General features: G+C 42.3%; 1 protein-coding gene across 2 annotated transcripts; it reads right to left on the reverse strand.

The window, feature by feature from the left end:
• Positions 1–26499: 26499 nt before the first annotated feature.
• On the reverse strand, positions 26500–48756 carry LOC134490604 (keratin, type II cytoskeletal cochleal-like). Of its 2 annotated transcripts, none has more exons than XM_063293760.1 (9): positions 48283–48756; positions 46353–46561; positions 40188–40248; positions 38669–38764; positions 36008–36172; positions 35027–35152; positions 32164–32384; positions 31675–31709; positions 26500–26672 (listed from the first exon to the last, which is right to left on the reverse strand). In XM_063293760.1, the coding sequence occupies exons 1-9, from the start codon at positions 48634–48636 to the stop codon at positions 26515–26517; spliced, it is 1425 nt and encodes a 474-aa protein (XP_063149830.1). In that variant the 5' UTR covers positions 48637–48756; the 3' UTR covers positions 26500–26514. The 2 variants fall into 2 exon arrangements, with proteins under 2 accessions (XP_063149830.1, XP_063149829.1); XM_063293759.1 differs by lacking the exon at positions 26500–26672 and adding an exon at positions 29064–29653 and having other exon boundaries at positions 48283–48755.
• Positions 48757–72089: the final 23333 nt, after the last annotated feature.

A 72089-nucleotide genomic window follows, 5' to 3' on the forward strand; every position in this document is an offset into this window, starting at 1 on the left:
CTCAAGATATTTTTGGGGATGTCTGCACCACCATGCAGAGATGATGCCCAGGGCTTGTAAAGATTGCTGATACTTGAGGTATCAATTAGTCAGTGTCAGAAAACTTGACACTCAAGAGCAATATAATATAGATTTACCATTTTGCAAAATCTGCACAGTATCTTGTATGGGGGGGGGAATACTTTAGAACACTATTTTTATACTGTATGTTGAGAAAGTAGTGGCTGGGAAGTGTTCTTATAGAATTAGTAGTTCTGATTAACTTATGCTGTACAGACTGTTGCTGCAGAGCCAATTAAAGTGTAACATAGTAAGATCCTCATACAATAATTAAAAATGGAAATGTCCTATTCAGATGCTACATTCATCCCATCCATAGAAGAACAGAGACTCCTGATGGTGGCACTGGGAAGTAACACAGGCAATGCATTTAGAATCCAATATCAAAGAAATTAACAATTGGAAATGCTTCTGAAATTTTCATATGGATTTCTACTCAGAATTGGGGTTATTAATTTAATTTTCCACTTTCTGAAGAGGAACTGATATTTCCAAAACTTCCATTCCTCCACTTATTTCAGAGCAACAGGCACTGTGGCCATGAACTTACTTTCTTTCACCCACACCTTTTTACTGATAAACGTTTGCGTGTATGGCTGAAATGCAAAAGGCGTACTGATTTTCATATAACTGTGGATTAATCATGTTGAATTGTTTTTTGCACTGTGTTTTTACTACTGAACTAGAACATAACTGCACAGCAGGAGAACCCTATTCAAGTGCTGTTTCGAAAACTTTTGAAAAAGTTTTGGTGCAGTCGAAGTATACAAGGTGCCTCCCTCTTACCTATAATCTTTCCCCTATCTCACATAGCCCAAAACATGTCATGTGTGCTTCCTCCAAGTCCCCCAGTGATTTTTTTAAAAAGTCCTTTGAACAATATCTTTCTTGGATTCTTGGTCTGCTCTTGTTTTAGTTTTTTTCTCTCTTTTTCTCCTTTTACAGTTTTCCATTCATCCCTTGCCTCACTCACTGTCAGGTGAGTAATACTGAACTCAATAAACAGTGCCCAGCAATGGCTGAACTAAACAGCCTCCACTTCTTATTTAGGAATTTTGGAGCCCCAAGGTGATACATAAAGGGACTACTAGAGTGAGCTGATGGAAGGATGTGCAATGCATCAGCCACCCCATTACTTGGTTTATGAACATTTATGGGTGACCCCCAAAGCACGTGCTCGGAAAGGAATAGGTCTCTCTATCAGTGATTTCATACCCTCACTCATTTTGTGGCACCCAGGGCTGTCAGATTGCAGGAAGAAAGTTGTCAGCTAGCTGCTAAATAACATAACACAATTTCCTACCAATTTGCCACAGAAGTGCAATTAAAGAGATGTGTTAACCCCCCCCAATGGAAAAGGGAGGGGGAAAGTGCTGAAAATTTCAGCCCCCCCAGATGAATTCCTAGAGTTATCACCACATCTCCAGTGAGCTTCAGCAGGCTAAATAATGAGGAGGCACCCCCCAGCCTCAAAACGACAGCCTATCCTTATAGAGGAGGATGAATTCAAGGTCATAGGAGATGTTTCCAGGTGTTTCCTGCAGCTGAGAGCCAGGCCATACTGATGTCTCTAACTCCAAGGTCTAACCAAATCTTTGCCAATCCAAGCACTTAGATGCTCAGCATGGGTGAAAAAGAAAATCAACTTTCTTCCTGCCAAGCCTAGGGATAGGTCACCTCCTCATGGTATGAAATGGAGGTGTGGGGTGGGTGTTACCCAAGCCCAGTTCTGAAATTCAGTTCCCATTACATTCCTAAGAATATCAGGAGCACAGTGAGGGTCCAAATGCTTCTTCCTGGCCCTTGCTGCTCCTTTTCTGTCCAATTATTCAGCACTGTCAGTGCCAAGGAGAGGTCCCAGAAAAGGCCTCTCTGTGATATGGGTGTGTCCTGGGCTGTTTATTCTGACCAATTCCACGGTCCATGCTGAGGTTTCCTTGTCAGGAGTGGCTCAGGAATTCATGGCTACCATAGCAACTACAGGCCCGTTGTGAGTTATTTCTGGCCCAACCCATTCAGCTGGATATAATGTTTATTTCTGCTCTGTGGTAGAGTGGGTGTTTGTGGAAGCCTTTTTTAGTTCCATTACCTGGTTGATACCTTCTCCAAATCTCATATCTTTGCAGGTGCAAAGGACCCACTGGATCTGATGGATCTGTGTGGCTTCGTGATGGCTCTTGGAGATTCCCTGTGCTATGGAAGTCCTGGTCAACCTGTGGAATAGGAATTGCAGGAGCACTCATATCAACACTGCCTACCAACCCATCCATCTCCTCTGATAGAATCAAAGTTGGAAGGAACATCTAGTCCAACCCTTGCCCAGTGCAGGAATCCCAGACAAATGGCTGTCCACTCATTTCCTGAAAACCTCCAGTAATGGAACACCCATGACATCAGGAGTCACGTCAGGGCTGCAACGGGGGGGGGGGGGCAACTGGGGCATATGCCCCGGGCACCACACTGGGGGGCGCCAAAATGGGTGCGGAATCCATGTTTGCCCCGGGTGACACAGACCCTAGTTGCAGGCCTGAGTCAGGCTGTTCTACTGCTTGATAGCTCTCACAGTCAGGAAGTTTCAAGTTTCTCTCTATTAAGCTTCCACCCACTGGTTCTTGTCTTTCCCTCAGATACTATGGAAAATGAATCCATACTCTCTGCCCTGTGTCACTGCTTTGTGTATTGAAAGACTGCTATCATGTCCCTCCTTAGCCTTCTTTTCTTTAGGCTAAGCATACCATGTTCCTTTAACCACTCTTCTTGGATTTAGCCTCCAAGCCCCACCATCTATGTTGCTCTTCTCTGCACTCTTTCCAGTTCCTCAGCATCACTGTTGTACTGTGGTCCCACAGAAAGGGACACAGTATTCCAGGCATGATCTGACCAATGCAGCATAGAGCAGTATTATCACTTCCTGTGATCTTGACACTGTACCTCTGTGGTTGCAACCCAAAACTGCATTGGCTCTTTTGGATTCTGCAGCGTGTTGTTAGTTCATGTTTAATTTCTGATCTATCAAGACTCCCTGATCCTTCTTGCAAGTACTACTGCTCAGCCAGGTATCTTGTACCCATGCATCTCGTTTTTCCTGCCAAATGCAGAACCTTACATTTCTCATCATTCAACAACATCTTATTGGATAGGATCCTGTGTTCAAGTTTATCGGCATCCTCTTGAATCTTCAGCCTGTCTTCTGGGGTGTTAGCAATCTCCCCCTCCTTGGCTTTGTGTCATCTGCAAATTTTCTGAACACCCCTTCTATTCTCTCATCTAAGTTATTTATGAAGATGTTAAAGAGTACTGGGCCCAGAACAGAACCCTGAAGTATTCCACTGCATACCTCCCTCCATGTAGACATAGAACCATTAAGGACCATGGTTGTTCAGCCAGCTGTGAATCTATCTGGTAGTGGGACCATCCATCCTGCATTGTTCCAGTTCATCAAGAAGGAGGCTATAGTGGACCTCATTCTGATGAGTTTCTGGATGTGGAGATAAGTTAGCTTTTGATAGTCTGAGGAGCTACCAAAGGGAGCACAATTTTTTCATGATGTGAAATCATGCACTTCAGAAAGAAAGAAGGGTCAGCCTTCTCAAGGCACTGAAGACCTGGTTGTTCCTCCCGGCATTTGGGTCACATGGGTAGATAAGCTCCGCAGTTATTGATGCGGTTTTAGTGAGTGGTGCTATTGTTTATCTTTGGGGGCTAGGGGTTATATGTGGCAGGTTTTCTGTGTTTTAATCCTTGTAATCCACCCAGGGTCACTCATGTGAGATGAGCAGCTATATAAATCATATAAATCAATTGATCGATCAATCAGAATTATAAAGTAAGCCCAAAAGTGTGTGCACACACATACGCACACCAATCTAAAGAAATCCTGAAAGCCTCCAAGAATGAGATGGACAAACAGAAACCTCTTTGAAGGAAAAGCTTCAGCTTCAGATTTCAGCTTAATTTCTCTTTCCAGTATCCAGGATGCCCAATATTCAGAACCACTCCCATTGCCAGGATCCTGCCTAGAAACCTGCTGTTGCAAGACTCAAGGTATGGGAGGGAAAGAAGAGTTAATATAGTAAGACAAACAATCATTTCTGAAAGGTATGCCATTAAATTTGTTTATCATCCTATTATTTAATCAATATTGTTTAACCAATAACTTAATTTGCACTAAAACTATTATCTACTCAAGCAGAGTCGTGTGACGGTTTACTATCTGGATTTGAAAGAAATGTACAATATGTTAGAAAGTAGTATAGGGCAGGGTTTTTCACACTTTTTTCTGTGGAACACTAGAGCACTCGGAGAACTTGATGGAATACTGTGTGAGACTAAGGGGGAAAGAAACTTCACTTGAATGCAGCCAGGGTTGCCCATAGCCATTTTGCTAAGGATCAGTGGAAAGGGTAGGGCTTTTTCTCCTGCAACAAAAGGCCACAGCTACCATTTTCTGGATCAGGGTTTTCAGGATTTTTTTTTTTAACTAACAGGTTTCCATGGCCTGAAAATTGCCTGTTGTAGGGCCAATTCTACACATCAATAAAAAATTAAGCCTCTCCCGCTCAAATAATAGGAGGGAGCAGACTATTTGAATATTTTAAATGTGTTGTTGTTGTTTATTCGTTTAGTCGCTTCCGACTCTTCGTGACTTCATGGACCAGCCCACGCCAGAGCTTCCTGTTGGTCGTCAACACCCCCAGCACCCCCAGGGACAAGTCCGTCACCTCTAGAATATCATCCATCCAGCTTGCCCTTGGTCGGCCCCTCTTCCTTTTGCCCTCCACTCTCCCTAGCATCAGCATCTTCTCCAGGGTGTCCTGTCTTCTCATTATGTGGCCAAAGTATTTCAGTTTGGCCTTTAATATCATTCCCGCAAGTGAGCAGTCTGGCTTTATTTCCTGGAGGATGGACTGGTTTGATCTTCTGGCAGTCCAAGGCACTCTCAGGATTTTCCTCCAACACCCCAGTTCAAAAGCATCGATCCTCCTTCTCTCAGCCTTCCTTATGGTCCAACTCTCGCAGCCATATGTTACTATGGGGAACACCATTGCTTTAACTATGCGGACCTTTGTTGTCAGTGTGATGACTCTGCTCTTAACTATTTTATCGAGATTTGTCATTGCTCTTCTCCCAAGGATTAAGCGTCTTCTGATTTCCTGACTGCAGTCAGCATCTGCAGTAATCTTCGCATCTAGAAATACGAAATCTTTCACTGCTTCTACATTTTCTCCCTCTATTTGCCAGTTATCAATCAAGCTGGTTGCCATAATCTTGGTTTTTTTGGGGTTTAGCTGCAAGCCAGCTTTTGCACTTTCTTCTTTCACCTTCATCATAAGGCTCCTCAGTTCCTCTTCGCTTTCAGCCATCAGTGGTCTCATCTGCATGTCTGAGATTGTTAATGTTTCTTCCAGCGATTTTAACTCCAGCCTTGGATTCCTCAAGCCCAGCATGTCGCATTATGAGTTCTGCGGACAAGTTGAATAGGTAGGGTGAGAGTATACAGCCCTGCCGTACTCCTTTCCCAATCTTAAACCAGTCCATTGTTCCATAGTCTGTTCTTACTGTTGCTACTTGGTCGTTATACAGATTCTTCAGGAGGCAGACAAGATGACTTAGTATCCCCATACAGCTAAGAACTTGCCACAGTTTGTTCTGGTCCACACAGTCAAAGGCTTTAGAATAGTCAATAAAACAGAAATAGATGTTTTTCTGAAACTCCCTGGCTTTTTCCATTATCCAGCGGATATTGGCAATTTGGTCCCTAGTTCCTCTGCCTTTTCTAAACCCAGCTTGTACATCTGGCAATTCTCGCTCCATGAATTGCTGAAGTCTACCTTGCAGGATCTTGAGCATTGCCTTACTGGCATGTGAAATGAGTGCCACTGTTCGATAGTTTGAACATTCTTTAGTGTTTCCCTTGTTTGGTATGGGGATATAAGTTGATTTTTTCCAGTCTGATGGCCATTCTTGTGTTTTCCAAATTTGCTAGCATATAGCATGCATTACCTTGACAGCATCATCTTGCAAGATTTTGAACAGTTCAGCTGGGATGCCGTTGTCTCCTCCTGCCTTGTTATTAGCAATGCTTCTTAAGGCCCATTCAACCTCACTCTTCAGGATGTCTGGCTCTAGCTCACTGACCACACCGTCAAAGCTATCCCCGATATTGTTATCCTTCCTATACAGGTCTTCCGTATATTCTTGCCACCTTTTCTTGATCTCTTCTTCTTCTGTTAGGTCCTTGCCATCTTTGTTTTTGATCATACCCATTTTGGCCTGGAATTTACCTCCGATGTTTCTAATTTTCTGGAAGAGGTCTCTTGTCCTTCCTATTCTATTGTCTTCTTCCACTTCCACGCATTGCTTGTTTAAAAATAATTCCTTATCTCTTCTGGCTAACCTCTGGAAGTCTGCATTTAATTGGGCATATCTCCCCCTTTCACTGTTGCCTTTTGCTTTCCTTCTTTCTTGGGCTACTTCTAGTGTCTCAGCAGACAGCCATTTTGCCTTCTTGGTTTTCTCTTTCTTTGGGATGTATTTTGTTGCTACCTCTTGAACAATGTTGCGGACCTCTGTCCATAGTTCTTCCGGGACCCTATCTACTAAGTCCAGTCCCTTAAATCTATTCTTCACCTCCACTGCATATTCCTTAGGAATATTAGTGAGCTCATATCTAGCTGATCTGTGGGTCTTCCCTAATCTCTTTAGTCTGATCCTAAATTGTGCAAGAAGAAGTTCGTGATCGGAACTACAGTCAGCTCCAGGTCTTGTTTTTACCGACTGTATAGATGTCCGCCACCTTTGGCTGCAAAGAATGTAGTCAATCTGATTTCGGTGTTGTCCATCTGGGGACGTCCATGTATAAAGCCGTCTCTTAGGTTGCTGGAAGAGAGTGTTTGTTATGCAGAGTGAATTGTCTTGGCAAAATTCTATCAGCCTATGTCCTGCTTCGTTTTGTTCTCCCAGGCCATGCTTACCTGTAATTCCAGGTGTCATTTGACTGCCCACCTTAGCATTCCAGTCTCCCGTGATGAAAATAACATCTCTTTTAGGCGTGTTGTCCAGTAGGTGCCACAGATCCTCATAGAACTGCTCTACTTCAGCTTCTTCAGCATCTGTGGTTGGGGCGTATATTTGGATCAATGTGATGTTAGATGGCTTGCCCTGAATTCAAATTGAGATCATTCTATCATTTTTTGGATTGTATCCAAGCACTGCTTTAGCCACTTTACTATTAATTATGAAGGCTACTCCATTTCCTCTGTGTTCCTCTTGTCCACAGTACTAGATCTGGTGGCATTTGATGTGAAGTGGCCCATTCCAGTCCATTTCAGTTCACTGACGCCCAGAATGTCTATCTTTAATCTTGACATCTCACCAATAAGCACATCCAATTTGCCCTGGCTCATAGATCTCACATTCCAGGTTCCAACGGTGTGTTGATCCTTAGAACATCGGATTCGCCGTTCACCACCAGCACCGTCGGCCACTAGCCGTCCTTTTGGCTTTGAGCTAGCTGCGTCACCACGTCTGGGGCTAGTTGAATTCATCCTCTGTTTCTCCCCAGTAGCATTTTGACCATCTTCCGACCTGGGGGTCTCATCTTCCGATGGTATAGCAACATATCTCTGGTTGTACCGATCCATTTAGTTTTCACGGCAAGAATACTGGGGTGGGTTGCCATTACCTTCCCCAGGGATCGCATTTAGTCTGACCTCTCTGTCATGACCTTCCCGTCTTGGGTGGCCCTTCACGGTTTAGCTCATGGCATCACTGAGGTGCTCAAGCTCCAGCACCACGACAAGGTAACAATCCTTTGCTGAAGAGAGAATATGTAGCAATGGCAAAATTAACAGTATATATTCACAATAGAAGTTTAAACCAAATTTAAGCAACAGTGGTTCTCATACGTACATCACACAGCATGGCAAATGCAAACACTTACACTCTGGCTTGTAAGGGGACCCAATTGTTTATAAATATTGCAAATTAGCAGAAGCACAAAAGGGGGGAAGTTAGAAACCAAATACCTTTCTTTTTCTTTTTTTTCTTTTTCTCTTTCTTTTTTTTTTCCTTCGTATTTTAATAGTCAAATTTGCTTTCTTCATCTTTTTTTCCCCAACAGGCACAAATAATATTTAGTAACAATACACTGGAGACCTTAATACTAAGTAATCAGCTTAAAACAAAAATCTTTATTGTACAACAAATACAGTCTGCAGCGGTTTTCATTCAGTTCTGAATGAAAACGCTAAATATTCTGATGCTCATTAACATTGACATTTTAAATCATAATGGATCAGTGGGAAAATATGTGGTTGAAAGGGCTGAAATTTACATTGTGTTATGATCTCAAAGAGAATTTTTATAAAATGATGTATCATTGGTACATGACACCAGAGAAATTATCTAGAATGTATAAAGGCACTTCAAATGTGTGTTGGAAATGTGAACAGCATGAAGGAACATTTTATCATGGTTGGTAGACATGTAAAAAAGCTAAAAAATATTGGATTCAAATACATACTTTGATATAGAGGGATTTTAAAGATCAATATTCAGCTGAAGCCAGAACTTTTCCTTTTAGGGTTAATGGATAAACAGGAAAAATAAATCCAGTCTTTAGTCAATATTGTACAAATACCACTGTATCAAAATAATGTATTGTCTATGTATCATCATCATCATCATCATCATCATCATTTGCTCCAAGTAATTTCAGTCACCTTTAGTTCATATATACTTCAGTGCATTCTGAAGGCCATCTGATTTGTCCATATTCAAGATAAGACTCATCCTGGTTTTCATCAATAATAAATCAATAATTACATCAATTATTCTGAGATAAAACAGAGATGAGAAAACAGTCCTTAGTTATCTATGAGGGTTTTTTTCTTTTTTTAAACTTAAATGTCAAGACTAGTCCATACATATGTACTTTGTATGGATTAATAATCTGTCAACTGAAATTATCTTTATGGTGTCAACTTTTGAGCAGCCTTACTGAACACACACAAATCCTACTGTGTGTTTGATAAAGAGTAAATGTACTCCTAGGTGTCAAGTTCAGGGTATGGCACCTTTTAAACTTCCCTAAAAGTAAATTATAGGCTATATAAGTTTTATGACCCAAAATGTCATTTTACAATCATGATTCAGTGAGAAAAGAAACTGCAGTCTAACTGTAAAATACTAGGTAGGTCCAGATAATCTACAACAATACCTGTTTAGCCATGGCTAACAAGTTGCTTGCTAGACCTGAGAACATTGGAGGTGTTGCAACTTACAAATTTTTTAAAGAATTTTGCAAATCTTATTCTACCAGGTATAGAGTTGCCATTCATTTGGCTTTTTCAAAATCTCCACAAATGAGTCATCTGATTAAGACTCACCCAAAGCTGCCCTGAATTTTGCTTTCACTGAAATGTGCTAGCAATACTCCCGAAATCTTCTTCCAGCATTCCTTAAAAACCTCCTGTAGGCATTCTCCCTTCTAAATGTGCCTCTTTCATTCAATGCAGAGCAAATTGTATCCTCCTCATATGTATTCTGTATGTCAGGGTTTTTCAAACTCTGTTCTGCCAAATGTGATGGGATTCTGTGAGAGACTAAAGGGGAAAAGAATTTCACTCAAACCCAATTTCTATCACTAGAGATTCACCTCTTGATCAGGGCTTCAAATACTTTTTTCCCCCTTCTTAACTAACAGGTTCCATGGCCTGAAATAGTTTGAAAATCCCTGCTATATGTGACAGGGACTCATGAGTAGTAGAATCATATTTCAGGGTGAACTCATGAAAGTCACATATTCATCTGGTAAGCCTAGAGATCTGAGTTAGCAAATTGCTTACATGTAGGGTAGATGTGTGAGAGCCAGTCTGGTGCAGTGGTTAAGGCACCAGGCTAGAAACCGGGAGAGACGGTGAGTTCTAGTCCCACCTGAGGCACAAAACCAGCTGGGTGACCTTGGGCCAGTCACTCTCTCTCAGCCCTAGGAAGAAGGCAAGGGCAACCACTTCTGAAAAACCTGCCAGGAAAATTGTAGGGACTTGTCCAGGCAATCTCAGAGAATTGGACATGATTAAACAGATTAAAAAAAAAAAGAGTAGATATATGCTACATGTATCTCTACCTCCGAGTGATAGGACCTTAATTTCTCCAGCGGTCTGCAGCCTGCCTGTCTTCCTGCATTCTTCTTAAGTCCCAAGGGAAGTCAGCATAAGGGAGCTCCTCCCATGGGGCTTTGGCAGATTGCAAAGTGTAGGCAGCCAGGGAGGTTTAAGACGGATGGGCACACATGCCATAAAGAACACCAGCACCAGCACTGCTATCACCCTCTGCCCCTTCCAAAAACAAAATACACTCAAAAGACCAATAAGAATTTATATAAAAAAACAACCACCCTTAAAGCCCTTCAGAATCAAGTAGAAAAACAGATGCTTGATTTGTAGTGAAAAAAAAATACATTTGATTAATGATACATGTATGTAAAAGGGTATAGGGAAAAGATCTGCGTATAATGGTAACATACAGTAAATGCATATATCTAGTCCTTTACATGGCTACAATAAGTGTCACTGGGAGAGTGGCCAATAGATGTGGCAGAGTGAAGGGATGGGACTACATGCCTTAGCCGTAAGATAGCCCATTGCAGGGAAGGCAAAAGCTGTTTTTTGTCAATAATAGTACTGGTGATCTCTACAGAGGGTGACCCTATAGGACTATTTAGCCCCCCAAACCTTCTTCATGGGTCTCAGTGACTGCCTATAAGGCTCACTTCCCATCCCCATTTCCTTGCCCCTTACCACTACCAGGAGCCTCTTGTGGTGCAGAGTGGCAGGCGGCAGTGTTGCAACCGAAACTCTCCCCACGACCCAAGTTCAATCCCAGCGGAAGCTGGATTCTCTCTTGGGTGGCCGGCTCAGGTCGACTCCGCCTTCCGTCCTTCCGAGGTTGGTAAAATGAGCACCCGGCTTGCTGGGGAAGGTGACGACTGGGGAAGGCAATGGCAAACCACCCCGCTATAGTCTGCCAAGAAAACGTCGCGAAAGCGGAGTCCCCCAAAAGGGTCAGACGTGGCTCGGTGCTTGCACGGGGGACCTTTCGCTACCACTACCAATTTGTGGGAAGGCCTGAGGATAATACAGTACTCTCAGTTCAGAAGTTAGAGGATATAGCATTCTGACTTCTATGCTCAGCTGGATTTTCAGGACATTGTCGAGGGCAAGGTCGAGGGACCATAGACTTCTTTACTAGGGCAATGCATGAACCGCCTTCCAGCATTGCGTGTGGTTCTTGGGGCTGAAATGATCCACCCACCTCTGCTGTAAATATTCCATGGCAAACTGTGTTGCTTTCTGCAGATTTATTGCTATGAGTGTGTGCTCATTTCACGTTGCTTTAACTTCCACTTTCTCAGCAGCTTAGAAATTTTGCAAAAAATCCCATGAGTTCCTGCAGTAACCAAACGGTTTGCAAGATCAAGGCTGCAGACTACTGGCATAGGCAGGAAGGGGAGATAAGAACAAGGCCGCTAACCTTGGATTATCCCTGTGCTGAGTAACTTTATTTCCTTCCCCTCAAAAGGGGAGGGGAGAATAAGCACTTTAATGTGTGGCACTGTAAGTGTAGTAAACAATGACTCTGTGAAATCCCTAAAGCCTTTTAATTGCATCAGCATGAAAGTCATGGAGAGGTGTGATAAACACCCAGCTGATGAGCAATTGGTTCCCTTAAACTTAACAAGCTAACAAATTTGGGAAAGTGCTTGTTTCCACATTTTAACATGGGCCAAACCCAGCTGCCCCAAACCAGTATAAAGGACAAGTTGGTCTACAGCTAACCATAGTATGTTTGACCCTTTCGCTCTGCATTTGCCTTGACCTTCTTTTCCAAGCCCAACTCTCCTAGAACATCATGTCTTGCCACTCAGTCCCTGTGTGTGGCCACAGAAATTTCATCTCCTGTTCTGCTGTCCTACAACCCACAGGGGGTGCATCCCAGGCCAGGGCTCCCTGCTCTAGTAGGGCCATGAGCAGGTTACTTCAGTAACAGGAGTCTGGGTGGGGTCACCTCTTGTGGTCCCAAAACTGATGTGAGTAGTTGCCTACTTTGAAGGTCTTGCATTGGCTGTTGGGGCAGTGGCAGTGGATATGGCTCTAGTAGCACTGGATATGGCTATGATTTCAGGAGTTCTGGGTTCAGTGTCCCCTTCCATGTCATGCAAGGAGACATTGCTGCAGCCTCTCCACTTGGCGATTGATAGCAGAGCCCAAGCAGCAAAGTTCCAGGAGAAGAATGAACTCCAGCATCTCAACAGCAAATCTGCCTGTTTCATTGATAAAGTGAGTTCCACTGAAATTAACAATACCTTCTGGCTCTGGGACCACTGTAGACCGGTGGTCTCATTTCTTTTCATCCTGGTCACTTCCAGGGTGAAATCATCCACCACTGATTCACAGCCCTCTTTTTTCTACCTCTCTCCCCCCATGGGGAATGATTTTGGGGGGAATCACAGGTCCAACTCTTGAAGCAGCAAAATCTGATGCTGAAGACCAAATAGGACTTCTTGCAAGGGAGAAAGCACTGCAAAAATAACACAGAGCCCATGTTTAATGAGCATATTGCCATGCATGGACCCCATGATATATGTTGGCCAGGTAGAAAGCTTGTGACAAACCATGGTGCTGGAATGACCACCTGTGGCCCAAGCAGAGATGTGTGTACAGATGCCATGCCTCTTTGCAGAGATGTGGGGAGCTGCCCTGCCTTCTACCGTATGGCTTGCTCACCATGTGGAGGACCATGTCCCCCTCCAGATGGCGTCAGCTGTGGGAGTGGAAGGGGGTCCAATATCAGATTTGTGACACCCATGGGCCATTGTGAACACGGTTTTTAGGAAACCAATATGGAAGACCCACAACAGTTTGGAAAACTTACAGCAAAACAAAAAGGAATACTACTGGCTATAAATTACAATGGTTGCTTCAAAAAACAAACACAACTCCTTTCTGCTGCCTTGTTGCCAATGGAAGAGTTGTTCAGAAACACTAAACTGATGGTTCTCACCTTATATTCTCTAAGGTATGAGAAAACCCACATTGGCAGGGCGAGGGTTCCAATAGAAATGTCTCTTCTCAGGCATCCTGGTAGATCAGTTTAGTTCTTCCGACTTCACTGGAGGAGACTGGAATGACTTGAAACTGCTACCTATTGTTCCTGTTAGGGGAAAGGGTCATCAAGGCTTTCCAGGGTTCCAGGTTACATAGGTCTATATTCTTATACAAACCATCCTTATCTGAAGTTGCGACGGTGCTGAATGAATGGTACTTATGACAGGTCCTTGAAGTTCCAACTGTTGCAGCACTCCCTTGGTCCTGTGATTGCAATTTGGCTGTTTGGCAACCAGCTTGCACTTATGACAGTCACAGCGTCCCATGGTCACATGATCGCCATTTGTGTTCTTCCTTGCCAGCTTCCCACAAGCAAAGCCAATGGGGAAGCTGGCAGGAAAGGTTGTAAGTTGCTCTGGTAAGTCCCCCCATCTTCCTGTGCATCGCATCATGCCTGCCTTCCATCAGCCTCCCTGCACTTGCACCAACCTACACCATCCTTCCCTCAGCCTCCCTGCGCTCATACATGCTCACAGTGCTGCACCCTCCTTCCTTCGGCCTCCTTGCACTCCCACATGCTCATGCTGACCCACACCCTCCTTCCCTCAGCCTCCCTGCACTTGTGCTGCATCGCAGCACCTTCGCTCCCCCAACTCGCTTGCAGCCTGTGCCAGGCATCCTGGGGCCTTTCCCACCTCCCTGGGGCACCCCTGCGCTCCTTACTTGGCACTCCGGCTGCTTCCCGCTTAACGACCTGCCTGTCTTGGGGTTAGGACAGCACCTGGGACTGCCTGGATTGCCATCACTGAGTGATGCGGTCACATGAATCACACTTTACAACTGCATCGCTTAGCGATGGCAATCCTGGTCCCAGTTGCTGTCATAACCCAAGGACTACCTGTACACAGCAAGAAAATAATATGCAAAATAAATGTAATGAAAGAGTTCATCCTTTCAGACATGATACTTGTGAATCTCCCTCTCTTTATCTCAATGTAGTTAGGAATTCCATTAAGTTCAAAAACTTACATGCGTTTTTTTCCAAGTACTGAAATAGGCATTTTCATGATATCGTGATATAATGATGATGTAATATAACTATCATTATAGCTATTATCCATTGAGCACTAGGTTGGTCATAGACCACCCAGAACACAAAGGGATTACATCAGAGGAAGCATGATTTCATTGTAAATTTGCTGACTGCTCATACGGGACTCCTAAGCCTTTTAATTTAATGTTTCTCCTTGCCTTTTATTTCTTTATCTTGAAGGTGAGGGTTCTCTGCTTCTAATAAATTCACTGGGGGAAAAAAAGAAAAAGCGTCGTTGCTTTTGAGGTGGGGGGTGGGGTCATAATTTCCTGCAAAAAGGGAATTGAAGCATCTTCAGGGAAGGTCAATACACTTGAAGCTTTTTTTTTAAACAAAATTCGTTTAGAAGACATGTTAAAAGATGACTAAGGAAGGCATGAAAAGAAGTTTGCACAGAGAAGGACAGTTTGAGAAATATCTTTTCCTCATCAGCTCATGTTCACCTCATTTTCTCAAAAGTTCTGGACAGATCAAGGAAGGCACTTAGAATCCTAGGCCTGAGGATTCTTGATCCTCAGGAGATCACTGAGCGCTACTTCATTCTTCTGCTTGCCCAGTAAATGAATCTGTGCCATACTGTGGTAAGCCTTTAAGTGGGGCTGATTCAGCAAAGGCCTATTACGCAGCTGCCTGTAATAATTGGATTTTTTTGTAGCCCTGTCTGTAGGGGGGAGGCTTGCTTGTAGCTATTTTATGTGATCTGGCTATTATGTTTGGCTGTTCCCTGTGAATAAACGGACTTGTTGAAGCTTCTATTGTCTTGGCTTTACATGCTGAGCCAGGATACCAGCAATTCAGAGCAAATGTTGCAGAATCCAGTAATTCTACCATTTCTGGATGCCTTGCCTCTGCTTTAAAATCCTAGAAAACAAAAGGCCATTTCCATTGTTAAAAAAGATAATACTCTACATCTTTAGCCAAAATTTGCCTCTTTGCAATTTTTACCCATCGGTTCTCTTCAGAGATGTCCATCGGCCAGCGGGGAATGGTATCAACATTGGCAAGATGATGGATGGAGGGCTGAAATGCAATCCCTGCCCATCTTTGTATTTCTTTAATAGTAACTTTATTAAAGATTACAACAAAAACTAATACAAATTTAAAAAATAGAAGAATAAAAAGAAAAAATAGAAGGTGTAGAAAAGAAAAAAAAATAGAAAAATAGAAAAGAAAGAAAAACTAAGAATATAGTAAAAGAAAAGTAATATATAAAGAAGTGACTTCCCCCTTCATCACAAGTATAAACAATTTTAGTAACTTTTCACCTTCTCTTAAAATGCAATAAATGATCTCTTCTTCCCATATTCCATCTCTTATCTATAAACGAATCTATAAAGCCTCATCATTTCAATCCTGATCTCAGCAAAAGTCTATTAAGTGTTACCAGGGATAACAACATATTTATTTTCACCTTGCTCAAATAAACCAAATTTATATTCCTTCCTTTTAGTTCTAACAATCTGAATCTTTAGTCCCTTCAAATAACATCCCTGAACTTGATTTCTTTTCATTTTTTCTTTGTCCCTTCTCACAAAATTCTTCAAAACGATAAAAAATCTCTTTTGTAAATCCAGTATAGGAAAATTATCCAGGTCACTCTCTTGATTTGTTATTTGTATTTCTTTTAATTATTAAGACATCAGCAGGCTTCTTTTGTATGTCCAGTGTAACATCTTTTTCCATGTCATTCTTGTAGCCTGTCATTTTTAAATCTACTTTCAAATCAGTCTCAATCTTTTCAGGTAATATTTATTCCTCTTCCATAACATCTTTTAAACACAGTCTATCTATAGAGGTAGACCCTCTTAAAATTAACTTCTGGGTCCATTGTTCAAAAATATCTTACAGTATGTCCAGTGTTAAAATATTTTGCATCATTCTGTAATTGTAAGTTGAGTTTGAGTGTTTCTTTTTTAATTATAATCTTAAATTCCCTCTAGTGTCCAATTTTTAGTCTTATCTTACTGTGTTTTTTTAAAAAGAATTCAATACAAAAGCTTTTTCCCATGGGAGGGATTCTTTATAATTAATTCCAAAATCTTATTTCAAATTTACCCGGACCCTTCGTTCACTTGTAACTTTGTAAATTCAAAGTCCTAATCACCCCTTTGCTGTTTATTCAAATAATAATAATGTTTTTAAGTCATTAAACATGTATTTAAAACCTCTTCGCTAAGGATTGAAGGAAACTCGCCTGGTTCTGTAAAACTTGCTGATCCAAAGGTTCCTAATAGCTGAAAAGCAGTTAACAAGCAGTTTTCGAAAGAGATTAGAAAAGGAAGCATGCGAACCCAGTGTCTTTTCAAAGGCACGGACTGCGGTTTGAGCAAGATGGCTATTCCCTCATCTCCCAGAGCTCTAAACCCACCAGAGACCACTGTCTTGTAGTCTCCTTGCAAGGAGCAACAGTCTGGGGCACTTGTGGGTGATCTCAAGTCCTCTTCTTCTCTGGAGAAGAATTAAAAAGAGCTGGTCTACTCACCAGCTCTTCATTCTGCTGTGGTTGTCGGCTCTGCTTTTTGCAGAGCCATATTCAGTCCATTTCTTCCCCTGCCCCCTTTTGTAGATGTGTTGACATTGCATGCACATTCAAAGAAGTTGAGCGCTGTCCACCATCTTGCCAATTCTGACATCCTCCAAAAAGAACAGAAAAAGCATATCCCCTCAGAATGTACAATGAAGTGATAATGCCACAATTAGTATATGTAATCCACAGCTACACAGTGTAATGACTGTTAACTGAGAATTTTAAAAGGTTAGGCACATTGGTGAAATTCCAAGAGCAGGTCTTTCAGGACAATTTTTGCATTATTTTTACTGTATATCATTCATTGTACTGTACATATTCTATCAAGATTCCTTTTTGATGTCGCTTTACTAGTGCTCATATACAGCCACAAGCCTTGACTAAACACTGACTTTAAGCAGTATCAGTGGACCCACTTGTTATCAAAACTACTTTTTCTGAGATTGGCTATAATAACAGAATCTTGTAAGTCTGATTCTGCTGCATCTCCTTCTCCTTCTTATCATTCGGTGATCTACGGAGGTATCTGAGCTGCTTCTGAAGGTTACTTGGATGTTCTGGACTTAAAAAATGCTTCAGCCCCTTTTGCCTATGCAACAGAGCCTGTGTATCTCCATCAAGGTCATCATCCTTACTTTCTACAGCAGTGCTGGTACAGAGTCCCTCTTTTGGGGGAGATGGGCAGTAATTAAATTTGAATAATAAATAAATAATAAATATTAGCAAAATACCCCATCGTATATATACAAGAACATCAATCTTGCTTCCTTGGTTTTGCAGTATTTCAGTAAAATGTATATAGGGCTCATCTTCACAAGAAAGTAAAGATGGAAAGGCCAAAGTAAGTCAGAGAAAAAAAAAATCTCAAAACAGAACAGCAGAAATATTCTAATGCCTATTCCTGAGTCATTCCTCATTAACTTGCAGCAAACCATTGTTTCTCAAGATGTAGCCAAGCTCAGAGGATTCTATTCCATGTGTGAATGCCTGGCAGAAAAGGGGAGATAAAAATCTAAAGTGAGCATTTTTTTAAAAAAAATTCCTAAATAAATTTCATACCTCTTCTGGAGCTAAGTCTTCAGCAACTTATCCTAAAAGCAAAGTACTCTCTAAATTATCAAAGCTTGCAAATGAAAGGTCAGATTCTTCCCACCACCACCCAGCAAGCTAGAATTAGATTATAGGGAAACAGGCATTATCTTTATCAAGAATTGCCTGAAGTCTGGGGATGACTTTCTTTCTTGACATTCTAATGGAACTCTGAATGTTCAAGAGAGACCTCTTGTGGTTGTATATGTAATTACTGCCTTTTGCTTGCAATTAGGTCAATGAAGACCCATCAGAAAATGGGACAGTTTGTGGCATGAATGGAAAATGAAAAGGTTTTGATGAAGGGAATATCCCTGGAAAAACATAGCCTAATGACACCAGGAAGTAGAAGAAATATGTAATAGATTTTACTGGGAACAAAATGTGAAACTGGCTTTATATCATGGTATAGGCAAGCAGCTGGAAACTAAGCCCCCAAATCCTGTCATCCTCAGCTCAAAAATATTTGGGAACACTGCTTACAAATAAAGTTGGATGGGGAAATTGGTGTTATGCTTTAAAAAACATACCTTAGAGAAAATTTCATAGCAAACCTCATATGTTTGAATACCTGGAGGGATGTAAATTTAAATAATGACAATAACAAAGGTAGTATAATAGAAATAGTAAAAATAAAGGATGCAAATGACAACTAATGCAGATTTTCACAAATAGATGCAATAGAATAAGATTTTAATATCTGCAGTGCAGACATGGACCAGATTTAGACTGCTTTGATGGCTCAGTAGGTAAATAAAGATCTGTACATATAACCAACTTCAGCAAAGGATCGTTACCTTGTCGTGGTGCTGGAGCTTGAGCACCTCAATGATGCCATGAGCTAAACCGTGAAGGGCCACCCAAGACGGGAAGGTCATGACAGAGAGGTCAGACTAAATGTGATCCCTGGGGAAGGTAATGGCAACCCACCCCAGTATTCTTGCCGTGAAAACTAAATGGATCAGTACAACCAGAGATATGTCGGTATACCATCGGAAGATGAGACCCCCAGGTCAGAAGATGATCACAATGCTACTGGGGAGGAACAGAGGATGAGCTCAACTAGCCCCAGACGTGATGACGCAGCTAGCTCAAAGCCGAAAGGACGGCTAGCGGCCGACGGTGCTGGTGGTGAACGGCGAATCCGATGTTCTAAGGATCAACACACCGTTGGAACCTGGAATGTAAGATCTATGAGCCAGGGCAAATTGGATGTGGTTATCGGTGAGATGTCAAGATTAAAGATAGACATTTTGGGCATCAGTGAACTGAAATGGACTGGAATGGGCCACTTCACATCAAATGACCACCAGATCTACTACTGTGGACAAGGGGACCACAGAAGAAATGGAGTAGCCTTCATAATTAATAGTAAAGTGGCTAAAGCAGTGCTTGGATACAATCCAAAAAACGACAGAATGATCTCAATTTGAATTCAGGGCAAGCCATCTAACATCATAGTGATCCAAATATACGCCCCAACCACAAATGCTGAAGAAGCTGAAGTAGAGCAGTTCTATGAGGATCTGCAGCACCTACTGGACGACACGCCTAAAAGAGATGTTATTTTCATCACAGGAGACTGGAATGCTAAGGTGGGCAGTCAAATGACACCTGGAATTACAGGTAAGCATGGCCTGGGAGAACAAAACGAAGCAGGACATAGGCTGATAGAATTTTGCCAAGACAATTCACTCTGCATAACAAACATTCTCTTCCAACAACCTAAGAGATGGCTTTATACATGGACTTCCCCAGATGGACAACACCGAAATCAGATTGACTACATCATTTGCAGCCAAAGGTGGCGGACATCTGTACAGTTGGTAAAAAGAAGACCTGGAGCTGACTGTAGTTCCGATCACGAACTTCTTCTTGCACAATTTAGGATCAGACTAAAGAGATTAGGGAAGACCCACAGATCAGCTAGATATGAGCTCACTAATATTCCTAAGGAATATGCAGTGGAGGTGAAGAATAGATTTAAGGGACTGGACTTAGTAGATAGGGTCCCGGAAGAATTCTGGACAGAAGTTCGCAACATTGTTCAGGAGGCGGCAACAAAATACATCCCAAAGAAAGAGAAAACCAAGAAGGCAAAATGGCTGTCTGCTGAGACACTAGAAGTAGCCCAAGAAAGAAGGAAAGCAAAAGGCAACAGTGATAGGGGGAGATATGCCCAATTAAATGCAAAATTCCAGAGGTTAGCCAGAAGAGATAAGGAATTATTTTTAACCAAGCAATGCGCGGAAGTGGAAGAAGACAATAGAATAGGAAGGACAAGAGACCTCTTCCAGAAAATTAGAAACATCGGAGGTAAATTCCAGGCCAAAATGGGTATGATCAAAAACAAAGATGACAAGGACCTAACAGAAGAAGAAGAGATCAAGAAGAGGTGGCAAGAATATACAGAAGACCTGTATAGGAAGGATAACAATATCGGGGATAGCTTTGACGGTGTGGTCAGTGAGCTAGAGCCAGACATCCTGAAGAGTGAGGTTGAGTGGGCCTTAAGAAGCATTGCTAATAACAAGGCAGGAGGAGACAACGGCATCCCAGCTGAACTGTTCAAAATCTTGCAAGATGATGCTGTCGTGCTATATGCCAGCAAATTTGGAAAACACAAGAATGGCCATCAGACTGGAAAAAATCAACTTATATCCCCATACCAAAAAAGGGAAACACTAAAGAATGCTCAAACTATCGAACAGTGGCACTCATTTCACATGCCAGTAAGGTAATGCTCAAGATCCTGCAAGGTAGACTTCAGCAGTTCATGGAGCGAGAATTGCCAGATGTACAGGCTGGGTTTAGAAAAGGCAGAGGAACTAGAGACCAAATTGCCAATATCCGCTGGATAATGGAAAAAGCCAGGGAGTTTCAGAAAAACATCTATTTCTGTTTTATTGACTATTCTAAAGCCTTTGACTGTGTGGACCGTAACAAATTGTGGCAAGTTCTTAGCGGTATGGGGATACCAAGTCATCTTGTCTGCCTCCTGAAGAATCTGTATAACGACCAGGTAGCGACAGTAAGAACAGACCACGGAACAACGGACTGGTTTAAGATTGGGAAAGGAGTATGGCAGGGCTGTATACTCTCACTCTACCTATTCAACTTGTACGCAGAACACATCATGCGACATGCTGGGCTTGAGGAATCCAAGGCTGGAGTTAAAATCTCTGGAAGAAACATTAACAATCTCAGATATGCAGATGAGACCACTTTGATGGCTGAAAGCGAAGAGGAACTGAGGAGCCTTATGATGAAGGTGAAAGAAGAAAGTGCAAAAGCTGGCTTGCAGCTAAACCTCAAAAAAACCAAGATTATGGCAACCAGCTTGATTGATAACTGGCAAATAGAGGGAGAAAATGTAGAAGCAGTGAAAAACTTTGTATTCCTAGGTGCAAAGATTACTGCAGATGCTGACTGCAGTCAGGAAATCAGAAGACGCTTAATCCTTGGGAGAAGAGCAATGACAAATCTCGATAAAATAGTTAAGAGCAGAGACATCACACTGACAACAAAGGCCTGCATAGTTAAAGCAATGGTGTTCCCCGTAGTAACATATGGCTGCGAGAGCTGGACCATAAGGAAGGCTGAGAGAAGGAAGATCGATGCTTTTGAACTGTTGGTGTTGGAGGAAAATTCTGAGAGTGCCTTGGACTGCCAGAAGATCAAACCAGTCCATCCTCCAGGAAATTAAGCCAGACTGCTCACTTGAGGGAACGATATTAAAGGCCAAACTGAAATACTTTGGCCACATAATGAGAAGACAGGACACCCTGGAGAAGATGCTGATGCTAGGGAGAGTGGAAGGCAAAAGGAAGAGGGGCCGACCAAGGGCGAGGTGGATGGATGATATTCTAGAGGTGACGGACTTGTCCCTGGGGGAGCTGGGGGTGTTGGCGACCGACAGGAAGCTCTGGCGTGGGCTGGTCCATGAAGTCACGAAGAGTCGGAAGCGACTAAACGAATAAACAACAACAACAACAACACATATAACCAAGAGAGCCAGTGTGGTGCGGTTAACCTGCTAGACTAAGGGTGGGAAGCCTCAGGTTCTAGTCCTCCCTTAGTCACGGAAGGTGGCTGGGTGACTTTGGGTCAGTCACTCTCTCTCAGCCCTAGTCCAGGAAGTCAAAAAACATTAAGCTACCAACCTGCACTAGACCAGCATGGTAGATTATGGTCCATAACCTTCACTGAAGAGGCCTTCATCCTGGGGGGATTGATTTGGGCCGATCATAATAATACATATTATGGGACTTACATATGTAATAGAATTCTACATCCTGTCACGCAATGGGACACCTTAAATTATGGAAACAGAATCAGAGAAACTCTTAGCAAACAAGAAGGATGGGCTAGAAGAAGCAACGGGTGCATGATTCAGTGGACTGCAACTCCAAATGGCTAGCCTCCATACCCCATGATGCCACAGAGCAAGACAGAATGTCTGGACTTCCCTTCCTTGTCAGCTTCCAGATGTGTGGACTTCTGCATGGTTACTGCTGAGAATTCTGGGAGTTGAAGTCCATACATCTAGAACCAGCCAGGGGAAACACCTATTCTTACTATTTAACTATTTGTTTGTTTGTTTGTTTGTTTTTTTATTTCAAACATTTATATAGCACCCCCATCTTAAACCAAACTCTGGGCAGCTTGCAACCCAAGGCTGAAAACAATATATACAAACAGTGAAATAAAAACAGTAAAACAAAAAATAAAAAGACCTGGCACCACAGCTAAACTTTCCGGTGCAGATGCAACACATTCATCCCATGCCAGTCTCCCTATCCCAGTGCTTGGGGGAAAAGTCAGGTCTTAAATGCTTTTGGGAAGGTTAAAAGAGTGGTGGCCGGCCAGACCTCAGTTATATGATTCCCCCCTTATTAAGATTTGTATGAGAGATGCAACTTCAGTTGTTTCTGGTTAGAAAGATTTTGGGCCTCCTCAGAGGCCACCCCTGAGCTCGGGAATGCTCTTCTCTGGAAATATGGCAAATGATCATGATACCCAGTAGTTGGGAAGGCCTTGAGAACAAAATCTTTTAGCCAAGGATTTTTTCCCCACAGGGATTTTTGAATAATTTTGGGGCATTTTACTTTACTGCTTGTATAATTTGTAGAGCCCTTTGACACTTTTAGTGATTAACTCCCTATATATGTTGAAATACACAGATGAAGGTGGGGGAAAATACTTCGAGAGAAGGAGTGAGTGGATAGGATTGGATCCAGTAAAGTGAAGTGGATATGATACTTGGTTTGTCATTCCATCCTCCTTCCAAAATAATAAATAATAAAATAATTATTTATTTTATTAATAATAAAATAAATAAAAATAATAAAACATTGATCTGATAGAACCTCAGTTTGAATCCTCACATATCATGTGATATTTTCCAATTCTGCCAGAAAGACATTTTTCTTGCTGGAACAATGTCATATGCATTAGGGTTCTGCATACTTTGTGTTTCTGGACTTGAAAAAGGTGTTCCCGAAGTGCTTTTGGACTTGAAAAAAGGCTGTAACTGCTGCTTTAAGAGTGGCTTTAATTCTAATGAGTAGATTCCTTAAAGAATGTAAACTGTCTTTTCTTTGTATTTGTGTGAAACCCTGAAAAGAGTCAGGCTGTTTTAATGAACAGCAAAGAGCTGTAGTGTTCATGTGGGTAAAAAGCACTTCTTCTGAACTATTTTTGAAGTGTGCTCTGCCTATATGTAATATATTACATATGTAACTTATATGTAATATATTACATATGTAACTTATATATTACATATATAACTTACAATATATATAACTTAGGAGGAGCAAAACAAATGCTGTATTCAGCTTATCCCCATGTTGATGCATTATTGCCAACAGCCTCTGCTCAAAGACGGAAGCCAAAACAATTGGCTGTGTAATATTTAAGTCTGCAGACTTGATGGAAATTTGGTGACAGGATCTGGGGAGCAATAAGGCCTACAATGGAGCCCCTGCATGTCCCCTGGCTATTGAGACACTTAGGTCTATCTTATTAAACAATTGCCTGCAAATCTGCAAAAGCAGAACTTCCAGCAGGTCCTAAGGGTGAAACTGGCTGTGGGAGAGGAGTATTTTATTGTAAACCACCCAGAGTCCCTCCTTTGGGGTGGGGGGGGGGGAGATGGGCGGTGATAAAATTTGATAGATGGATGGATGGATAAATTATGGTCTAGGCAGAGATTTCCCAAGGGATTTTCTGTTTCCCTTTAATTTTTAGTTTCTCTTGGTGGGAACAAAAAGGAAACAAGTCAGGACAAAGTCCTCATGCTTAGCAGGTAATTATGCAGACAAACATAACAATTATGAAGATTTTCCCCAGAACCCCACACACAGTTTTGATCCTATGAATGTTGGAAGTGTTGGGGGGAGGACCTGGAGGAGAGCCAGTCTGAAAAACAACTGCAGAACCAGCAAAATCACCAGAAAAGGCAGCTTGCTCTCATTTATGGTTGGTTATTTCACTGGCTCTTCAGGCCAGCTGGGGGAACATCCATGTGACGTTACATGTGTAGCAGGAGAGAGATGATCAGACCTCCTGACACTTTGGGGGGATGGGGGGAATGTAGATGCACATACAAAAGGGGCAGGGCTTTGGTCATGCTCCTGTGACTTTTTTGACACCCCCTCCCCCCCAACGCCAGTGCCTGATTGTATTGGATATGTATTGTTTTGGTAGCATTATATTGGCTGTAATGTCGCTTATGCCTGAACTGTACCTGATATAGATATCTTCCTTTTGCTCTTCCTGTGATCCTGAATTAGGCCTATAATATTTATTGCATCTGAATAGTAGCTAATGTGCATTTCTTCCTCTCCTCCTGTCCTTGTTTAGTAATAGAATGTGAGTTGGATTGATTAGCTTTGCATAATCTCTACTGAATGTTGAATCACAACATACAGCACTGATTGGCTATCGTTATTATTAGTTTTATGAAACAGAAACAAGCTATCTTTCAGGTTAATGTGTTTTGTTTATAATCCTGTGTGTCCTTTTCAGGAACAGAAACACACTGAGTTTACTGTATCTTGAAAGTAAGGAATGATAAGAAAAAAGAGCCTGGCTGATGTCAATAAAGGGACTAGTGGTCACAGACACTTGGAATGCCAAGTTGTAACATCCCGCTCTGCCAATCACAGAGACCCAGAAGTCGGAACATTGCCTGAAGGAGTCAGTTCTAAGCTGGCTGCATCTTGGGGGATCCAGTTCAGAGTAGCTGAACAACCAAAGTGTGGATGGTCAAGAGCCAATCAGCACCAAGAGGCCAATGATGAATTTTGAGGCTTTAATAGTGCTGTGTTACCACTGGTCTACCATCCACTTCCTGATATGTGTCTTGGCCTCTTAAAAGGACATCCAGCACTTCCTTGCTGCTTCAATCTTTCTTTCCTATCCTAAAGGCTTGTTGGATACAGAGCAGAATTGGCTAAATGACTCCTGTAATCTGCAGCAAATCATTCTTATGCTTGTAACTTTTCTTACTATTGCTCATGTCTTATACATTATCTAGTCTTATCTCACAAAGTCTTGCAACATTCTTTCAGCAAACCATGAAGGGAGTAAATAAATGCATTCTTGGCTTGTGTTTTAGCTTTTTAAAACTACACCAAGGTACTGGCAGAGGAAGGAACTTACTTTCTGAATGTGTTACTGTGTATGCATGAGTGCAAGTGCTGGATTGAGGAGACTGATTTATGAGACAGGGATAGCTGACCATGAGCTCTGGATCCTAAGAATACCAGTTTCAGATCTCACCTTGCATGTGTATTATTAAGAGAACGCATATAGTGTGAAGTTGGGCTATCCCAGCTCTTCAAGTTAGACGGAAAAAGACAAACTGCTGTCCATGTAAATTTGATGTGTGCAGTTTAAGATACAATACTACGGCTTTAAAAGTTTTATTTCTACTCTCCTAGGATAGTGAAAGCTGATCCTGTAAAATGACGCTTCTTCAGTTTTAGAAGTCTAATATGGAAAGTACAAAAGGAGGAGGAGGAAGATGCATTCCGTAGGTGTACTTGGGAAAGGCTGGAAACCCACAAAAGTCAAAGGCATCTCAGCCTGCCAGGCACCCCTGCACTGGCTGCTGATAAATCCAAGCATTGGAATTGGTGCCAAGCCAAGAGCATCATCATCATCATCATCATCATCATCATCATCATCTACCAGGCTCATGTTGGCAAAGCTTTGGGTTAGTCATAAGCTCTCCATGTTATCAGGTAGGATGGCTCAGCTAGGTGGGCAGAACTGTGCACCGAGAAAGTTTAGCCTCACTTTGACTATGCTGAGACTGCACCCTTTTGTAGCTGCTGTTTCCACATGATAGGGAAATTCTTTACCAGTTTCTTGTTTAAACTATATCACTTAGATTTAAGAATATTCAATTTGTAGTTCTTAACTATAGTGCAATTTGCTGTCCTTCATGAATATCCTGTTCATTAGTCATCCTTGAACAAGGAGAGACATGACAGCTCTAAATCCCTAATTCCACCATCTCAAACACCAAGTGTTATTTATAAGTACTGAGGTTATTTCCAATCCTATGGGAAAAAATGCAGAAAAAGACAGTCAAAGTGAATAGTCTGCAACAGCTCTCCCACCTCACCTCACAGACAAACGGTAACACTGAGGATTTCATTTGGCTTACAAAGAAGTGGGGTAAGGTGGATGTGACAGAGATACATAAAAGGATACACAGCATGGAAACAGGGAGTGAGGAAAGTTTTCCTTCTTTCCTCATAATGTTGGAATGCAGGATCAAACACTGAAATAAATGCAGGGAGATCCAGGATTAATAAAAGAAAATCCTTCTTTACAGTATGCAGTTATTAAAGACTAAGCTGCCAGCAGATGCAACAAAGGCCCCCAATTTAGGTGGTTTTAAGGGGGGGTCTAGACATATCCATATAGGACAGGCCTATCAGAATAAATGATTGCTATTGTCAATGGATGTATACTATCTCTTGAATCAAAAGGAGCATGTCGTCACTAGAAGGGTTATCCTCTTTACATCCTGTCAGTGGGTCTCCAGGATACATCTGATGGATTAATGTGGAAAAGCTGGTCTGCTGCAGCTTCATATGACCTTAACACACTTTAACACAAGGTTATATCTTGCTGCCAAATCGTATTAAATAGATCTCCACCAATGTCAATAATGCTTTGTTTGCACAGTAACCAGGAGAGGTGGTGTGTGTGTGTGTGTGTGTACATATGTGCATGTTTATGTGGGTGTACAAGAAGAGGGGACAGGAGGAGTGGAGTGGCAATAATAATTACAATTAAATAATAATCATTTGTTATAATATTGCTTTACTTCATGGCATTACTAAGTTCAATTATGGTATTGTATGTTTAAAATGTTTTTATACAGACTCTTAAAGTGTTATTTTGTAAAACACTTTTTAAACTGTTATACTGTTTACCATGGATGTTTCATATTATATAGTTTATAGTAGATATAGAAGTATCTTTACCATGGAAGTTTTATTGCTTCATGTGGTTTTGTGTCCCATAGACTTTTTAACTGTTCTTGCAAGCTGCCATGAGTTGGAATGGATTGAGTGCCATACCAAATTAATAAATAAATAGGAAATGTGCTAGCATTAACACTGGGCTGACTTCTTCCCTAGGAGGCAAGGGGTCTTAGTAAGGATGGTAATGCATTGCTTACTTGGAAGAGCCTGCAAGCTGATGTTTTAACACAACAGGTTCAATGTATATAAAAGGTGGTGTGTTCCAGCCTTGTGTGCTAGGCATCAGACAGTATTGCCTTCTGCCCTGACAAACCACCACTGGAAGACCTGAAAGACCAGGTTAGGGAGAGATCATCATGGAGAGCCAGTTTGGTCTAGTGGCTAAGGTTCTGGGCTAGAAACCAGGAGTCTGTGAGTTCTAGTCCCACCTTAGGCATGAAAGCCGGCTGGGTGACCTTGGGCCAGTCCCTCTCTCTCAGCCCAACTCGGTGCAATGTAGACTAGCCTCCTCGTGGTGCACCCCGAGCAACAGCAAAATAGTCTACACCTCTGGCTGCTGGGCCTCACAAGGATTTCCCAGCAAGAAAAAGCAGCATGAACACCAAACTGCTATGCCATACGATTAAAAAAAAAATCATGGAGAAAATCTATCTATGTGATTGTTAAGTGTCGACACCAACTTGATGGCACATAATCAATGAACTTGATAAACAAGACCATGCATGCAGCCAGCCAAGTATTTTACAACATATTAAGTCTTCCTGTTGATTACTTTAAGAGATCTAATGTGACAGGGAGGATTAGGCTGTAACTATGAGGTATGTGGAGGGAGGCCCAGTTGCAAATCTCATACCATCCTCCAACTCAGTTACCTTTTTCACACATTGTGCTAACTATAATAGAGTCTGTTTGATTTGGGCTTAGCACGTGGCATGAACCAAGCCATTGGAGTTTGCAGACATTAACTCATGATTTAGTATGCTGTCAGATCCTAACAAGTAAGGTAGGCATGCTTCAGGTCCCATCTATTAAAGAGTGCCACCTGGCAGGATTTAGGAAGTGTACCTCCTCTCTTGCAATCCCTGTCCTCTGGGACAGCATACTGCTTGAGATTTATGGAGTTCTTCTTTTTCTTATTGTGTCTGTTTTGTTTGGTTTTAACCCTATGTACACACCCAGTTGCAGTTGTGAGGTGGCCAGCTATATAAATGATATAAATGGAGAGATGGATGCACTGGATGGACTTGTACAAAGTTCTCCCAACCACAGCTGCCACTTCCCCTTTGAGCAGGAGCTGTAATTCCAGAACAAACCCAAATGGCACACCTGTCTCAAATGGGGAAGTGCAACCCCATCCAAGACTAAGCATGAAAAATCCTCAGATCTCTCTCTCTTTCCCTCTCACCTCTCTCTCTCATCTATCTATCTATCTATCTATCTATCTATCTATCTATCTATCTATCTATCTTCAGAAGATATCTCTAACTGCTGAATTCTAGAAGTTAACTGATTGCCTGCCTTCTCTCCAATTCAGCCTTAAACAACGATCTTGGCTGTGAAATCTCAATAGTTCAAAGGGCCTCCTCAATTTTTTTTTAAAGTGGATGACAAATGTGGCACCATGTCCATTAATCTGGTGTATGTGAAGGGAAAACTAAAAGAATCACAAGACAACACCCTTTAGGAGAAAAGAAAGATAGCTCCAACTTTATTTTAATGACTTTCATTCCTCTCCCACTTCCAATAAAAATCATAGAGGGTAGGAAAGTGCAGCACATTTCTACATCAAAGCCAGAGCAGGTGGTTACTTCCTGGACACTTCTGACCCAGGTTACTCTGCTGTCAGTGAAATCAACAGCAAAGTTCTCCTTGGTCTGAATGGGCACAAGAACAGAATTAAGGCTGTTTATAGGAAGTAGGGAGCTGCTCATGGATTTGCAGATCTGTATCATCACTGCTGGATGTTGCAGCCATTTGGGCTGCTGGGAAAAAACAACCCCTTCCCCCAAGCCCATATTTTCTTCTCTGTTACAAGGAAAGGACAGGAAATTTCTTTTATTCAGGCAGTGATGACTTTTTCTTTGCTGAATTTAATTCTTGATGCTTCTCCTGGTTGTCACGCTGTATGATGATTTCAGGCTGCCTGAGCCAGCCCCAGAGGAAACGCCAATGGATCCGCCGGCCAGTCCACCTCCCAGGGCGAATCCTCCACCAAAGCCAAGACCACCTCCGCTGCCATATGCGCTGCCACCACTGGAGCTGACCATGGCTGCAGCACACCAAAAAACATGTCATGTTTAGCAGCAACAGTGGGACAGCTCAGAGTGTTCTTGAAGTGAGTGGATCTATTAACTATGGCTCAGCAGAAGCCACTTGATCTTTAACTTCATGTGTATGAAAGGGGACTCACTTTGGCCAAGATGTTTACTCTTGCTCTGCCATTCGGTTGGCTTCCCTTGAGCACAGGGACCTCAGCATAGAGCTGGCCGACTAGCAACCCAGCCGTGTGGTGAAACAACATTGATTCTGGGATCCCTGATTGACCATCCTGTCTCCTTTGACTGAGACAGGACAAGGCAGCCAAATATCCCCCCCCCCCGATTTTATTTTTTTTACTAAAACTGATCGTGCACCATTGGTTTCAAAACCACAAATTATCTAATAGGTACTCTCCCCAACTTATAAAGATGGCTGCCTGCCAATATTCAATCAGAATATACTATACATTCCTGTGACTGAATTTGACCATTCTGTGTCCTCTGTTCTGGAATGAGGGGAAGCAGTTCTTGACTTTCTCCTACGTGACATCCGTTTAAGTATTCTAGGACTGCTATTATATCCCATCCCCAGCTGTCTCTTCTCAAGGCTAACCACACTTGGTCCCTACAATCTTTCTCCTTACAGTTTTTAGTTTTTAGTCACCTGATAGCCTTCTTTGCCCTTTGCTAAATCCTTGTTAAAGTGTGGTGCCCAGAACTGTATTCAAGGGCAATCTGACCAGCGCAGAACAGAGTGAAACTACTGCTTTCCATGATTTGGAAATTATACTTCTGTTGATGCAACCAAAAACCACAATTTGCTTCTTTGCAGCCACATTGCACTGCTGTCTCAGATTTCATTTCTGATCAATTACTAATCTAAAGTACAGTTTGCAAGTATTATTATCAAGCCAGGTTTCTCTCATCCTATACCTGGGCATCTGAATTTTGTTTCCAAAGTGAAGAAATGTGCACTTGGATCTGTTCAATTTCTCTCTGTTGCTTCCAGCCCATTTCTTCAATCTATCAAGAGGATCTTTAGGCTAGCATTCAATGCCCAATGTGAATCAACTGAGAATTAAGCAATGAATCATATTCATCATGCTTGTTTTGTTTATGCAACTACTGTTATGAATCCAGGACATTTTGGTTAGGACTGGGTAAAAATTATATAAATAATTATTCTTCATTCCAAAAATCTGCTCTCCACAAGAGAGAATTTGTTAGGAATGGCAAAATTCAGGCTCTGAGTCCCTGACTGAGAGCAGAACGACTTCTATGAAAATAGAAGTCACGATCCCGTGTTGCATGTTATTCCTTATTTCTGAACCCTCAATACATAAGCAACTCTCAAAAGCCATAGCTTGTTCTTTCTATCCATGCCCTAAAGCAAAGGAACACAGACTTGAGTATGGCCCTGAGAAATTGCTCCCAGTTAACAAATCGTGATATTTAATAGGACAGAAGGGGAAAATTATTAAATGCATGCCTATTATCTCTATCTTTATTTTAATTAAGTCGAAATGTTTTCCCTAGCCATACCCCTACTTTTGGGAATGCAACCATAAGTACAAGTAATCCTCATTTAGTGACCGCAATTGGGACCAACAACTCTGTTGTTAAGCAAAGCGGCTGCTAAGTGAAAATCACATGACCGTGACTGTGCTTACAAATTTCCTTCAGTTTTCCTTTGTTTCTTGCTACTTCCTTCAGCTGAACTGGTGTTCTTTCTCTTTCTCTTTGAGGATAACTTGGTATAGGGTAAATAAGCAAGTGAAAATAAGTTAAGAGAGATACTGCGAAGGTTATAAACTGGTCACTAAGTTGTTTTTAAGCCCTGTCATAACTTTGAATGGTCATTAAACAAGGCAGTCGCTAAGCAAGGACTACCTGTAGTATACCACTCCAGCCCAGGGGGAATTTTCATCTTGGAGAAAATTATAAACTGCTGTCATAAGGGATGATTTCCATGATCTGTGGTCTGTGAGGTTTAATACATTCTGAGAAGTCAAAGAATAAAAAATAAACTTACTCATGCTCACAGAACCAGCTCCTTCTCCAGACAACCTGTTGTGTGAGAAATAAGCACACAAGCAAACTTTTTAAAAAGAAGAACAGTTATAAAGAAGAGGAAAAGCTTAAAGGACAAAGGGAAGGCCTCCTTCAAGATTCACTTAATCTCAACCATGTCAGTGTAGGAGTTTCAATTAATGGATGGTTACATTGGCTTAAATATACAAAGGGATTAAAAAAAACACTTTTTAAAAAGTAAATGCCTTCTTGGCTTTGGATGTTTGTGTTATAGCAGGCATCTGCTAATCCTCTTCTAACCTTAGAAGAGAAATCTTATTGTTGTAAGATTCCATATGCAATGATCGTAAGTACTTATTTCATACATAATATGGATGGAGACATAAACAGTTGATTGGTTTCAAAAGAAGATCTCAGCCAACGCTTGACTGAACTCTGCTGACCTAGCAAAGGAGCTGCAATGATCGGAGTATTACTTCCAGCCACGTACCTGCTCTCCTCCCCTTCCAGCAGCTTTCTGTAAGTGGCAATCTCAATATCCAGAGCCAGCTTGACATTCATCAGCTCCTGATATTCACGCAGTTGGCGGGCCATGTCCTGCTTAGCTTTGTGGAGGGCCTGCTCCAGCTCCTCCAGTTTCGCCTTGGCATCTTTGACAGCCAGCCCGCCGCGTTCCTCTGCTTCAGCAATGGCGACTTCAAGCTTGGCACGCTGGAGAGACAGACCAAGAGGGCAGGATTACTGAAGTTCTCTCTTTTCATTTCATCCATCAAGGAGGGAGAAAGAGGGGAAAGTGCTCCAAAGCCATAGTGACAATGAGTATGTTATGAGGAAATCCATCCTTCCTTTAATACTGCTTTCTATGAATGCCACTTTTTTTTTAAACGGGAAACATATTTAGACCCCAATCCCCAACTGCCACCAGGAAAAAAAAATTCTAAGGTTGAGTCAGGCTTCAGCTGCCAAGGCAGGACTGGAACCTGTTATGTTATGTTATGTTTCAAGAATCCAAGAACTCCTGGTGAGTAATTTTTATTGCAGAAAAGTCATTAGCCATAAAGAAAGCATTCCAGCAAGTAGAGTTTCAAGCCTTTTTCATAGATTCAACGTGCAACCCTGTTTGGATCTTTTTCTTTTGCTCATCCTACGTAAGGGATGATTTGGAAACTCACTGTTTCCATTGACCTCTTATTTAGAAAACAGTTGTCCTTTCTCCCACTGTGGAAGAATTAACTCTCAGAGGTTGGATCACGTCACAAGAATATATCAAATAGCCCCGGTGAATAAAAGACAGGGAACTCTGTATTGGTTATTTTTATATGTCTCTTCTTGCTCCATCTGCAATTGCACTCTTCAGTATGGCAGTAGGGCACCTTAAAATAGCTAGTCAAAATAACTTGGGAAGCCACAACGGTGTGATAGTACACTAAGGCCATCGAATGGACTGTACCTCTTCATATTATTGGTGGGGAATCTCACTTCTCAGTGTTCTCCCACATTAAAATAAAACTTTTCCTGCAAAGAGATGGGAAAAACAGTTGGGAAGCAAAGGGAGCTTCAATCACCTAATTTTTTCTGCTAGCACAGATCATGTTCATCCTGTAGAACAGCAAGGTGTTGACTTCTCTTCAGATATTGTACTGATATTGTACTGTGATACAAGGTCCTCTAGGCCAAAGTCCAGCAGATAGTGCTGTGTCTTTAAGAAAAAAAGAAGCGGGGGAGGCGAGGAGACCTTAGGTCAGCGGTCCAGTGCCAGAGTTGTATACTGAAAGTAGCTCAACCCCTGGGCCTGCCAAGTACAAAGAGTTCAGGTTGGAGCCCTGAGGAAGCTATCTGTTATAAGATCTGGAAAGCCCCTGGCAGGGCAAAATAGATTACACTAAACGGGCCAAACATCTGACTCTGTAAAACAGGCTGAGGAACCTGTGCTAGCAGTTATAATTCGGTCATCTAGAACTCTCTGGAGGAGAAGCAAGAGGCCCATCCTTTATTTAAATAAATGCACAAACATCACTAGGGGGATACTCATGGTTTGATATATTAGGGGAGAAGGGCCCATAGCTAAATGGCAAAGCAACTGTCTCTGTCTCTCCCTCTCCCCCCCACAAGCAGACCCAATTCCTGCTACCTCTAGTCAATAAGTCAAGAAACACTTTTGCTTGGCAATCCTGGAGAACTATTACTAGAGTCAACAACAGTAACCTAGATTAGGAGTTCAAGAGGTGTGACCCATCAGCATTAAAATCAGTATGAGAACCAGTATCAATCAAGGGCATCTGTGTGTGTGTGTGTGTGTGTGTGTCAAACACAACTCACAAGGGAGCATGTTCCATAGCCTGAGAGCAACATACAGAGAGGCCTTCTCTTCCATGCCAGAAAAATGGGCCTCTGGTAGCAGGAGTGGTTCCAAAAGACTTCTGCAAATCTTAATAGTCAGCTGTTTATCATAATCTGCCCTGGCACTGATGGATGATGATGACTGATATGAGATAAACTTACTAGCCATCTACATGAACCGTTTAGGACAAATGCATCTCTTGTGCTCCACTCTCTCTGTTGTAAGTTCCCCAGAAAAAGGCTGTAATGCTGAGTATCAGGGCTTCAGACCTCCCATTCATTCTTCAGCGGTGAGCTTGCCTGGGTCACTGTGTTTGCACTGCTTCTCTTTGGATGTTTGCTGAAGCCTCCCTGCCCTTAAGCCTAACAAGTCTTATGGGGAGTGATTCACAATGGCTTATCTCCCACTTTTATGCAAACAGTCTAGTTAATTTATCATGAAATATCCAATCCTTGCAGGCAACCATAGAACAATTATATAAATAGGTGTGAGGTTGGTGTGTGGTTTTTTTTTTGACATGCCATTCACTCCACAAACTGCCAAAGCTTTCCAGAAGACAAAAGGTGGGGGCGGGGAAAGGAGAAGTTTCTGGCTTGAATCACCATGGACTCAACGCTAGGTAGACGAGGGCCAAAATGAAGGAGACACACCTACGGCAAGACCTTCCCATTTTTTTTTATTACTTTTAAGCAGGTGCAAAGGGCCCACTTTCTCCATCCCATAGTATCCCTGCTTTTACCCAAAAAAAGCCTTGTCTCCAGTCAGGTTTGGAATAGAATCTAACCTGCTTTTTCCTGCAGTTCTTTAGTTACCTGTGGCTTTAGAAAGAAAGCATAAACCCAGCAGTATGGTTCCAGCTGTTGTCTAAATTTTCCTGCAGGATTTAAGTCACAAGTGGAATGGTGAGTTGAGCTGTTGGGGCTGTGCATGGGCATCCCATCACACTCTTATTGCTTGGTGCTCAGTGTAGATTTTGCAGGGAAAGAACTCAGTACTTCTTTTTCCTACTCACCTGGTTTTTCACACTGTCAATCTCAGCTTGCAGCCTCTGTATTGTGCGGTTAGTCTCTGCAATCTCACTCTTTGTGCTCCGCAGGTCATCTCCGTGCTTTCCAGCAGTGACTTGCAAGGCCTCAAACTAAAATTAATGAAAGATGTAGAAAATATGCTGTTGGAAATTTGAAGGAAGGTTACTAGTCTTCCCCTCCCCATTCTAGGCTCCTGTCCAGGCTCTGTTGCCTCCCCCCAACTACCCATATATTGACCGCCCTGATATACTATAGTATCTGGCTTCATATCTTTTTCTTTTTGTTTATATCACATTCTGGAACTCTATGTAAAGTTCAACTTTTAAAATTGTTTTCTATCAAAAGGTAAAAGAAATATCTCCTTTGCTCTAAGTACTAAGTGATCCCTTTCTGAGGCTAGAAAGACAAATATAAAATGCCCATGTAAGTTTCTGCAGATGAATGGGGTATGTCTGTGTGAACTGGGGGAAAGGGGTCATGGAGGGATGAGTGAGCTGAATAGGATAAATGACTATAAGGACCGTTTATGGAAAGGTAAATTCAGAAGGGATAGGACACAAACAACACCACTAATCTCCACTGTTACATAGATATTTGTCTGATGGCTTATTTGTGAAGCTTCCTGAATATTTCATCCAATAGGCATTGCAGAATGAACAATGCTAAAGAAGGGAAAGGCTAACTGATGATGGGATTATCATAGCTTCTACTCAAAGGAGTAGATCAAATAAGTTGGAGCTAGAAGCTTCCAAATATGTTACAAAGACAATAAAAAGTATCCATATCAATCATAAATGAGAGGTTCATTTGCAGTAGCTATCCAACAAAGCCAGTACCTAGAAGTGGCTTTGTTAAAAATCTGCAATGTACTTTAACACTATAACAGGATACTGAGCCATTATAAATAATCTAGTGGATGTCACCCGGTGGCTCCCTTGTAAACTCATCTTTTCACCATTGCTCACCTTGCTTTGGTACCAGTTTTCTGCCTCCATCCTGCTTTTCTTAGCAATCTCCTCATACTGAGTTCTGACCTCAGCGATGATGCTGTCCAAGTCCAGGCTCCGATTGTTGTCCATTTGAAGGACAACTGAAGTATCGGAGATTTGGGTCTGCAATTCAGACAGTTCCTGACCAAAAAAAAAAACAGACATTGGTTGTTTGCTGCCCTTCCTTCCTGGGTTGTTCAGGTCAGACGCAATTAGGATATATAGCAATACAATAGTTGGAGGCTAAAGAGAGGAATGGGGTAGCCTTTGCTCTTAAAACTAAGCTTCCTGCTACAATTAAATGTTCAATAAGAGTGACAACCAAGATGAGCAATTTTTCCTGGGATTAGGATCCAAATGGTAGCTCATTGGATTACATACACAGAACCGCACAAGCCGTGGCCATATACTTGTGGTGGAATGTGTCTATGAAGGGGGATGTGATGTGATGGACTGCAGTAACGCAGCTGGTTCTCAGGAAGGAGGGAGCACATTCCAAGGAAGGGAGCGAGTTAAGAGAAAATACAGCCTGGAGTTGGAACGTGGGAAGACTAAGAGGTTCAGAGTAGCCCCACCCTAGAGCCTCCCAGGTTATTTCCCTTTAGTTTAGAGAAGAGTAGGTTTAGTCTGGCAAGATTCTGTCTATACGGTATGAGCAAATAAAGAACTGAAATTTGGCTGGATTGATTCCTTGTTGTTCTTGGGCTAGGCCTGACGTATACAGAAGACACATGGGTTTTTCTGCACGTGTTCTATTAAACACAGAAAATAATGAGGACAAATACCCCAATTAAGACCTGGCATTAGCACCAGTGAACAGCTGGCACAGACTTTCTCCTGTTTGTGTAAGTTGACCAACACCTAGCTCAGCAAATTGTGCCACACAAAAACAATATTAACTCATCAAACTAGCCGGATTTGTAAATTCCCTTTGACTCCCATCTGTTGCACAAAGGAATCACATGAGATAAGCAACTGGATATGTTTAGCAAGGGTTTAGGGTTTCCACTAGGGAGGCATTTGTACATTAAATTGTGCCAGGGTTGACAAATGGCCTATGAAGCAAAGGGATGTCAGAGCAATGAAAAGTAAATATAGATGATTACAAAAGTAAAATTTAAGTGCTTGTAATTTCTAACAGCTTTGCCTTCAATGTCATTTCAAGTTTGGATTTAATTTTTTGAGCCATCTTATAGGGACACTGGATTTTTCAGTGGAACCAGTTTGGTCTAGTGGTTAAGGTTCCAGGCCAGAAACCAGGAGACTGGGAGTTCTAGTCCCGCCTTAGGCATGAAAGCCAGCTGGGTGACCTTGGCCCAGTTGCTCCTCGCAGCCCAACTGAGGTGTCACAGGGTTGTTGTTGTGGGGAAAATAGGAGGAGGAAGGAGTATTAGGTATGTTCACCACCTTGAGTTATTTATAAAAATAATAAAGGTGGGATAAAAATCAAATAAATAAATAAATAAATAACCTTTAAAATATAGGAACCAATGTTCACTTGAGCAAAGATGTCTTTGAAAAACACTTTTTAGTTTAAAAGATGCCGCCTACCTAACCAAAGGATGGGGTTAAATCTAACCAAAGGATTGCTGTAAGTGTACTTTGCACATTGTGCTAAGCCATCATTTGCTTAATCATGGTTTGTTGAATAAACTACAGTGGCTGGGTACACACATTACATTAGTCCACCGGAGCTGGGCAGCCAATACATTTAAACAAATATTAATAATAATGCCAAAACTAAACAAACAGCATTATAGCTTACGCAATACATAAACACTGTTAAAAATAGGGTTCCAGGCAGACTGGAATTCTGTCTGAATCTGTTTTCTTCAACAATGAGAAAAGAAACTTCCAGTGAAAATTTCAACAAATAAATCCACCGACCCACACAGCAATTATATGGAATCCAAACAATTAGGCATTAGTATTAGTGATGATATATTTTGGCAATAGTTAACAATGGAGAAGATAATACCCCTAAAGGCCTGAATGTGATGGAGAACCATAATTAGTTTTCTCTGATCTCAGTTAAGCATGACATCTATATATTTACATTACTGCTAGAAGAAAATGACCTCCCCTAGTTCTTGAATAAATTTGTGAGAGAACTTAATTTTCCTCCGTTTTATGTTTCCTCTTCAGATGCCTGGGAAACTGACTGGGCGGTGTGAATTTTCAGGTGCTGAAGCTGAATACCATCACTGCAGAATGTTTGTCTTTGCTGTTTGCTAAGTTACGTATTTTCTTTAAATTAGTAAACTCTGTCTCTGTTAGTTCCTCCCCTCCCTTCATGGAGCTATTCCTTTGCTCAATCTCTCGTCCCATGCCAACTTTTTCTCCTTTCTCATTTGTATTCTATATTTTGGTAAGGACTGATTTCTGTAGTTTCTGCAGGTATATATTTAAGAACAACAAGCTAACAGGTCATATATAAATATTTAAATAAATTCTTTACAAGGGTCACCTAATCTGCCTTCTGTAAGGAGATCAGTGTATGAGCTAAAGACAGCAGCAGCACAGAATGTTCTTCCTTGGCCTTGCATCTTCCAGAGACGCATCTTGTTGACTGGGAGTTGTCAGCCAGCGCATCTGGAGGGTACCAGATTGTGGAAAGCTACAGTAGAGATTACTTACTGCTTCATAGAATGCTCTCATGAAATTTATTTCTTCTGTCAGCCCGTCCACCCTGGCTTCCAGCTCCACCTTATTCATGTAGGAAGCATCAACATCCTAAAAGAAACCATTAGAAGAAAAGCAAGCTATTTTTTTGAGAAATGGAAAATCAGGAAAGGACAAGATTGCTACCATGGGCAAAAAATAGTGTGATGGAGAATCTCACATCTATGTTGCTAGGCTTAATCATCTTTGTCCCCACCGTAAAATGAAATGGTCCAAGTGACTTAGCATTCATCTACATGTGACACTGAATGTGTAGCAGGCTACTATGACTTTTTAAATATTATTATTCAAAGGTACAATTATAATGGAGTCCGCTGCATGCAGGAAGGAGAAGTGTATTCCTTTTTTTTTTTCTAGTTTAAGTTGAAATGACATGGCACTAGTATTTTCCTCAAGCTTGGAGATAAGTTTCCTTTTTCTGTAATTAACTATTTAAAGGGAGGAAGGTAGCTGCAAGTATTCCATTTCAGATAATATGTAGTCTGTCCCTAAATGTCTTCCCCTCATTGATGTCTCACTTGACCTTAGGTAGGTCACCTATCCTTGCTTTGTGTCCTTTATCCTCCTCCCCTTCTACTTCATCTGTTTGATTTGTATACATAGAAGAAAAACACCTGTCTGCATAATAGAAACCTTGCTTTGAGTGCTGCAGCCACATAATAAGGAAATATGTGTTATGTTTGCTGTTCCCAGTGTAATTCTTGCATTAGGGCTATCCAGCAGCTTTCTGAATGAATGAATGAATGAATGAATGAATCTGATTTGCAAAAAAGAATCCTTCTGAGGAATTTGGTGGTTGCAGCAGTATGTTTAGTGACTTTGAAATGCAGTCCTCTGATCTTCCTATCATCCTCATCCTTCATAAAAAGTTGGGTTAATGTTTGCAAGAATCTTCCTTTCAGAATCTTTATTGAATTCAGCTCTAATTTAGTACAAAGCCTATATATGGAACACACCACTTTACAGTGGAGATGACAGGTTGTAGCGTTTAATATTTCCCATGGGAAAATAATCCATGCGCATAAAGAAAAATCTAGCATAAAAAAGCAGGTCTATAATTCTTTCCCATATGAGCTTATTTTTTATATGTTCAAAGTTTTATTTTCTTTTTGAAAATATATAGGTGGCCTCTCTCCCATTGGCAGTTTGTGATGATGCAGTCCATCTGTTTTTGGTGTATGGACCAGATCAGATGCCACAAAAGTTTGTATGTCCACAATTAATATTAATTTTGAATATATTTGGTCTTTGGACATCATCACTAAAATAAAATTTTACATCCCAATGTAGTGCTAATGAAGTTAATATATAGCCTTAAATTTCTACTCTGATCTATTCCAATAGTTTTAAAGATATGGTTCCCTGAGTTATCCAGCACATAATGCTGCAGAAATCATACTAGTAAAATCTTGTCACACCAGAAACCCTGCCATCTATAGCCAAACACACATATTTAGGTGAAATAGACTCTTACTTTCTTGAGCACAACAAAATCATTCTCTGCACTGGTGCGTTTGTTGATTTCATCTTCGTACCTATGGGGAGTGTGGAAGAGACAGATGGTTTGAATAGGCTCACAAGTTAATCATCACAGAAAGTGAAAATCTATCTGTCCCTAGAGAAACCAGCAGCAATCATGTGATTTCCCCCCTTTCAAAACTAATGAAGTTTCATTTTTAGAAAATGAACTGTACCTTTTAGCAGGGTTCTTCATACTAGACATTCAAGTTTTCAGAAGTCATACTTAAACTGTGGCTATGGATATTCAGATCTAGGAAGATAAGCCTGGATATGTTCCACTTACTGTAAGATTACGTCTTTTTGTGTCCAAGGGGATTTATTCCCAACAGTATATGATTACCAGAAGGCAAGTTGCTTTATACCCAAGCAGGTCTTTGAGTCATCCAGCCTAGCCTAACCAACACTGACTAGCAGGGGCTGGCTGGGGAATTCTGGGAATTGGAGTCCCCCATTTGGGGGAGATGGGCGGTGATATAAACTTAAATAATAAATAAAATAATAAATAAGTCTTAAAGGTGCTGAGGTTGAGAAACACTGCCTTAGATTGACCCTGGGACTGTCAGCATGCACACTCCAGCCTTTCCCTACAGAACTGCCCTGCCAGTGAAATAAAGATATCGTGATACAATGTTTTCAGTTCCAGTAGTTCAACATCCAGGAGTGGATGTTGGCTGTTAAGGTGATCAAAGCTGCTATCTGGCGTATTGACCACCTCCCTGCTTGTGCATTTTAAGTCACCTTATCAAACAGGGAGGGGACGCGGTGGCGCTGCGGGTTAAACCGCTGAGCTGCCGATCGGAAGGTCGGCGGTTCGAAACCGCGCGGCGGGGTGAGCTCCCGTTGCTCGTCCCAGCTCCTGCTCACCTAGCAGTTCGAAAACATGCAAATGTGAATAGATCAATAGGTACCGCTTCGGCGGGAAGGTAACGGCGTTCCGAGTCGTCATGCTGGCCACATGACCCAGAAGTGTCTATGACAACGCCGGCTCTAAGGCTTAGAAACGGAGATGAGCACCGCCCCCTAGAGTCGGATTCGACTGAACTTTACGTCAAGGGAAACCTTTACCTTACCTTTTATCAAACAGGGATGCAATAGATACTTGGATTTTTCATGCTCAGGCAAATGCCCTACATGACAGTATCTAGTTTCTAAAAACTACATGTGAATGTGGAAGAGAGAATACGGTGCTCTTGCAAATAAGGTTGAGACACAGCAAGCAAGTCAGCCTTTGGAATGGAGAAAGAACGCTGATCAATAGCCTTGAAAATTCTGCCCTTAGGAAAATTAGATTCCCTACTCTGTTCAGCGGGGATTAAAAGAAATGGCAGAAATCAGGCTGTGGTTGGCAACAACTTTGATTCCTTACCCAGCAGCTTTCAAACAAACGAACAAACAAACAAAAAATAAACATGGGTAGGGTAACTACTCAAAACACAAAAATGGACACAAGTTAATTGTTAAGACTGGCCGGCTACCCTCCATTGGAAGATCAACCTCTGCAAATGCTGTAAATGGAAATAACTGTTTCAGTCTGAGCCGGGAAGTTTCCAAAGTCACAAAATGAGTTCATGAGAAAAGTGGTCTTTTGAGAACTACAGCCTGGTCTCTTAATTCCAGGTCTATCGATTTGGTCACCTGATCGATTTGGTCACCTGATGAGAGGGAACAGTGCCGGCTTCAGCCCCCTGCCCAAATCACAGAGAGAGACAAGCATGCGGAGAATTCAACTGGAGTTGTTGGGGCATTTTGTTAAGAAGGCATACCTATACACTAAGCCATAATGCATTCTGTTTGATTTTGATTTGCTGTATTTACATGCATTCCCCCCCCCCTAATAATTATTTGGGAAAAGAGGGGATCTGAGATTTGTTGCTAAGAATAAAAGTGTTTTAACATGACATTTGCAGACATCCAAAGTGGAAGAGGATGCCTTTGAAGATCACCTGCTGCTTAAGTGGGCTGTCTGCCTAAGGAAGGAATTTAACCCTTCTGGCAATATCTAAACAGGGCACCTTTCTTCTTCCTCTCTTTTTCTGTTCAGTTACGTCTCTTTTCATCTTGATTCAATTTTGTTCTTTTTTCTCTTCCTGCCCAGTGCAGCTCCTCTTTCCTCGCTTCACTTCTAATTCCCTTTTTGCCATTTCGGTCAAAAGTGGGAAGGAGGCGTGTATGTGTTTCTGTGTGCTTATTTTACACAGATTTTAATCCATCATTATTAATTCATTTTTTCTTTAAAAAAAATCCTGGTCTATCTTTTTTCAGACTGGGTTTCTGGCAACCATGACCATATTTAATGGAGAGGGGGTAGAAGTCATCTCTGGGGTTGTCTTCAGCCGGAACTGGCAACCCTAAGTTGATGGACAAAGAAAGCTGAGCTCTGCACACAATTTTTTTTTTCCTTACTGTATTCTTCCTTTGGGAATGAAGACCTTTTAAGTCTGCAAATTTCTTCCTTTCTGGAAGAACCTGAAACTTAACAACTGCCATGGCTCTTCCCCATTACAAAAAATTGTGGGCACTGTAAATTGGTGCAGATGCTGAGAATTTTCTCTGATAGAGCCCTCTCACAAATTCCCAGAGTTCTTCGGGGCAAGCAAATGAGCTTTTTAAGACGCACACGGCGCAATTGATGTCACAGACAGTTCTATCCCTACTTTGTAAGGCGATGGTGCCCCTCAAAAGGGGCATTCATGCATAAAGCCTAGTTAAGGCCTATCTTCGGGCTGCTTCAGCCATCCCTACTGCAATTTGCCTGTGCTTTGGGAAACACTAATAGTTATTGACTTTTCTCCTCCACAGAGACACACCCTCTGGGGCTTTATCAGCTCTGTTTGTTCTCCATTCTTCTTGGAGCTAGCTTGCCAACTTCCTATTTCTTAAACATTGCAGGTGTGGCCGGGTGGGGAAAATAGCGAGGAGTCTGCTTCTCTTGGACATTTCTAGAAGCAAAGGGGCTTTTTTCACAAGTTCAGGGCCATTTGCTCCTTTGTCTCCATGGACGCTTTCTACATAACGGCAGGAGTGTTTCTTGGTAAAATGCAGAGCTATCACCAGATAAAGTGTTTCACTTCCTTCCCCCACCTCCTCTTTCAGCAGTCCGTTGCCAAGAGATAGGGGAAAGAATGACCTTTCGCTTGCTAGCATGCTCTTTGCATTGATTGATTGCATGAGAAGCTAATCACGGTTGCAGGAGCTTCATAGGAGGAGGGATTTATAATGCTTCCGCTAAAAATGGCTCGTAATGTGGAAGAGCTAAGCTATAATTTACTATACCCTTAAATTACAAAGATGAGATAGCAGGTCCTAAGTTCAAGGTTTGCAGTATCAGCATTATTGTGCAATAGTTGAAGTATGGGCCACAGTCTGGGAAAAGCTCGCTCAAAATCCTCATTCAGCCATACAGTTTGTTAAGTCGTTCATCGGTTGCTCAGTAAAACCTGCCTCACAGGGACATTGAGAAGATAAAACAAGGATTTGTGTTTGGGCTGTGCACCCTGCCCTGAATTCCTTAGAAAGGAATTTGACTTTAAATATAACAACTATCTCTCTCTCTCTCTTGTTTCTAAGCTAAATAAAAGGCCCATAAACAATCAAGTTGTCAAACATGTTAAAAGCATCAATTTTTTAAGAACAACACCCAAATTTCACAAAGCAGAAAATCTCAATCCAATGATGTCTCTTCTGTAGGCCAAAGGAATCCATAAGCCATCCTGAGACCGAATTTAAGCCAGGGATCCCTCTTGATCTTGGCTGCAATTAAACTTTTCACAGCCAAATCACTTGCTCCACTACTATATGGGGCAGAGCTGGGCCGTCATTCAAACTTTTGATCTTGTGAAAAGGTCAGAATGATTTTTAAGGAATTCCTCCTTAGTCCCTACATATGTCCTTAATGTGGCCACGAGATTAGAGGCAGGACTCTCAAGTATTGAGGGCAGGGTTTGCAAATAAGATCTGCCTGACTAAGCCATAATTTACAGGTGCCATTAATTTTAAGGGACAACCATGCATAAAAATGGTGGTTGGTGGTGGAACATTACAAATAAATTTTGCACATGCAGTGTCACCTAAGTTTCTGCTACTTAGGGTGAGATGAAGCTAAGGATGCCATCACACAATAGGATACTGTGTTGAGCCAAATTATAAGAATGCATCGCTCCCTCAGAGAATGCAGTGGCTCTTTCCCCACCCCCATCTCCATATTTATTCTCACTTTCACATTCTAAGTATTTGACAATACTGTAGATATTTCTCTTCTATCAACAGACTCTAATTGCCTTCCTTGTGGTCTCTCACCAATATTGAATCAACAGAGCCCCACCCAACCAAGCTGCTTCAATGAATAACAGAGATGTGCCAGGATTGTTCATGTTGCTACCAAGTAATTTTTGAATCATGCGCAGCTTTAATAGCTAGTTCCCTGTAGTTTAGAAGCCATTGTTGCTTTGATGTGGATAAAAATAGTGCATGGGCAAAACAATCAAAAACATGGCTATTGAGGTCACGATGGCACTTTTTTCCAGCCACTACCATGAATAGAATTCCTTGCCCTTCTGAATTTGCTTCATATATTATATTTTGCACAGAGGATTGGACAACTCACAAGAGAAAGATGTTTTGTGTGAACAACAGCCCAACCTTATTTCTTTTAATGATTAAAAATAAATCTCAGTTTAAAGCTATTCCATTTACAAGGAAATAGCAATATAATGTAATTCAAACTCCTCTTTCTCATCCTCCTCTGAACAATATTAATGCCCCTTTGATACAAATTTAGAAGGATGAAGAACATGACATTAAGCCTAAACTTCAACTATGTACAGATTTCTTTAAATATCAAGTAAACTATCATGACAAAAAATCCTGGGAATTATCCTTTGGTGTGATAAAGGTGCTGAAACAGCTTGGCAGGATGCAGTGAAAAATTGTATCCACTAGATCAACACATCACATTTAGACTTCCTAAATATCATGACATCTTGAGGGCACCAGGTTGGGGAGGCTGGTCAAAGCAAACTTATTCTGCTTTAGATCCCACTCACACTTTACTTCTGTACTTCTGAATATTTCTTCTTTTAGCATTTATTCAAGCTAGTATCTTCCAGGTGCGTTCCAGTTATATCTCCCAGATTCCCAATAGGCCTTTCTGGCTAGAAATTCTGGGACTTGTCATCCAAAAGTATCTGGAGAACACTAGATTGGGGAAGGCATATTAGTTGTTTACCTTAAGTTGAAGGTAAGTCCACAGAAACACCTTCCCACATTCCATAGTCTTCCTTTACCCCATAAAAGCAAGGATAGGGAGCAGGCCAGGGACAATACTGGGCAATGCTTGGTAAATTGTGTCGATGTTAGATACACTTATGCCTGCACTGAAGTTTGGATTCTCCGTGCTATGTACATGGACAAGCAGGGAACCAAGCACAGAATTTTTCGAACACATCATAGGTACTGTCATAGGTACATGAAGTGCAACAGTTTCCTGGATTCTGCACTAGACAGTGGGTTGGACTAAATAATCAAGGTCTCTTCCAGCCATTATGATTCAAAGAGGCCCATCTGGATCCCTATTAATTTTCCAAGGAAAAGCTTCCTAAAATTAAGCCTGGTTTTACTTGTATTACTGTTATTTTGGCTTTATCTTCCAGATCCTCCACGTCATTCCTTCCTTAACCATTTGCACACTTCCTCTATATGCCAGAAGACGTCTGCAGCAATGCAAATAGTAGAACTACCAGATCTAGGTTGCAAAAATGCAGATCACCATGAAATAGTAGTAAAGTAGTAGAGTTTTCTATATCTCAAACAGCTTGAAAATAATCTGAGCTGAATTCCTGCATGCGCTTTGCTTGAAATAAACTCTACTAATCTTTGTAGGACTTATTTCATGCCCATAAGTTCAGATTGCTTATTTGCAATTCAATACACACTTGTTTGAGAATGAACCTCAATGGGGTCAACTGGAATTCTGAATGAACTTCTGAAAAAAAAATAATAATTCAATTTTAGACCTGAATTCTCCTCTAGATACTGTTCCCCTAAGGGAAAAACTGAGATGCTTTGCAAATAGGCACCTGAAGCCTCCCGGACTTCACAAAAACCGTTATGAATACATTACTTGTTCTTAAAATCCTCAACAAGATCCCGCATGTTCTTCAGTTCTCCTTCCAGGCGTCCCTTGTCATTCTGAAAGGTCTCTAGCTGTCTCCGCAGGTTGTTGATGTACATCTCAAAGATGGGGGCAGTGTTGCTCCGGGTGGTCTTTTGCTGCTGTAAGAGGTTCCACTTGGTCTCCAGCATTTTATTTTGCTGCTCAAGGAACCGGACCTGAGAAACATCCATGAGCACATTTTTTAAAAAATGGCTATTTTTCCAGCACAACTTGAAATGCCACGGAATCAGAAGAAAAATATAAGCCTGAATAGACCTCAGCTCTCAGATACAGAGGAGGTGGTAAGAAAATGAATTATATGGCAATATCTTTCCCCCTGAGGTGAGGTTGGCCCCCCACTCTTCTGGCCTTCAGGAAGAGCATCAAGACCTGGCTCTGCCAGTTAGCACGGGGATCCAAGAGGGATAGGCAGCCCTGGGGGTAGTTGGTGGCTTAAAGACACTCTCTTCACCTTCTAGTTTCCCCTTTTTATCTTCTATTTTTGTACTTTTTCTATTTTTATAATGGTTTTATAACTTTTATTTGTAAGTTGCCCAGAGTCAGGGAGCGAGGGAGGGAAGGAGGGAGGGAAATTTGCTGCAAAGAAAGAAAAACTCCAATGGATTAATCAGTGTTAAAAGCTGTAAGTCAGCGTTTCAGCCATCGGTCAGCTAAAACACATGCTTGAATTTAGTTGCACGTTTTGCAAACTATTTGAACTTCTATCTATTTAGCTTTTGTTTGGCCCACAGTTTAAGAACTCAGGAATGTTTGCATTGCTTTTTGCTGCATTTTCTCTTCACCAGCTTAAGAAATGGGGGAGGTTACGGACTTGGGTTTCAAGCAAAGAAACCTCCTGGCCAACTTTGCAGCTAAGCAGAGATTCATAGCTATAGATGATAGGTAGATGAGATAGAGATAGAGGTATTCATACATACACACACACTGTTCTCTAATGTCTAAATGAATAAACTACATTAATAAGGGCTATAACATTTCAGGAGATTTATTAACTCTATATGATGCTCAGAGCTTTGGCGGGGCTAACTACCCACCCCAACAGACAACTATTGGGCAAGATGCACAAATCCCATCACAGTATATAGATGGCTTATCATGAATGCTTCTGGGATATCTCCCAATGTGCTCCTAAGTATGCTTACTCAGCAGCAATTCCCGTAGAATTCAGTGTGGCTACTCCCTGGAGCAAGTATATAAGTTGCAGCCTAGGAGACTTTAAAAAGTGAGTGAGGGGATAGATATAGGCATAAAATCATCTTGGGGTTGGGATCTGTCCTTTTTTCCTTTGTAAAGTGCTGCATTAACTCAAAATAGATTGTAACAGCAGGTGCACAAATATGAAAACAAGACACTTTGGCCACATACGGAGCCAAGCAAAAATATTACAGAACCTATCAGGTATAATTACTACTGTAATTATTTCAGATATGTGCACTCATAGCTATAATATGTGTATTACCCCTGGAGTAAATTTGTACTGTTTGGGATCTCTCTCATTTTTAACCCCTGTGTATGACGCACCAGCCCCCATCTTGACAGCATGGGAGAACAAAGTGAGACGTATCCCTACTGTGAAGATGTACAGTCTTTTACAGATTAGGTCAAAAGCCTCCCATGCTGCCATACGCAGCCTTAATCAAGGGATTATTAAGAACAGTCATGTGGTAATATATCACTGGGCCATCAAAGTCTAAATCCAAGTTATCCAAATGAAAATCAAATGTCTCCCTGAACACAGCTTAAGCAGGAATCCTCAGCCTGGAGGAATAGCTAGCTTTTTAGAAAAAGCAATGAAACATCACAGCTCTACGGTACAGTAGCAACCCACTAAGGCCTACAGAAATTTCTTGCTATCACAAAAAGGCCCATATCTCACCTTGTCAATGAAGGATGCAAATTTGTTGTTGAGGACCTTGATCTGCTCCTTCTCCTCCTTGCGTACCTTCTGGATGTTGGGGTCAATTTCCAGGTTGAGTGGGGCCAAGAGGTTCTGATTAAAAGTGACCTCCTGAATACCACCGAACCATCCCGTCGGTGGGATGGAGTAGGACGGGGCAATCCGCTTGCTGCTGGAGCCCAAGTTATACAGACTGGTGCTACCAAAGGCACCAGACTTCCTAAGGCTGCCACCCCCTCTGATTCCACGCGATGAAGAAACAGAGCTGACCCGGACTTGGGTAAAGCCAGGAGGGCTGGATGCTGAACGAGAAGTGAAGTTCAGCTGCGACATGGTTACTCAAGCAAGGTTTTATATCTGGCAACTATAGACCAGGAGGGAAAGAACAGCAAGGTAGACTCAGGGGAGTTAAAGAGTCCCTCTGAACCTGCTGGCTGGCACTTCCTTTCCTTTTATCTATTAGAAAGAGCTGGGCTTGGCTTGGGGGCAGAGAAAGGATCATTTTACTGCCTGGAAGAACTGGGTGTGTCTGGCTGCCGGCCCACCGCCTTCAACCTGCTGAGCTCAGTGGAGAAGAAAAGCAGCCAGGGAAATGCTATCAACTCCACTCCCTACACCTTGCCCTTTTCTTGGCAGCAATCGTCCACCTTCCTGGATAGCTTTGCCCCAGACAGAATAAAGTTAAAGTCTTACACTTCTTTGTTCCTACCTGGAGGGTAAGGACATATAGAAATCAGAACAGAGATCAGGGAGAAGTTGTAATTACGCATTGTTTATCAAAAAAACGGGGTGGGGGAGAGGCTAAACCAAGAATAATGAGATCAGAAAGGAAAGAAAAACGTGCTAAACAGTGCAAATCCAACATTTTTGATCATGGCCTTCACTCACAAATGCTATTTCTGAGCTTTTTGTTTAAAAGGTACATTAAAAAGACACAAGAATCAAAAATCTTCCCCAGGTTGATGTCCTCCCAGATACGTTGGACAACAGTTCCCATCATCTTCCAGCCATGAACAGGACACAGAAGAGCTAGAATTCTGGGCTGTATCATATTGGACTCTTTGTAATGTAATTAGAACATCCAGATGAAAGGCACACACACTAAATAAACACAGGTGGCATCACAAATAGTTCAACTAGTCATCATTTCCATGGTTAATAATTTATATTTTGTTCTCTCCATTTGTATTTTTATGCAACAATCAGTGAGATTTCCCCCCCCCCTTATTGAAGGGAGGTAACTATGGGTCATTTCATTGATGTTTGCCATCACCTAGACTTGAAAGATTTTTAGATACTCCTATTAAACAACTGTGCAAGACTTAAATTTAGGCTTCCAAATGCAATATCTGTTTGCTGTGCAAACAGTAATGCTCTTTCAATGTAATTTATATTGACCAAAGCAGCAGACGAGCTATTTTGGTGCAGCTGCAACCAAAGCTTCTTCCTGGAGCTTTCCATCTGCAAGAGGTCTCCTTTCTGGTCCTACATCCATGTATTATCTCCACAGTTTCAAAGCAGACTGCTGGAGATGAAAGGAATTGTAGACAATATTCTGATAACCATAAATATGGATTGGCTGGCTTTGTATATAGTGTTAACCCAAGCTATAATTTAACCATGATTTGTTAAACTAGGCCACAATGGCTAGATTCATACATTACCCTCTTAGCCATAAGCAATGGTTGGGTTCACTCACATTAAGCCAAAGCCAAACAAAGACATTGTGGCTTAGTATGAGGTGGGAACCCAGTCACTATGTTCAACTTGCTCTTTACCTGCTGGATGGCTACTATGGGAATTAAGCTTTATGAGGAAAACCCAGGATGTGTTGCTTCAGGAACAGGCTGGTTTGACACACTTATGATACTTCAAACCAAAGGAAGCACCCCACAAATCTTGTAGGGCAGCCAAAAAGACATTTTGTAAGCCCTTCTAGTTTTACTCTCCATCAAATTAAATGGAAAGGGTTCTTGTCTTACAGGTGCTGACTTTTTAGGACCAGTCCTGGACCTTTTCACAGGAGGTTCATTGTAGACATTCTTGTCACAGTGTTAACGTTTATTTCCATGTTGTGGAAAACTTCAGTTACTATTTTCTGCCATTCAAGGAATTTTAAAGTTCAACTTTTTCCTGGTTAGCTGGCACCCCCAAAATGATCCCCACCATTGGTGGCTCATGTTTGCATTTCAAGTCAGGCTCAAGATGGAATTTGGGAGCAATTCATTTCTTTAGTATCAGTTAACTCAAGGGTTATTCTGGGAGGGAGGGAGAGAAAACATAAGAATTTGCCCTGGGATGTTTCAGGCCAAACTTGTTATCAGAAGCAAAGGTGCAAGTTGATGTTTTGGTTACTGTGGTAACATCAACCACCATTAGTCAAATAATCTCCCAGCTCACGGAGCTGACCTTTGGCAGTTCTGTCTCCTGCAAGATAGAGAAAATCCCTTCCTCTTTTAGATACAAAGCTGAATGGACACACATTGCCTGTCTCTGCTGTGAAGACTGAAAATTCAGCCTCATGTGTAGGCTCAGGACCTCTTGTGAACCTGAGAGTAGGGATGGAAGAAAACAGGAAATTTCTCTGCACCAATATAGCCCTAGCTAAAGCAAACATTGAGGTTTGCAAGCATGCGGAAAGCTGGATCTGCAGATCTTTGCAAATATAGTCAGTAACTAAAAGATCCAAACTGTCTTGTGCTTTGCTCAAAGGAAAAAGGGAGTTTTACCTGGGGGGAAAATCTGGTTAGGGAGCTGGTGTAGCCCTCTGGCAAGTGTGTCAAGCATCTTTGCTTTATTGTCCTCTCCGCCACACAAGGTTGTGAGAGAGGCTGAAGAAAATAAAGAAAAGAAGATAGGTGGACTGTAACACAACTGGCAGGAAAAGAATGTTAAATACAGGTAGTCCTCAGTTAACTATGGCAACTGGGGCCAGAATTTCCATTGCTAAGCAACATTGTAAAGCATGATGTCACATGACCATGGCACTTAGTGACAGCAGTTCCGGCGCTTCCGATTGTCATCGTTAAGTGAATCCCGTGCTGTCATTAAGTAAGGACATCACATGATCACCATTTGTGACCTCCCGCTGGCTTCCTCATTGACTTTGCTTGTAGGAAGCCAGCAAAGAAGGTTGCAAATGGTGACCATATGACCATGGGATGCTGCGTCGCAATCATGAAACAGGTGCCAAGCACTTGGATTGCAATTACGTGACTGCGGGGACGCTGAGATGGCCTGAACTTCAAGGATCAGTCATACAGTAAGTACCGCTTGTTCCACACCAGTGCAAGTTCAAATGGTCACTGAATGAGTGGTCATTAACTGAGGACCACCTGTATTTCTGTCAGCCTCACCAGGTAGACCAGACAGGAACCACAACCAGATGAGCTAATTCTACTTTATTTTAATGCTACATTAACAGAATATTGCAAGTCTGAAAGTACAGCTCTCCCGCCATCTCCTTTACAATTTAAGAAACTAGGGACAGTCCCTTCTGAGCCTCTCGCCCCTCCCACTATGCAGCTGTGGGCTACACTGTCTCTTATCTGTTCCCTAGGCAGCACCTCTTCATCCGGTCTCCCAAGGTCTTTCCCATATACCATTACAATTTCTATGAAAAAAAAGAAAGAGGTAATGGTGATTAATTGGGCCATAAAAGGAAAGTACACTGATGATTGTTGCCTCTGAGGCAAGTCATTGAAAGGTTGTAGCCCAAGATGTCTATGATGAATAAGGAATTGACATTTCCTCATTCCTCTTTTCTACACCCTCTCCTAAACACACCTTGGAACATCACAGGTTTCTCAGGAAGAAGTCCATCAATAGTGGACAGTCTTCAGACGGGACAGCCTTCCTTTCCCAAGTCATCATGAAGACTCTTTGCAGAGGTGTTGCCCTATCTTGGATCGAAGAACCATGCCGAGACTGTTGGTTAGGTCTCTAGTGCTTATTGTTCTACTCGACTAGACAGAAAATCCTGCTAAACTGAAAGGCCAAGGGAAAACCCTCACAGATAAAACCCAGAAATCTAAGGTGGGCCTGCTCTGAGTTTCTTTGAAGGGAGATTCAAAGCTTCTAAACTACGCATGTGTTTTTCCCCTGGATAGGGGCCTCCTCCTGCTCACCATCAGTACTCATGGCAGGTTACAGCCAAAACCTCCAGAGCCACACAAGTCCCTAAAGACTTTAGTGTGCCCCCCAGAGATCTTTAAAACATGTTATGAAATTGTGATTTTTTTAACATGACAGAAAATATATATATATAGTGTCTCATGGGCTGGGTTCAACACTAAGTTTAACATGATATGTTTGATTTCTGTGACTGAAAAGAAAAGTGATTATACTGTAGCTGTATTATAATCAAATGTAAATACAAACAAAATCAAAATTATTTTTGTCTACCTCCTACTCAAATGGTATATGGGAGGCTCCTTGCATGCCTCCCAAATGCCTATTATGGCCCCAAAAAGGTGTGATGGGTTCAACAGTGTCCTACGACATGATAGGTTGGAGGTTTCAATGCAGGCAACAGGGCAATATTCAATAAAACATACTTAAGCTAACTATAGTTTAGAATTATGTCTGAACTAGGCCACATATACTGAAGGCCATTATACCTTCTCAATGTCCAGCATAACCTGACTGTATAAATATTCCCCAGAATTCACTGCAAAGCCAATAGATTTGATAGCAGACACCAATGATTTACTGCAGACAAGTCAATGTGAAAAATATTCTCTGAAGGTAAAAAGTTTTCTCTCTTTTTTTTCCTTTAAAGGGCCTGGTTTATGTAATTTTCATTCATAAGTCATATGATACAGTCCAGTATTACCAAATAGACATCCACTGTTTTACAGTTCTTTTCTTTTCTTTTCTTTTTTCTTTTCTTTTCTCTCATACTCCCTACTGCATAATCCAAAGCAAGTCATCATCAGTCATGCTGAGAGAGCAAGAATAAACTTCATTCCTACCTGTTAATAAGTTGTATGTAAACAACAGTTTATTTTTTAAAACCATAAAATAATGCTAGACAATGGATAATTGTTGGTGTCAATGCATTATACAAAGAAGAATGGATATTCATACCTAATTGTTATTTACATATTGTAGTCTGTCAATCAAAATGAATGTTTCTGGATTCAGAGCTCCGTCTCCCAGTTGCTTAGACTTGGTTTAAGCCTGAGTGTGGTCTGAGTGCGCCTCCACACGATGTGCTGATTGCCATTAGCAGAACAACAGGATCATACAAATCGTCATGTTTTGATGTCATGAACATGATCTGTGGCAGAGATTGGAAAGTTTTTTAACTGCCCCCACCCCCATTTCACTCCATGATCTTGTGCATATATGTCCCACCTTAACGATAGCAAAATCTTGCCAGATTTCAGCAATTTGAGGGCCAGTTTGGTCTAGTGGTTAAGGCCATGGGCTAGAAACCAGGAGACTGGGAGTTCTAGTCCCGCCTGAGGCATGAGAGCCATAAATAAATAAATAAATAAATAAATAAATAAATAAATAAATAAATAAATAAATAAATAAATAAATAAATAAATAAATAAATAAAATTTCACTCAGAGATAATTGTGAGATATCATGTGAGAATGATAACATCTCATGTGTGAGACAGGATTATGGATAGCTGAGAGTTCTCACAACACAAGAAACAACTCAGCTGGAATCAGCATTTAGAGTGTTCATAGCAAACTGAGAATAATGGGATTCTTAGTTTGAAACGTACAGCACTGGCCTGTAAATCTTCTGCTTTAAGAGAATATACCCTGATTTGTTTTGTTTTGGAATGATGATAGACTAGAAAGGAGGATCATGCAGAGGTAGAAGAAGAACTTGAAACTCTTATTGGGAGGCCCAGCTTGAAGGGCTCTGAAACATCTTCAGGTCCAAGGATAGTTTTTGGAGCAGGGAGGCAGGGTGTCACGTGGCAAGCGGTTCCCATGTACGCTACTGCTATTCTAGGGATTAGCTTCCTTCACCCACTTAAAGGTCGTGCTGAAACTGGGCGTGATTTGTATCCCATTTCTGGAGAACAGTGAAGTGAGATTGATTTATTGTTTAATTAATTTTACTTAATTGTTGAAGTGTTTTTACCATAATAGTGGCAAGGAAGTACTTCGCTCTCCTTCTCTATCTCGTAAGAAGTGTGTCTCGATGCCTACATATTAAAGCAAAGCTATAAAAGCTGGGACAAGAGGCATGTTGCAGTCCAGAATCCTCCAGAGAAGTCTTGCCCAAACTGTTTATTAAAACTCGTTGGCTTGCCTTATGGCTGTTCCACACAGCAGCCCTAAAAATGCTGTAATCCAGGGTGGGAGCTGACTCAGACGTATGCCAGCTCAAAGAAGGGCTGACCATCTGGGACCTTCTTCTGCCTTGGCAAGGAAGCAGAGCAGGGGTACTGTCTGCCCTGAGGACAGTGGGGGAGAAGAGGCAGGGTGGGGAACACCTCTTTTGGCGCCACTTACTAAGAGCAGAAGGACCACGGGGTAACTGGAGAGCAGGCAGGTGAAACTGGAGAGCTGGCACCAAGGGATCCACCTCCACTGCTTCTCATGACTAGGTTGCAAGGGAGAGGGAGAAGGAGGTCTTCTCACCATTTCCCACAGGAGTGCAACTTGCACAGCCACTCGTCCTGGCTTCTCTTCCCACGGAGCTCTGTAACCTGCACTCCCTCCCTGCTTCTCAGAGGAGAGCACTCTGCAGAGCCTCCTCCCCCAGCATCCTCTCCCATGGCAGAAGCCCAGGGAGCTGGTTCTGCAGCTGGCACCTCTGCATCCAATAGGCTACCACATGGTGAAGGCAAAGAGGGACCATTGATGTTTTAAATGTGTGTACAGAGGTCTACTGGAAGGCCACTGAACACATGTTTACAATGCTGCCCTGGCTTCACGGTACAGCTGAAACTGGCAGGGAGAGGGCCTCCACTGTTGGGGAGCATCCCTGCAGTATAGCTACTACTACTACCACCTCCTCCTCCAGTTTTAGCAGCACAGAAGTGAGAGCAATGAAAATCAGCAGCAGGGGCCAGAGAGGGACCTCAGCAATCCCAGAGGTCAATAGCAGCTGGAGAGGTCCCTGCCTCTAAACTTACCTTGGAGTGATTTGCTGTAGATTGGCTGTTTGGCACAGCTTGTTTTGGCCAGCACTTTTGGAGCGGAGCAAGAAAAGACTGACAGAGGCTGTGGTGGGCCAGGGGTGAGTTGAGTACAACAACATGCATTCATGTCATCAACAAACTATTAATAGGTGGTCCTCATGTTGGGGCAAGCAGGACATGTGGATGAGCCCTTAGAAGAGTGTTTCTCAACCTTGGCAATTTTAAGATGTGTGGACTTCAACTCTCAGAATTTCCCAGCCAGCAAGAAAACGCTGCCTTAAAATGTAGTTATTTATTCAATTCATTCATTCACTTATTTTATGGTGTGTTTATTCCATCTTTCCTCTATGGAGATCAGAGTGGAATACTTTGCCTCCCCTACTGCCTCAATTTACTCTCCCCCCAATCCTGGAAATCTTTGTTCAGAATCAGTGAGAATTTAACCTAAGGTTTTCCACATTTTAGCCAAGCACCACACCAACTGTCCTTAAAAATTTCTGTTTAGCAGGAAACTTCCAATTTACTTGGAAAAAATTAATTGGCAATTCTTAACACAAAGCTCCTAGCTGAATAGCTATTCAAACTCAAGTACAAAAAGTGAAAAATGAGATGGAGGAAATGTCAAGAAAGATAAAACTACTGTAGATGTGGTGAGGCATGCTCTGCTTTTATTGTGAAGCTTTTCTCCACATCTACAATAAGGCATCTTTTGCTTTTCAAGTAAAAGCCAAACACTGACTCTGCTGTGAACCTAAAAAAAAAAGTCCAAATGTGTCTCCAGAGCCTGTGGATGATATTAGATTAGTAGTCTTGGATAGCAGCCAGGCCCCTCCTTCTTTGCTACTATTTATGGTGTTTGGGAAGCATGTTGAGCTTAATTTACATTGTGGTTTCTAAAACCTGGCAATAGGAGAGAAGAGAGAAGGAATGTAACATTGAAGAAAAAGATAATGCCCCTCCCTGTGAGAGGGGTCCCTGTCCTCCTGGCTTCTTTGAGCAGTGACCAGAGCCTGAATTGCTGGAGTCAAGAGTGGTGAATGAGAGAGGGCATGATGCTGCCACCCTCTCCTGAAGAAGCCATTTCTGGAACCAGCCTTGTGGGACTATTACCAGTCTTCAACCTCCCCTTGTTGGAGAAGTTACTCAGCTAAAGAAGACCTTAGATGAAGCAGACATTCAGGATCTTTTTCAGCCTGGATTCAGGACTGGGCATGGAAAAGAAACAATACTGATCAACCGTGGTATCTTACTGGGCTCCCTGTGAGAGTTGGGATTGGAGACACCATTTTGTAGTGATTCTGCTCTCACCTGGTTTCACTTGCTTATGGGGGAGGAGCAGTAGATGCTAGCTCCTATTATTTAACATTTATATGAAGCTGCTCAGGAAGCTCATCCACCAGTTTGGGGTGAGGTTATTGTCAATATGCTGTTGATACTCAAGTGTACATCATCCATCAGGCCAAACTGGAGATGCTATGAGAACTCTAGCTCTGCGTCTTGAAGCTGTGAAATACTGGATGGGTAGAAACAAGCTGAGGCCTATTCTCAGCAAGACAGAGTTACTGCTTGTCTGGATACATTATGACTCCAAGATAGTATCATTGTTGGTTCTGGATGGGGGTTGCTGTTTCCCTGACAGAGACCGGTGCAGGTACTGCTTCTTAGATGTCCCGGAAAGCAGGTGGAAGCCATGACCAGTGGGATCTTTGCCCACTTGAAGTTGCTGCTCTACCTGAACTATGTTCCTTTGTCACCAGTGACTCACACACTTATCACTACAAGGATAAATTACTCTAGCATGCTGTATATGGGGCTTCCCTTGAAAATGATTTGGAAGTGGCAGTGAGTACAAAGTGCAGTGGCCAAATTGCTAGTGGGTGGGAACCACTGCGTTGGTGTTATATCAGTTCTCTGGTCACTCCAGTGGTAGCCAATACATTTCCAATTCAAAGTGCTGATCTATCAATCTCCTGGGCACCTCAGGGACTGTCTCCTTCAGGTGAAATGTCTCCAGTCTGTGTGTGCATGCAGAGGGGAGATGCTGAGAGTCCCTCCCACACAGGAGTCCCTCCCACACAACTCCTGGGAAGGCTGTCAAGACAATGAGATTTAAGGGGGCATTTGGGAATTAGGTTATTGTTTGTTCTGGTGACCATCTCAATATACTTTGTGGGATTTTGTTTTTATTTTTATTGTGAACCACTAGGAGTTTTATGACCAGGATTTTGTATTGTATTGTACTGTACTGTACTGTATTAAATAAGGGTGTAATCCTGGTAGAAGGAAAGAGAAGAAGAGGTCAACCAGCAGCAAGGTGGATTGATTCAATTCAATTACACTGTTGGAAGACCTGAAGGACCAGGTTGGGGTCAGATCCTGGAGAAAATCTATGTGGTCGCTCAGAGTCGACACTGACTTGATGGTACATATTCAATCATATACATAGCCCAGGTATAACTATTTCAGATTTCCCCCAAATGGTTATTAAAGTACTTCAGATTTCCCCAAAAACTGAATAACCATTAAGGTTATTGATCACTTTATAACTTAATAATTTCAAATCTCCATCTGAAGGAAAGAGGCCCTAATATCATTCCAGTATATAAATCAAGGTTTTTACAATGTCTGTTTATAGCCCTGCCATAACGAATGTCCCATTGCTTCACTCATGTTTGGTAGGAAATTCCACAACTGTGATATTGTGGTATCACTAGGTGGAGCTGTAGTGTTATGATGTCATGGCAAGACTGGTGGTGATGCTATGGTGAAATGACAGTAGAAGCCAATTACCAGATTCACCCGTGTTTGCATCACTGCTCTAGTCCTCTGGTATGTGCTACATTAAAAGATAACAAAATAGCTATGATGCAGAGTTAGTTTTATAGGTTGTCCTTTTCTTTTAATAGATTCCTGAACAAGTGGGAACCTGATGCAAAAGCCACGCCATATTTGCCCCAAAGGACGATGACCCTGATTTTAAGATGATCCCTTCTCCCAAAAGCAACACAAGACATAAATCATATGTGTGTGTGTGTGTGTATATGAGGGGATGTGGTGGCGCAGCGGGTTAAACAGCTGAGCTGCTGAGCTTGCTGATCAGAAGGTCGGCTGTTTGAATCCACCTAACGGGGTGAGCTCCCGTTGCTAGTCCCAGCTCCTGCCAACCTAGCAGTTCGAAAACATGCAAATGTGAGTAGATTAATAGGTACCGCTTCGGCGGGCAGGTAACGGCGTTCCATGTAGTCATGCCGGCCACACGACCACGGAAGTGTCTACGGACAAACGCCGGCTCTTCGTCTTTGAAACGGAGATGAGCACCGCCCCCTAGAGTCGGACACGACTGGACTTCATGTCAAGGGAAACCTTTACCTTTACCTATGTGTATATGAGCATGTGTGCATACACACACACACACAAAAATCATGGTAATACCCATCTTCCCTACCTTATCAGTTTAGGATTGCCAACTAGTCCTGGGCATTTCCCCCTCCCCAATAAATGTATATATGTATCATGCCTGTATATGGATGTGGCATTTACATATGTATGGGTGTCTACAAGGAGGGCAAGAGTAGTAACTGATGTCATGTATGATATTAAGTCCTTATGCTAGGCTGGCCATACGTCCTGTTTTGAACGGGACAGTCCCGTTTTTTTAACATTTCCCGACCATCCCATCGTTTTAATATAAATGTCGATTTTGTCCCGTTTTTTAAAAAACGTTGGAGCCATTATTGGGTAAAGCGGGAAAAAATTGAAATTGAAATTGAAAAGGAGGCTGACTTGGCAGTAGTTCTCAATCTGGTGAGAAACCTAGAGCAGAACCGCAGGAACAGCTGATCGGCGGTGAGCAAGAGGAAGAGTTGCTGCCGCCAATCAGTGCAGTGGAAGACGGTCGGAAGAGCGCACCCAGCAGAAAAGAAGCCGATTGGCTCTCAGGCCAAAATGGCGGGAAGAAAATAAAATAAAAGGGCGCGCCAGAGAGGAACAGGTTGTCGGGGACAACCGTTCACTAGACTCCTCCGTTCCTGTCCTCCTGTCCCAGCTCGCCACTGCCCTCAGCCCTCCTGCACTTCTCCAGCCTCCTGCTGCCTCGTTCCTGTCCTCCTGTCCCAGCTCACCGCCGCCCTCAGCCCTCCTGCAACCTCTCCGCCCAACGCCACCCCTGCACCAGCCTCTCTGGATCCAACCATTCCCACACCTCCCCCTCCTGCACCTTTCCAGCTTACTGTTGATAACCTTTTTTATCGTCTTTTTCTTGAATACAGAATATTACATAAGTTTAACCCTGTCCCGTTTTGCCATCCCAATGTCCCATTTTTGTCTCAAGGAAATATGGTCAGCCTACCTTATGCAAATGTCATCAGTGACGTATTATACATTATTCATGTCACCACACAACTAAATCAGATAACACTTTTTTTTCTTTTTTCTTTTTTCTTTATATACTTTTACTGTTTTCTTGCTGTTCCATTAGTTAAATAATACAGCATAATTTATGTCATTTGCATGATTACATGATGATGGTGGTGATGGTGATGGTGATCATGATCATGATCATGATTTTATTCCCTCTTTTTATATATCTATATTTTGGCCAACTCAAGGCAGCAAGCATACCTAATTCTGCTGCCTCCTGTTTTCCCCACAACAACAACCCTGTGAGGTGGGTTGGGCTGAGAGAGGGACTGGCCCAAATTCACCCAGCCACAGTGATTCACTTGACTTCACTGTGGCTTTTACCAGACGTCTCTGTTGGTGTATGCATACTTGCCAAAGGCAAGATCAATCCCAGCCATCACTAGCCAGTGTCTGGGAGCATCTCAAGATATTGGGGGGGGGGGGGGGGTTGCATTCAGCTTTGGTGTGAGTGATCCTCATGTCATCCCCCACTTCCGCTGAATGAGACTTAGTATCCCAAACTGGGTTGGGTCATGAGGCCTTCACTTCTTCTTCAGGAGGATCTACCTTTACAGGTAGCCTCCATTCCATGGATGTGACTACCCAGCCCAGACCGCCAAACATAAATCTTGTCCTATTTTATTCGTATATAAAATGATGTATTAACAACAAAGATTCTAAGAGGAGGGAGAGGCTGGGAACTGGGGACTTGAGGGAGCCATGCAAAGGGACTCTTTAAGTGGACTGGGATGGGCCAAAGGAAGCTACAAACCCTGAGTCGTCTTCCCAGTTCTGCCTCCTGCCACCTGCTTCCCTGGAGTTCTTCCGCACACTGGACAAAACTTCCTTTCATCCCACAGCCAGCCCTTCACCTGAGCCTCCTGTTGCCATGTTGTGCAAAAGATAGCCCGCCCCCCCACAATAATTGGGTCATAGCTCTGTGTTTTTGTGTGCATGTGTGCTTACTATTTACACAGTAATAAAAAAATTGTTGTTGTTGTTGTTTATTCGTTTAGTCGCTTCCGACTCTTCGTGACTTCATGGACCAGCCCACGCCAGAGCTTCCTGTCGGTCGTCAACACCCCCAGCTCCCCCAGGGACAAGTCCGTCACCTCTAGAATATCATCCATCCACCTTGCCCTTGGTCGGCCCCTCTTCCTTTTGCCTTCCACTCTCCCTAGCATCAGCATCTTCTCCAGGGTGTCCTGTCTTCTCATTATGTGGCCAAAGTATTTCAGTTTTGCCTTTAATATCATTCCCTCAAGTGAGCAGTCTGGCTTGATTTCCTGGAGGATGGACTGGTTTGATCTTCTTGCAGTCCAAGGCACTCTCAGAATTTTCCTCCAACACCACAGTTCCAAAGCATCTATCTTCCTTCTCTCAGCCTTCCTTATGGTCCAACTCTCGCAGCCATATGTTACTACGGGGAACACCATTGCTTTAACTATGCGGACTTTTGTTGTCAGTGTGATGTCTCTGCTCTTAACTATTTTATCGAGATTTGTCATTGCTCTTCTCCCAAGGATTAAGCGTCTTCTGATTTCCTGACTGCAGTCAGCATCTGCAGTAATCTTCGCACCTAGAAATACAGAGTCTTTCACTGCTTCTATATTTTCTCCCTCTATTTGCCAGTTATCAATCAAGCTGGTTGCCATAATCTTGGTTTTTTTGAGGTTTAGCTGCAAGCCAGCTTTTGCACTTTCTTCTTTCAGCTTCATCATAAGGCTCCTTAGTTCCTCCTCACTTTCAGCCATCAGTGGTATCAACTGCATATCTGAGATTGTTCATGTTTCTTCCAGCAATTTTAACTCCAGCCTTGGATTCCTCAAGTCCAGCATGTCGCATGATGTGTTCTGCGTACAAGTTGAATAGGTAGGGTGAGAGTATACAGCCCTGCCATACTCCTTTCCCAATCTTAAACCAGTCCGTTGTTCCGTGGTCTGTTCTTACTGTTGCTACTTGGTTGTTATACAGATTCTTCAGGAGGCAGACAAGATGACTTGGTATCCCCATACCGCTAAGAACTTGCCACAATTTGTTCTGGCCCACAAAGTCAAAGGCTTTAGAATAGTCAGTAAAACAGAAATAGATGTTTTTCTGAAACTCCCTGGCTTTTTCCGTTATCGAGCGGATATTGGCAATTTGGTCCCTAGTTCCTCTGCCTTTTCTAAACCCAGCTTGTACATCTGGCAATTCTCGCTCCATGAATTGCTGAAGTCTACCTTGCAGGATCTTGAGCATTACCTTACTGGCATGTGAAATGAGTGCCACTGTTCGATAGTTTGAACATTCTTTAGTGTTTCCCTTGTTTGGTATGGGTAATATAAGTTGGTTTTTTCCAATCTGATGGCCATTCTTGTGTTTTCCAAATTTGCTGGCATATAGCATGCATTACCTTGACAGCATCATCTTGCAAGATTTTGAACAGTTCAGCTGGGATGCCGTCGTCTCCTGCTGCCTTGTTATTAGCAATGCTTCTGAAGGTCCATTCAACCTCACTCTTCAGGATGTCTGGCTCTAGCTCCCTGACCACACCGTCAAAGCTATCCCCGATATTGTTATCCTTCCTATACAGGTCTTCCTTATATTCTTGCCACCTTTTCTTGATCTCTTCTTCTTCTGTTAGGTCCTTGCCATCTTTGTTTTTGATCATACCCATTTTGGCCTGGAATTTACCTCCAATGTTTCTAATTTTCTGGAAGAGGTCTCTTGTCCTTCCTATTCTATTGTCTTCTTCCACTTCCACGCATTGCTTGTTTAAAAATAATTCCTTATCTCTTCTGGCTAACCTGTGGAATTTTGCATTTAATTGGGCATATCTCCCCCTTTCACTGTTGCCTTTTGCTTTCCTTCTTTCTTGGGCTACTTCTAGTGTCTCAGCAGACAGCCATTTTGCCTTCTTGGTTTTCTCTTTCTTTGGGATGTATTTTGTTGCCGCCTCCTGAACAATGCTGCGAACTTCTGTCCATAGTTCTTCCGGGACCCTATCTACTAAGTCCAGTCCCTTAAATCGATTCTTCACCTCCACTGCATATTCCTTAGGAATATTGGTGAGCTCATATCTAGCTGATCTGTGGATCTTCCCTAATCTCTTTAGTCTGATCCTAAATTGTGCAAGAAGAAGTTTGTGATCGGAACTACAGTCAGCTCCAGGTCTTGTTTTTACCAACTGTATAGATGTCCACCACCTTTGGCTGCAAAGGATGTAGTCAATCTGGTTTCAGTGTTGTCCATCTGGGGAAGTCCATGTATAAAGCTGTCTCTTAGGTTGCTGGAAGAGAGTGTTTGTTATGCAGAGTGAGTTGTCTTGGCAAAATTCTATCAGCCTATGTCCTGCTGTGTTTTGTTCTCCCAGGCCATGCTTACCTGTAATTCCAGGTGTCATTTGACTGCCCACCTTAGCACTCCAGTCTCCCGTGATGAAAATAACATCTCTTTTAGGTGTGTTGTCCAGTAGGTGCTGCAGATCCTCATAGAACTGCTCTACTTCAGCTTCTTCAGCATCTGTGGTTGGGGCGTATATTTGGATCAATGTGATGTTAGATGGCTTGCCCTGAATTCGAATTGAGATCATTCTATCGTTTTTTGGATTGTATCCAAGCACTGCTTTAGCCACTTTACTATTAATTATGAAGGCTACTCCATTTCTTCTGTGGTTCTCTTGTCCACAGTAGTAGATCTGGTGGTCATTTGATGTGAAGTGGCCCATTCCAGTCCATTTCAGTTCACTGACACCCAGAATGTCTATCTTTAATCTTGACATCTCACCAATAACCACATCCAATTTGCCCTGGCTCATAGATCTCACATTCCAGGTTCCAACGGTGTGTTGATCCTTAGAACATCGGATTTGCCGTTCACCACCAGCACCGTCGGGCGCTAGCCGTCCTTTCAGCTTTGAGCTAGCTGCGTCATCACGTCTGGGGCTAGTTGAACTCATCCTCTGTTCCTCCCCAGTAGCATTTTGACCATCTTCCAACGTGGGGGTCTCATCTTCTGATGGTATACCGACATATCTCTGGTTGTACTGATCCATTTAGTTTTCACGGCAAGAATACTGGGGTGGGTTGCCATTACCTTCCCCAGGGATCGCATTTAGTCTGACCTCTCTGTCATGACCTTCCCGCCTTGGGTGGCCCTTCATGGTTTAGCTCATGGCGTCATTGAGGTGCTGAAGCTCCAGCACCACAAGAAGGTAATGATGTTTTAATGCACAAATATCTCCCCAAGCCACTAAGTAAACAGCAAACCATTACAGCACCTGTGTAGTTTGTTCTGCAAACAATGCCGTTAGTTATTCTGAAACTGTCAGAGGAGTCTGTACAAGACATTTCCCCCCCATTAGCATACCCAGCCTCAGTATATAAAAAAAGTAACTCAGAAATGGGCAATACAAGGGAGCCTTTTTTGGCTCAGGGGGAGGAATCTGGTTAGACAGGAATAACTGTTGTCTTTCTGCTTTGAGGAGCTGTGAGGCCAGGAGGCTAGATTCTTCGATTGACCTGAAAGTAGAAAATCCTACCATGTAACGTTTCAGGAGGGGCTGTTCCTGATGAGAATACTGTTCCATTCTCCCTCCTGAATTTCTACTTTCCAACATTCGGTGTCCGCAGAAAAGGGTGGAATTTTATCTGTTTGTTTGTTTCCAGTCTCTTCAATTTGTGTGTTTTTTTCCTACACGTTTGTATTCATTTTGTATTTTACAGTATATTTGTTCTACACTTGAGATTCCCTTGCCTTGTATTTACTATTATTTATGTATTAGATTTATATCCTGTGTTTCCCCCAGGAGCCCAAATCACCTTATATAAGGATCTCCCTACATTTTATCCCCACAGGTGCAGCCCTGTGAGGTAGACTGGGCAAAGGTAGAGTGACTGGTGCAAAATCACCCTGTGAGTTTCCATGGCTGAGAATGGTACTGCATTTTATTTTCCCATGCTGTTATCAGCCAGGCAGGCAGTGGACCAGTTTGCTGCTGGACATGCCCTTAACCATTATATAGCTCCAGCAGCAAATAGCACTGATATAGAAGACTTCTAAACTTCTCCACCCCCGGGGAAGCAGCTGTTTTCTTTGTTCCTCCTCCTCCTCACAGCCGGATGGAATGGGTCTCCCTGCATGTTGGCCTTGTGCTTGTGGGCATTATCTGCTGTTGGGCTGCTTGCCCCACCTCCTGCCCCCAACTCCCGTTTCACAGCAGAGCCCCAGGGGAACCCCCGCAGTGCTGGGGAAAGGTCCCGTGGCAATAAGGCATGTTGGGGAGGTTTGGAAACGCTCCCTGATGCACATCAGGGGGAATGCAAATTGCACTGCTGCAAGAAAAGAAATGTGAGAGAGGTAAGGGGGGAAAGTGCACACCTGAAGCAAGTCCAAGAATCCCAAATGGAAGGATGGCTAATAACTAAGGCATTGGAATCATCTGGAACTTCAAAATCCATTGGGACCTTCAAATTGAAAATCATAACGTTTTAAATTGCCATGCAGATAGTACTGTGTAAACGTTGTAAATGAAATGAAAAACATAGCAGGGTCATATAATTGCATGGAAGCAATTAATATGAATATATTAAACAATGCATGTGGTGACAGATGTCTTTTGAGTAGATAGTAGGGCTGTTGCGGAGTTTAATCTCTGCCCCCCTCTTCCCAGCCATGGTTCCTACCCTCTAAAGCAGTGTTTCTCAACCTTGGCCACTTGAAGATGTATGGACTTCAACTCCCAGAATTCCCATCCTGGCTAGGGAATTCTGGGAGTTCAAGTGCACACATCTTAAATTGGCCAAGGTTGAGAAACACTACTATAAAGCTATTATTTACAGAGGGAAGGAAGCCATAATGGTACCACCTGAGCTTTCCCTACTGAGGCAAATAGGAGCTTCAAGAAGTAGAGGCAACTTTCATCAGTTCTCTGGTTGGCAGAAAAGGGCTAATTGCCTCTCTTCATACTGTAGGTCCTGCTATTTAATTCTGCTCAAATTGATGACTGCATTCATCCAGTTTATGTTACATTTAGCATGGCTCTTCCAGAGGTCCCAAGCCCCTCAAATGAGGCCGAGTTACCTTCAGTGGAGACCTTGCATGACGTTTGTGTTTGTGTCCACAGCAGAAGCTTGATAGGAATGAAATAAAAGAAAAAGCTTTGATCTGGGAGTGCCAAAGGGAAAATTCTTTTGTCCACCAGGGAGTTTCACTCCCTTTTACCAGCATTTGGAGTGACTCAGTTGACCCCACTGGAAGCAACAGATGGGAACTGAGGGGAAAAAATGGTAGGGGGAAAAATGGTTTCCTCACACTTCTGATCTTAGCTGACGTCAGAGCCAGGAGGGATTGTGATGGAAGAACTGGCCCTCTACACCCCTCACATCCTCTGTGATCAAAGTAAGTTGTATGAGTAACTAAAATGAATTAAAAGAGCGAACAAACAAAACAAGCAAGTAAAATAGCTAATTAAGCATTTGGCTCAAACCAAGCAAGCTGCTTTTTTTCCCTCAGGCTTTTCCTTCCTTCCATTTGGATGCATCCAATTTTTTTTCTACCCTAATTTCTTCCCAGACTTTGGATGCTTGATGTTTTATGCTAAATTCTGTACAAAACTCAAAGCACGTCCCCTTTGCTGCCCCTTTATTTCCTTTGTGTCTTGACCCCTCTTTATCTATACTGATGCATGTATATACTGGAAGTTGTGCAAAGAGGAAGGCTTGATACGATTACCCAAATGAGTGTATCACGATTGTTTTGCTATGCATGAAGAAATGCTTGGTTTCCAGAGGCACAGCATGTGAGATGATGCGATAGTTAAAAATCATACAGTCGTTTTGACATAGCCGCGTGCATGATCGTACCCAGGTACTTAATGTGAAATTTTGTCCAGAAGACACATCACATCACAAAAATAGATCACAAAAAGAATCTTGTGGCAACTTTGATATGCTGATGCGGAAATCAGGATTACTTTTGCAGTGGGCTGTGTTTTAGGTCAGGTGTGCATATGCTTTGATAACAAAGAATGGCAGCAGATGCAAAGGAACTGAGGAAATATAACAGATGCACCCAACTTTGTATGCTACCATTTAATTCAGTAATATCTCAGTTTTAGGAATGCTAGTTAAACCAGAATTTGGGAACATCGATTTGGGGTTAGGATTATCCTGCAATCTACTGAATGCAAGGATGGGCCAGGACCCCTCACCTTGCAGGAGGCTGGGTTGTGGTCAAGAGAGAGCAAAGCCCAGGAGGGCTGTTGCTAGTAGAGTTACTCTAAGATCCTGGTTGTGGGCTTGAGGACAAGAATTCAGGGAAGATGCTCCATTGCTAGCTTTTATTTTCTGTAACCATGATGCTGCCTGAATTCTTCCTTATAGATACCTCCTAATGTCTGTCTGAGAGCCAGTTTGGTGTAGTGCTTAAGGCCCCGGGCTAGAAACCGGGAGACTGTGAGTTCTAGTCCTGTCTTAGGCACAAAGCCAGCTGGGCGACCTTGGGCCAGTCACTCTCTCTTAGCCCTAGGAAGGAGGCAATGGCAAACCACTTCCGAAAAACCTTGCCAAGAAAACTGCAGGGACTTGTCCAGGCAGTCTCTGAGAATCAGACACGATTCAACAGATTTTTTTTTAAGTCTGTTTAATCTGTAAATTACCAGCTTTAACAACATTATAATACAGCAGTGCCCTTTTGCCGGAGAAAGCTTGTACCCTTCACCAGGCTTCTCTTCTTGGCCCAATGTTAGCTTTTAGATGTGGTGTTCTTAGAGCATGCTGATTGGATGTAGTATTGTGCAAAGTCTTAATTTCCTTGGAGCTGGAGGCAGCTGGATGCTTAAATTGCAGATTTCCTGTTAAAAGGGGTGGGTGTAGGAGTGTTTGGACTTCAAGATGTTTTCCTAAATGGTGTAATGACATAACAAGCACAGTGTGTGGTATAGAGGGAGAGGCCTTGGAATGTGGTAAAGTAGAAGATCTAAGGTCTGTTTACAACTCTGCTCCATTTTTTACCATCTGACCTAGGATCAGTTGTTTCCCTTTATTGTAGGAAAACACTATTTTCCTTAATATGGAGCCCATGAAGATCGGTGTGTTTTTACAGTCTGTAGCAAGGGTTGAAATGTTAAAGGGCACACACCTCCATCTCTGGGGAATAAATTTTGCTGCACGTGTACTGCTAAGTGTTTGGCATCCTTAACTTTTATGAATGAAGGTCTGCAGAACCTCACCATTGATAAAGAGGATGAGCATAATACGATTTGAAGATTGGTATTCTTGCCCCATCCTTTGGAAAGATGCCCCCATCTGAGAACAGAAGGGAATACAGAAAGCCAGGTGATGGTAGCATAAATTTGGACAAACAAAATGACTGAGAGATAGGAGTTTAACTGAAATTTTTGAAAAGTGATGGTGTCTGAGAAAGCTCAGTTTGCTTACGTGTAAACAGATAATACAAGGTCATAATCAATGTTAACTGTTCTCCTTTATTACAATTAGAAATTTTCTCCCCCTGGGGGAATGGTCACAATCGTGCTGAAATCAAGTTTTCATAAACTCTTTGGGATCATAAATAAGAAGACCCTACGCGTTGGCGCTGCGGGTTAAACCGCTGAGCTGCCGATCGGAAGGTCGGCGGTTCGAAACCGCGCGGCGGGGTGAGCTCCCATTGTTAATCCCAGCTCCTGCTCACCTAGCAGTTCAAAAACATGCCAATGTGAGTAGATCAATAGGTACCGCTTCGGCGGGAAGGTAATGGCGTTCCGAGTCGTCATGCTGGCCACATGACCCGGAAGTGTCTATGACAACGCCGGCTCCAAGGCTTAGAAATGGAGATGAGCACCGCCCCCTAGAGTCGGACACGACTGGACTTTACGTCAAGGGAAACCTTTACCTTTACCTTTACTGGTTGCTATTACAATTCATTTTTTAAACAACAAATTAAATGTTGATCATGTATGATGTCTACTGCTGAAAACATATGCCTTATTACCTGCTCTTATCTCGGTTCTAGCTACCATGATTTCTTACCAGTGTCTCTGGATGAGTTCGCATGGCAGTGGTAGGGAAAGCAAAGTGCTATAACTGATCTTGACAGGCCATCACGTGAAGTCTGTACCATACAATACCCATTAGCAGAAATGTGTTCATTCTTACATCCCTGCCACTTCTGCTAATCTCTTTTCTCTCCCATCATCCCAGCCTGCTCTGCCCAGCTAGATCATTCTGGGCTTCAAGACATGACAGAAAATATAATAGAAGCATAATTGCCTATTTGTGCTAGATTTCAGGTAAGTCAATACATGGCTAGGGAGCACCTGGCTATCATGAATCATTCTAAGGCTTCAGGACCAGACCTGAAGACCAGATCCTTGAGAAAATATGGAGAGTGGACATATAGAGATGGCCTTGAAGGGAATATCCAGAAGCTGTTACAGAAACAAGGGCAGAAACATTCCTTAAGACCTGGGAAAGGAGACAGTATTAGGAAGAGGCTCAAGCTGGCTCGTTCCTGACACAGAGGGGATGTAAGTGGGAGGGAAGGTCAAACACAAGCAGACTTTCAAGATTCTGTTACTATAGCCTTACTCAGTAAATATAGTTATAACCTTCCTGTAAAGTCAGTTTCTTCATCTGGTCTACCTCATAGGCCTGACAATGCCAAAGGAGTAGAGAAAGGCAAATATTGTTTCAATCTTCAAAAAAAATGGTGGGTGGTGAGAGAATACATTAGTAAATACAGATCAATCAGCCTGACATTTTGTCCATGAGACAAAACTCTGGAACAGATTACTAAGCAGTCAGTTTGTGACCATTTAGAAACCAAAGTATTGCTTGGCAAGAACTGGCAAGGTCATACCAAACCAATCTAACCTCTCTTTTTTTTTTCTTTTTTGATAAGCTGGGAAAGTGGTGGATATAGCATATATCAACTTCAGCAAAGCATTTGACAGAATCTCCCATGAGATCCTAGTAAAGCAGATGGCAAAAAGTGGGTGGGACTATACTACCCTTAAAAGGATATAGCTCCAGCTAACAGTTATACCCACTGAGTATACAGTATATCAGTGGCTCTGCAGCACACTGAAAAGAAGTGACATACCACACAGCTCTGCTGTAAGTCCTGTACTGTTCAACATGTTTTTAACATGACTTGGATGATGATCAAATTTGCATATGTTGCAAAGGTAGGACAAATAGCAAACGCTTTAGAACAGGGTTCCTCAACCTTGGCAACTCTAAGCTGTGTGGACTTCGACTCCCAGAATTCCCCAGCCTGCTTTGCTGGCTGGGGAATCCTGGGAGTCAAAGTCCGCACAGCTTAGAGTTGCCAAGGTTGAGGAACCCTGCCTTAGAAGACAGTTATCACATCAACAGAAGTAGTGGTCAAGAGCAGGAGAAGTAATCGGTCGTATTCTTTGTTGCTCAGGCTGCATCCAAAATATTATGTCCAGTTCTAGGCACTGCGTTTTTGGAAGGACACCGAAAAACTAATGCATGCCCAGAGGAGAGCAACTGGGATAATAAGGGCCCTGGAAGGAAAAGGTTATAAGGCATGTTTGGGGGTGTGGAGTTTAGCCTGGAGAAGAGGTGACTATAGGGGGACACAATAGCTATCTTCAAGGATGTAAAAGGCTATCATGGATAAGATAAGTTAGGTTTGTTCAGCATTGTTCCAGAAGACCAGACAAAACTATACAAATTACAAGTAAGTAGATTTCAGTCGGACATCAGGAAAATGTCATAATGGTAGGAACTGTTGGGCAATGAAATAGACAGCCTTGGGAGGTGATTGACTCTCCCTTGCTGGAAGTATTAAACAGAGGCTGAATGACCATTCATTGGGGATGCTGTACTAGTAGATTCCTGCATAGGGCAACAGTTGTCTAGATGATCACCAAGGGCTGTTCAATTCCATGCATTCTATGATTCTGTGATCATGGGTGAACAATTCTCATTTCAACTTTTGGGAAGGATTTAAGGGCCTTTCTCACAAAAAAAAAGTATGGGATGGAAGGAAATCTGGGACATATTTCATAACTTTGTCTGCATTCCTGTCCACAATTATCTATTTGTTATTCTCATAATTGCAGAGTATTGCAGTGTATACAGAGTAGTTTAATGAGGTAAAGACTATGATGTACACAATATTTAATGATGGAATTAACAATTGTTCCAGGATCCTGTTGTTTTGTTTGTTGTTTCTCAGAGTCATACGATGTCTGGATGCTATAGAGGGTTAATTACCTTTAAAGAAAAAAGAAAAAAAATGAGACACATGTTTTTTTCACATGGTATGAACTATGGAGATCTGCTGATAAAGGCCCTTAAAAAGCAGTTCTAGTCCCAAAACCATTTTCAAATCGCTATAGTTCCCGTTTGGCCATTCTAGGTAAAGGAAAACAAAAACAGTGAGAACTGTAGGAAGAACCAAGCCATTCTTAGGTGACCTAAAAAAAAAGCTAAGCAGAGCGAAAACACAGTTACGATTTGGATAGAAGAGTATCAGGAAATTCCAGGATGTAAGCTGGACGTTGAGGGAACATCCCAGAAGGCAGTGGCAAATCACTTGTTTTGCCGCCAAGAAAAACAGATGTGTCCGTGTAGCCACTAACTTCAAATCACAGGACTCTACAAAAACAAAGATCAGTCAAAAGTAGTGTTTCTCCATCTTAGCAACTTGAAGGTGTGTGGACTTCAACTCCCAGAATTCCCCAGCCAGCATGGCTGGCTAGGAAATTCTGGGAGTTGAAGTCCACACCTCTTAAAGTTGCTAAGATGGAGAAACACTGGTCTAAAGGCTCCTGACGTGCAAAGCCTAAACTTCCAAAACACCTAAGCATCATGGTAAATAGGCATAGGGGTCTGTTCCTAACTATGGCCCTAAAATTATGAAATATGCATTGTGATGTCATGATGCAAGTTCTGCTTTTATGTATTTTGCCATGACATTACAGAGTTTGCATCACGGTGTCTCAAGGCTAATAGGAGTGATTCCAGCTTATTGGGAGGGCATTAAGTTGGAGAAGGACACTATAGACTACAAGCTCCACTTACAGTTATGCAGAAGACCCCCCTCATACTCCCTTTGAATGCTTTACCTGAGTGGAAACTCCAAGATCCCGTTATAACTTCCCATAATGCTAAGTGTTACAATCAATTCTTTAGGGGCAGCTCCAAATAATAACAGAGCAAAACGGTTTGGCTGTAATGTTTTCATGCCTGCAAACATCAAAAGATTTTTAAAGATGGTCAGATAAATGCATGATTGATACAGGTCCATGTTAACC

The sequence above is a fragment of the Candoia aspera genome, chromosome 2 (assembly GCF_035149785.1).
Source record: "Candoia aspera isolate rCanAsp1 chromosome 2, rCanAsp1.hap2, whole genome shotgun sequence".
Lineage (NCBI taxonomy): Eukaryota > Metazoa > Chordata > Lepidosauria > Squamata > Boidae > Candoia > Candoia aspera.

What these genes read in the sequence shown, in the direction of transcription:
- LOC134490604 (XM_063293759.1), bottom strand. Translation starts at nt 48,636, where the DNA reads ATGTCGCAGCTGAACTTCACTTCTCGTTCAGCATCCAGCCCTCCTGGC. An exon ending in TTGACAGTGTGAAAAACCAG is followed by an intron (nt 32,385 to 35,026) that starts GTGAGTAGGAAA and finishes CTGTCTCTCCAG; the next exon opens with CGTGCCAAGCTTGAAGTCGC. An exon ending in AGCTGGTTCTGTGAGCATGA is followed by an intron (nt 29,654 to 31,674) that starts GTAAGTTTATTT and finishes GGTGTGCTGCAG; the next exon opens with CCATGGTCAGCTCCAGTGGT.